General features: G+C 46.1%; 2 protein-coding genes across 2 annotated transcripts; both read right to left on the reverse strand.

Moving 5' to 3' along the window:
* Positions 1–7,965: 7,965 nt before the first annotated feature.
* Positions 7,966–32,058, reverse strand: LOC149327265 (cytosolic endo-beta-N-acetylglucosaminidase-like). Its single transcript, XM_089564830.1, has 8 exons — positions 31,889–32,058; positions 26,015–26,163; positions 24,635–24,783; positions 20,518–20,835; positions 16,960–17,063; positions 14,836–14,944; positions 14,009–14,196; positions 7,966–8,185 (listed from the first exon to the last, which is right to left on the reverse strand). Exons 1-8 carry the CDS (start codon positions 32,056–32,058, stop codon positions 7,966–7,968), a joined length of 1,407 nt encoding a protein of 468 aa, XP_089420956.1.
* Positions 32,059–44,376: 12,318 nt separating this feature from the next.
* Positions 44,377–53,360, reverse strand: LOC149327266 (pfs47 receptor-like). Its single transcript, XM_089564831.1, has 3 exons — positions 53,345–53,360; positions 51,904–52,118; positions 44,377–44,625 (listed from the first exon to the last, which is right to left on the reverse strand). The coding sequence occupies exons 1-3, from the start codon at positions 53,358–53,360 to the stop codon at positions 44,377–44,379; spliced, it is 480 nt and encodes a 159-aa protein (XP_089420957.1).
* Between the last annotated feature and the right edge of the window lie 18,729 nt (positions 53,361–72,089).

Here is a 72,089-nt window from a genome sequence, read left to right on the forward strand (position 1 = left end):
TATGTATGTATGTGTATGTTGTGATGTGCACACCACACTGGTGAGGGATTTTTGGAACGCGGCGTGTCGGCAGTGGTGCGTTGGACAGCGGAGCGCCGTACGTGCCAGCCCCGCGTTGTGCGGGTGCGCGTGCGAGTGGTGTGCGCGAGGCAGGCACGAGGAGCGTAGAGCTACGTGTCAGCAAACCGAGGTGTTGAGGAAGACACCGCAGCCCAAGTCTGGTCGTTCAAGCGTGGAAGTGACAGCGGTCGGACGTTGGGTTCGAGCTGCCAATGACTTCCCTTGAATCGCCGACGCAAAACCATTAAGCCTCTTTCAAGCGTGGAGGTGGCAGCCGTCAGACTTCGGGTCTGTGCTGCCGTGGACCTCCCTGAATCAACGACGCAGTCCTTCTGCATCCATTTCGAGGTCGGAAGAGGCAGCAGCCAAGGCTTCCTGGGATAGGCTGCACAAGCCTACGGTGTTTGCGGAACGCTGTTAACAAAACCTGGCTAGTTTTCCTGCTGCAGCTGCTCAGTTCTTGGGGGCGGCTGACACGAGTTCGTCAGCGTCTCCCGTATCCATCTCCGTTCCTCATCTCCTGGCTCTCTACCATCACCTCCCTGAACGCAACGCCAGCGACGCATCGCAACTCGCCAACCCGCGTCTGTGCTACCTGCAAGGCATTCCCACACCACCTGGACGCTTTGTAGCCGGTGAACTCTCTCCTTTTTATCTGTTGTGTTTTACGCGTGCCTAGTGCGTGTTTTCCTTAGTGTTTTCGCTTCTTTTATTAGCCCCTTTCCTTTAAAATATAAACACGGCTTCGTTTTGTTTGATTCGATTCCTTTGTTCTTCGAACCTGCACGCGAAAGCGTTCCCCTTCAGCAGTCGGGGACGCGTCCGCCCGATTCGCGACATATGTATGTATGTATGTATGTATGTATGTATGTATGTATGTATGTATGTATGTATGTATGTATGTATGTATGTATGTATGTATGTATGTATGTATGTATGTATGTATGTATGTATGTATGTATGTATGTATGTATGTATGTATGTATGTATGTATGTATGTATGTATGTATGTATGTGTGTGTGTGTGTGTGTGTGCGTGCGTGCGTGCGTGTGTGTGTGTGTATGTGTGTGTGTGTGTGTGTGCGTGTGTGTGTGTGTGTGCGCGTGCGTGCGTGCTTGTGTGTGTGTGTGTTACAGGTGCTGACATGATTAAATGGACCACGTTATTTTGTTCGGAATAATCCTTTATTACCTTTTGAAAACGAAGAAATATTGCTTCTCCATGAGAAAACACACCCACGTCCGCTACCAGCACGCACATCCTGTGAATAGGGTGAAAAGCCAGGAATCCAGGGCGTTTCACCAGACTTTGCACCATTTTTAAAAATAGGCGTTTTGATTTGGAACTGCACTTCTTTTCGGCGTAGCTTTGTATCGCTGAAGTACATCAGAATATAGCTAAGACATGCTAACTAGCTGTCTGGTTAATTAATATTAGATAGTTAACTTTTTAACTATTAAAGTTAGGTAACTTAATTTCTCAGAGGTGTGTAGCCCACCGTAAGCAATATCCATATCAGTTGTTAGAATTTCGAAAACGCGGTTACCCTCGGCTCTGTGGCAGAACAAATTTCAAAGCCATCATGCCAAAATACATGCACTTTCGAAAACCTTCCAGACACAGCGACCCCTCCATTTCACAGAACCCGTCGAAACAACCAAAATTTGGTATGCCACAGCGCCTACGGTAATCGTTTTCTAAATCCTACAAACTGGTGTGGTTATTACTTACGGTGCGCTACACGCCGCTCAGTAATTAAGGAGCCTAAACTAACAGTAAACTACTAAATATTAGTTAATCACACTGATGATTAGATACCTGATGTACAGCCTTTGACAAAAATTTGGAGCCCACAGTGTTTTCTTTTGAGCCACACTGTGTCGTTCTTAATGGATCTCTAGCGCTCCAAATTTCCTGGACATGAGAAGATTTCTGGTACTGCCCCCTGCAGTAGGTAGTACTTCCATGAATGCTCCTGGAGTCCCAATATAAAGCTTAGAAGTGAACTCCTTGGTCTCTAAACTTTTGACAAAGACTGTACTTCAACACTGACAACACGACACCGCTAAAAGCGCTGATCTAACTCAAGAACTTATAATTAAAAATTGGAATCCTTTAGGAGAAACACCCTGTATACCAATCAGATGGCTGTCTTTTCCCCCTCTTAATGAAACTGCCACCTGGCTAGAAAACACGACGTCTTAGAGACGCGACTTCGAACACGGATGAGCGTTTCCCTTCCGCTCAAACACAGTGTAGACTGCGCATCAACACCGCTCTACCGCACATGGCAATTCCGAGATTAATTCGAGGTCATGACTCCGTCGCCAGACGACCTAAGCTAAGGGGCTTGAACGCCGACGGGAAGAGGATTCAAGCGTCGCCTCAATGAAGATGAAAAATGCAAACCTAACTATAAGGACGTATCTTGGATAATAGTTAAGAAATGTTGCTGTTTTTGTTTTCCACGAAATATTATTGCTCTTTCTGCTTTCTTTAAAGAGCCGACGTGCCGCTAAGATGCCCCAGACAACTGTCGAGAAACCCGCGATGATCACTGTTCCTTTTGACTCGGGCTTCACGGTTAGGGCAGAACTTCAGCGCCATTAAGCTTAGCATTCACTTAGCGATAATGTACCGGCTGCCTACCTGTAAATGGCTCCAATGATGACAGCGTTGATGCTGACGAGAACATTATGGAATACGTGAATGTGCAGAGGAGGATGCGAGGTGGAGAAGACACGATCTTGAAAAGGGAGGTCTGAACGGCAGTCCACAGTCCAGACGCTAACGTTCAGAAGCTGACGATCCTGATGTGTAGGCTGCAATGCAATCACAACAAACTTTGTCAGATCAACGACGGGTTGCAGGCTGCGCTGCCGGTTGTACGGTGGAGCCAGAGTGCACTGAGGTCGCGCAGTACAAGAAGAAGGCGATTCGCGCCACTCGACAGCTGAAGACAAGAATAGCTGCGGTGGAGGGGGCAACTGTTTCTGCGAGAAACGTGGTCTCGACACTAGCGCCACAGGCAGCGTCACCACATACTGGGATCATTGAGTGAGTGAGTGTGTGAGGGAGTGAGTGAGTGAGTGAGTGAGTGAGTGAGTGAGTGAGTGAGTGAGTGAGTGAGTGAGTGAGTGAGTGAGTGAGTGAGTGAGTGAGTGAGTGAGTGAGTGAGTGAGTGAGTGAGTGAGTTGGTCGGTCGGTCGGTCGGTCGGTCGGTCGGTCGGTCGGTCGGTCGGTCAGTCAGTCAGTCAGTCAGTCAGTCAGTCAGTCAGTCAGTCAGTCAGTCAATCAATCAATCAATAATAAATCATTCAGTTTATTTCAATATCAACAGTGTTGAAGGGCCGCAGACAAAGAGCTTCAAGTTGGTCTGGACGGGGTCCGCGGTCTCGTGTACATGGCAACATACAGAAAGCACAGGTCAATGACAGCGATACATGGTAATGCAGTTTTATACATTCGACAGAGCAGTAAAATAGAATCAATTGACGAAAAACTGGAGGAGATACTTCAGGATATGCTGTCCAAATTTAGTGCGTAGGTGCAGAATTTCCTCTTGTTGAAGCTGGCGAGTGTTGCGTGCAGAGATAAGTTTGCGATACTGCACACGGCAATGTTGTTTCTTTTAATACCTTAGTCGTAACGCTTGATTAAAAATGTTCTGTGAATTTCAGGGATACAGTTGATTCAGTTCTGTAAATGTAGGGTCTGTGTGGCTGTCATAGGGGACATTCATGGTTATTCGAACTGCCTTTTTTGTAGTCTCTAAAGTTTGAAAAATCTCGTGTTAGTGGGAGTATCTCATGCCAAATGACAGTAGTGTACGTTTGGCAGAAATAAATATTTATATAGCAAGGGCTTTAGGCTTTTGGCAAACAAGATCATAGATTGTAGGATGCCAGTGATGCGTGAAATTTTTTGAGATGACAAGATCAGTATGCTCGTTTAATGACATATCCTGTTCAAGCAATACTGCAAGACATTTGACAACAAGTACAATTGGATATTTCAGTACTTTAGTACTAGGGAATCTTGAATGTGCACTTCGTGGTTTTTGGGCGTCAACAGAACAGCCTTGGTCTTGTTAGGATTGATAATAAGAGAATTTGCTTAACTCCATGATGCTAATGACGTGAGGGTCGAATCGCTGCAGAAAATATGTCGTATGAATTGAATGCACTGAGGAGTAGCGTAGTGTCGTCACAGTACATCAAAAATTCACACTATTGTCGGTAAATAATAAATCCTTTATATATATGCAGAACAACAGGTGCTCTTGGATACGGCCCTGGGGCACGCCTATGTGAATTTGTTTAAGGTCAGGTATCCAATCATGTTGAACAACCTGTTGCTGGCGGTGCTGAAGGTAAGATTTTAATAAATCTTACCTTCAGCGCCACAAGGTAAGGGTCGATAACTCAAAGAACGGGCCACGGAATCTACAGCAATATAATTTTTTTAGGAGCGTGAAGTGTTATTACGGTCAAACGCCTTTAGATAATAGTTGAAGCTGCCTAATGTACAAATTTTGCATTCAAATGATTCCAATATGACCTCTTTTTTTCTTAGTAAAACCATTTTTCTTGACCTTTGATGAAACCAAGTTGCGCAGGCATAATCAGTTTGTTTTAAAATCAATGAGTGCATACAACCATATATTAGCTTGTCTGAGCCTTTAGAGTTAACCTGGAGAATACAAATTGGTCAGTACTTTGAAAGTTTGTTTTTATCCTCACCTTTGTACGAAACTGTTACTGCGGCAATATAAAGTTGTGAGGGGAAAGTTCCACCGGATAACGAAATATTCGAAATATGGTCCAACACAAGTAATATAAGAACGAGTACCTGCTTAACCGCTAGAATCCCTAGTCCGTCTATAACAGCACTATTTATAATTAGAGAGATAAAACACAAATATTTTGCTTGCTGTTGTTGGGGCTACAAAATCAGTAGACCGTGTCCGTTCATTAAAATATCATGAGAAGTCAGCATAATGTGCGGAATTGGCAACTGAGAGAAAATAATTATTAAATGTATTTACCAATTCCGCACCTTAGAGACGTACAGGCGCGGAGAAAAGTAAACGGAGCACGCAACTGTCTTGAAATATTTTTCAGGCGCCACCTAACTGAACTTTCCAGCAGTGGTACGCGCATGCCGGTAGCGGAGGTTGGTGGGCTTTCTTGTAGACAAACTACGCTTCTTCTTTACCAATGGAGAAAGCGTGATTGCACTTCGAACGCAATAGCGTGCTCCGTTTACTTATGGCCGCGCCTGCACAACATTCTTAGTGATCTCATTCTGCTCAACTGAATCGCAGTTCTTATGTTTTAAGTGTGTTTGAGTCGCATCCTGACTAAACAGATCGGGGAACTACACCACTATTGAACAGATTATGCATATATACTATTTTTTCGCTGCGTACCAGGCTATTAACTTTGTTTCGCGGGGTTTGAAATATTTGTAGTACTTCTTTGGTTTAAGTCTAAATGAAGCGCTTATACAAACTCTGGGTGATCCGTATTTCTTTCAAGCATTTCTTTGTTACCCACGGCTTCTTAGCTTCTTGAGTATTCTTCGGCGTTTTATAAGAAAAGCAATTAACACAGGCACTTTGAAATTTGTTTTAAAAGAGATCGTATGCTTCTTCAGCATGTGTGATTGGCTCCCAAACTCTTTTTTACAATATAAAAGTTTTCACCACCACCACGCCAATCAATTAGCGACACGTCTTGCCTAAATTTGTCTAACCTCTGAACATTAATGCAGCAGACAGTTCTAGGAATGCTTTGTTATAGTTTCTTTTTCTGGAAATCATTATTTATCCAAAAAATATAGGAAGGTAGTCAATAACAGAGGCGTTTACAACACCTCACAGCAGGCTGGATGCATGAATGTTAGTGATAAACAAATAAATTAGAGTGGAGACACTATTTTGAATGCACGTAATGGTAATGACAAAATTAGAAAAGCTTTTGAACTGATGTATGTGCACAATTTTACGATTTAAACACCTTTGCATTATCAATATTGACATCGCCTCCTAAAATATCATGCTACATATTTTCATTAACAAATTATGGAAAGCGCCAGCGCGAAGAAACAAGGACGAAAGAGAGACACGAGAACACAGGACAAGCGTTCAACCACCAGCTGTTTTTTTATTGAAAACAGGCCGCATTATATACAGTCCAATGCATTACGTGCCCGCTCACATGAGAAATCATCATCATCAGCCTGACTACGCCCACTGTGGGGCAAAGGCCTCTCCGGTTTCTCTCCAAATAACCCTGTCCTTTGCCAGCTGCGGCCACTGTATCCCCGCAAACAACTTAATCTCATTCGCCCACCTAAATTTTTGACGCACCGTGCTAGCTTGCCTTCTCTTGGAAACCACTCCGTTACCCTCATGGACCAGCGGTTATCGTGCCTTCGCATTAGATGCCCTGCCAATGCCCATTTCTTCCTGTTGATTTCGAATAGGATGTCATTAACCCGCGTTTGCTTCCTCACCTACCCCGCCCACTTCCGATCTGTTTTTTTTTTTTTATTCGACATGTTTACTATTAGGCGTAATGAAAAAAGGAGAGGAAGTTATACGAAGGAGTGCAAAGAAGCCTCGCTTGAAAAGTGGCGAAAGTTCTCGACAAAGTGATTATCATGAGTTCACTTGCGCTAGTCGACTGCAACGTCCCATCGCAGGCCTGCCTTCCTTAGGAAGCGTCGTCTCAGGCAGGCTGCCGCCGGACAAGTCCATAGCAAGTGTGTTCTGCCACACTAGTCTGACGCAGCACCACGGTGGGGACGCATGTCAGTCACTTCGGAACGTTTGTGACGCCACCGATGACGCCCAGAAGGAGTCAGAGCCGCTCCTGACCGAATCCGGCGCACAGATACCTCCTCCTCCCGAGTGAGACTACGGGGGAGAGGGTACGAACACGGAGGAATTAGAGCACGGGTTCGCTGACGAAAAGCCTGTTACTGGGAAACATGAGACAGGAACGGACCTGGGGGAAGAGGGGAAGGTGGCGGGATGTTTTATGTGTCAAGGTGTTCATTGCATCCACATGAATATTATGAGGATCCTAGTCAGGATCGCGAAACCGGTGTGTACGCACAGGACAAGGCTTTTAGCTCACCGCAGCTCCCTGCGCTGCCCTAAAGCTGAACCCTTTTCATTATCCTCCATGTTTCTGCCCCAGAGTACTGGTAAGGTACAGCGGTTGTATACTTTTCTCTTGAGGGATATTGTTAAACTGCCAGACATGATCTCAGAGAACCTGCATATGCGGTCCATCCCATTCTTATTTTCTAGTTAATTCCCTCTCATGATCCGCATCTGCGGTCACTACCTCCCCTAAGTAGACATATTCCCTTACTACTTCCAGCCCCTTAGACTGTTGAACATTACTTTGGTTTTCTGCATGTTACTTTTTACACCCACTGTTCTCCTCTGTCTACCTCACTGACACGCTTTGGAGCGATGGCGGAGGAGCAGAGCATAGGCCTCGTGTGCAAGAGGACCAGGGTTCGAATCCTGGTGTCATTGACCACCGGGTTTTAAAAAAAGATATACTTCGCAGATCGATAGAATTGCATAACCAGGCCTGGGGTGCGGCCTGATCTCGGTGACCAGAATCTACAACACGCTCCCTCATCAGAATATGATTTTGCCGCCCTGGTGTAGTATTAATTAAAAGAGTAGCGCATAGAACTAGGACTCAGGCATAGAAGGAGACAGGACAAGCGCTAACTATAGGTTTTCCGCCCTGCTGTAGTACTTGGCCGCAACCTTCTATGAACAAACCAATTATTGAGACATACAGCGAGCCAGACGCTCATAAATGGAACGTTTATTTTTACTCCTTGGTCGGAATAGCTGCCAGTGTTCTATCCGGCTACTGGGGCCGCGGCCGTTTCTCTTCAGGCTCCCAGGCGTCCCCCTTCGACGCTGCCACCCCTGCGCCATCAGGAGCCACGACGGCGCTGGTCTCTTGGGGTCGCTTCACTTCGAGGTGGCCCAGCAGGCAGGAGAACTTATCCGTACTGGCAGTGAAGAGGCGAAGGCCGATCTCGACGAGAGTAGACGCGCCCGTGTTGTCTCGCACGTGGTACTTCCTGCCGTGAAAGCAGGCAGAGGGAGAGTGTCCGCGGCTATATGAAAAGAACTTAGTAGGAGCTTCAGGTGGGGTTTAGATAACGTGTTAATAAAGAGAGGGCATTTTATTTAGTAGACCCTATCAGAACAGCTCTACATTTCATGAAGCGAACAGTACAAATCAGGAACAATGCACTGATAAAAGATCGCTATGGAAAATGACACCAGAAACACCCGAAGGGACACGATGCGAAAGGACAACTCGAGTGATCACCGTACAAGAGAGACACAAGAAAAGCCGAATCGCCCGAAGAGGACAACGGTCGAGAGAGAAATATCTCAGCCGTCGTTAGTTACCGCCAGGAAAAGAGGGCTGCCGGCAATCCTGCCTCAGTGCAGCGCTCATGGTCTATGCTGAACCGCCGAGAATATATGGGGTGTTTCAACCAAGATTCCACACAATTTTAAAAAATCTGTTTCTTGAGTTAGGATATCACTATTTTAGGCATAGCATTGTCACCGGTGTAGTACATCAGAATACAGCTAAGCGGTGGTAACCAGCAGGCTGGTTAGCTAATATTAAATATTGAACTATTTAACTACCACCTTTAGGTTTCTTAATTATTGAGTGACGTGCAAACCACCGTAAGTAACAACCATATCAAGTTTATAGAAATTCGAAAACAGCGTTACCCACGGCGCTGTCACAACGAATTTTGGCATTGCGACGAGTTACTTGCACTGGAGAGGTTGTTTTTCCAGCAATATTCTCGATAGCTCGTGTATTTTGGCGTGATGAAGCCAAAATTTGTTTCGCCACAGTGCCCAGTGTAACCGTGTTTTCGAAATTCTAAAATTTGATATGGATGTTGCTTGCGTTGGGTTACGCGCCTCTCAATAATTAAGATGCCCAAGAAGAACAATTAAAAAAGTTGACCCTTTCACGGCCACTAATTCCTGCAGGAATCAAAATACACTGTCTGGCTTCACTGCCTCAAACAAAAAGCGAAACCGAAGAGACACTTGGAACGGACTTCTCGAAAAGGGCACCTAGCCCTCTCTTCGCTTAGTGGGACATCGAGCTTTGCTCTATTCCGGCCAAGTTAAATTTATGCGCCCATCGCTGCTACCTTTCAACAAGACTCGTAATAATTTCGTGAATCGGCTCTGAGCGCAAGTGACATTTCTGAGCTTCCTTAAAATATTGCTCCTTATGCTTGCAATCAGTTTATACTCGATGAAAGGAAGGAATGCCTCCGTGCAGCCTCTCTAATGTTTTCATTTCTACAGGAATCAATAGACCACAATGGCGTATTATGGAACGTTCTATAGACGTTCGCCATCGAGGCATCTTTGGAAGTTCCGAGGGCGTATCATCGTGGACATTTGGTGCAAAAGAATTGTTCGTGTACTTCCTCAACCTCATAGCAGTGAACTCGTGGTTTCTATGCAACGGCCAGCAGATAGCGGCTAACTTCCAAAACAGCTGACATTATTTGCTTTTATCTTGGATGGGCCTGAGGTGCCGCGAAAGTGAGAAAAGGCTTCAAAAAGAAAAAAAGGGGCCAGCAAGCAAGAAGTCAAAGTCCACCCATGAAAAAATATGGTCGACCACCGAACTCACACCCCCCTGGTGTCACAAGGTACGATCAGGTCACTGGCCTTAGTTTGAAGACGTAAAGTAACGTTGCAAGCACTGTGTCCCTTGGTGCACAAAGTGGGTGTGCGCAGAATGGACCATAAGTCTCTGCTTTAGCGACAGCAAGAACTGCTCCGTGGAATTCCACAACAAGATGTGGTACATAATGCTCTAACTGGCCAATGACTCCTAGCGGAATCGTAATAATTATCCCATATCAGGCAAGAGGCCAAGTCAGAATATTTTTCTTTAGTTTTTCATGAGCTTGTAATGAAAAACACAAACAAATGCCTGCTGGGATTAGAAAATTTGGCCCTGAAAGGGTTAGCTATTCAATATTACTCAATCACTCTGATAATTACCATGCCTTAGCTGTAGTCTTTGTACCACACGGCTGACAATGCTATGCCGAAAAGGCGCTGTTTTAACTCAAAAAGCCTGTTTTTAAAAGCTGTGTAAAATTTAAGGTGAAAGTGTCTGTATAGCCAGCATTACACTGTCCTGCAAGTTGCGCATGGTGCATTGATGGCTCCCCTCTTTTGTGCTCTTGTGTTGCGACAGGTGTGGGGTGCCAGGGGCGTTGTCGATCTCCCCTCTCTAGCCGCGTTACCTTGGCAATTCTGCATTGCATTGCCAAAATTTTAATAAACTAAAACTCATCTACTTCGTGATGTAATACTGCAGCCCGCGTTAGGAAGTCAGTGCCCAAGGAAACACAGTTCTATATTTTTGTCACGAGAGTGAGGTTGCCATTAGCAACGCTTCCAGCCGTAGCCTTCGCAAACGTCACTCCACGGTCTTCGGGTAAAAACCAAATTCTATGACAGTGTGCATGTCACTGTTCGAACCTACAATAGGGTGCAGTCAGAGGCTTGATTACGAAGGCATTGCCACCTACGATGGCGCCGCGACTTCACGAAGGTTGCCGTACACTTTCAATGTAGGAAATAAATCTGGCGCATGAGTGCTCACCTGGTACTCCATTCATTTGCATGGTCGCGCGACGCAGCGCTAGGAATGCCGACGTAATCGCGCTTGATCGTGTAGTGGATGTCATCTTGCAGACCGATAGTGAGGCCCAGAAACAAGTCCTCTGTCTCCCCGGTAGGTGCTTTGACCTTCAAGACGAGCGCAACGTCTTGACCGGCTGCAAGAAGCTGGGTGCTCCTGAACAGCTTGATGGTGTAGCTGACGGTGAGCCAGCCCAGCGGAATGTCGCAACCAAATAACCTGCGAGCGGAAAATTTCGAGTAAAGTAACTGCGTCAGGCAGCTACTTTTGCAAGTTCTCACGCAGTAGATCTGAAGAGGCGGGTAGAGAGCAGGCAGGAGCGATAGCTGTCAAGCCGATATTGGTTTTTACTGTTTGCATTTATTGTGTTACATGCACCATCGCCTAATGACTAAATGTATAGGGCCTCCTTTACACCTTTATGTCCCAGCAGGGCCGAAACATTTGAGAAGTGCAGCAGTAGCTGCAACCTCTTCTCCCCTTTCTCACACGCTAAGCTGACCGCTGCATTGCGTCCAGATTCTGATTAATAAGTTCGCGAACAGGCAAGCAGTGATCACTCAGCGTACCATCGCAGTAAGCGCAATCAAATACTATTCTTCTTTAATTATCGGGAATTCCGCAATGATTTCAGTCTCAGATGTGTGCAAAAATACAATACTGTTAATAATTTTACTCGGACGAGGAAATGTAGCTGTGCTTATTGCTGGCAGAGTCCTTGAGGTACCAATACTAAGGAAATGGTCATTAAGCATATTAAAGAGCTCTTTGTCTGCCAGAACGGCATTACCCACACCAAAAGCTGCTCAGTACGCTTGGGCTTTACTTCGCAGAGGAGATGGTTTTCTGAGGCTTAACTTCCCAAAGAGACTAAGGCTATGAGGGACACCGTAGTGAAGGGCTCCGGAAATTGCTTAAACGATTCCACAACATATCAGTGCTTTTGATTGCATCGTTAAACCGCGCCAATAAGTATTAATGCTTAGCATTCCTAAGCTTATTATTTCAACGATTCCTGAACGACATAAATGCTTTGAAATCTGACACATCCTTTGAGTTCATAAATTTCGAATATAGCTTATTCCTAATTTACTTTTAGCTAGAAGGTACCTTGCAGCCTATGGTTTTAGCGAGATTTTTGCTACTCGTGCTCGACGAATACGGAAACGCTTTTGTGTAGGGCTGGCAAGAAAGCGTCATACATGAAGCTTACATAAGTGGTTTCAGGAACATGAGGCCAGTTGTGGGCTTGAATATCAGCACAAAAACCACTTAAACCAATACTAGTGATAACTTCAAAAAATCGCGCTGATGAGTTTTCTATCCTTGCTGCTGTTTTATCTTCAATAAATGTTAAATTCAGCAAGTGACCACTAATGTGCCAGTAGTATGTCAGAAGAAGTGTGCCAAAGGTGCCAGAAAATGAATTCTTCTCTACATTAGTGACAAAGATATCGTCCCTCATTGCATAAGTCGCTTTGGGAATTTATACCCCATAAATCCAAACAAAGATATAAGAGTTTTCGAAGTGGATGTATTACGTGTAGGCTCATTGATGAGGTTTTCAAAAGCCATATGGGTCGAAAACTGATAGCTGACCAGTCTAACAATATTAGCATTCAGGTGAATATTAGCATCCCGCAAGAAGTAAGGAATATTTGCTTTCATATATCAGTAAAACAATAACTGCTCGAAAAGTCGCAGAAAAACGGTGACGTTTGTATGAGGTGGCCGATAAACCAGAAAAAAATTCTTTAGCACTACGGACGCTAAAAGAATGCTTTAAAAACTGCAGGAAAGCACCACCCTTTTTCTGTAGACGACAGAGAGCAGAGCTTTGGTCACGCAGAACGCTAAGAAATGCTTCTTGCAACTAGCTTCTTTGCCTCTAAATGATATTCCCTTTACGACAACTTGTACCACGTGACCGTAGAGAACAGACATCAAGAATGCCCTTCCTGCGCACATCTCAATGACATTATCGGTTGGCAGTGCCTTTTTGTTTTGCACGCCACAATTTTGCTGTGGGTACGCGGCATAACTCCCCAGACCAACATTCCGCGTCCATATGTTCAGGTCCGCATTGCCGTCGTAGTTACGTGACTTCTCAACTCCCTCAGTAGCTGTCCTCACCGCACCTAATGAAATAAAGCAACAATACTAGAAAAATATGTTAAAGATTCTAGGCTACACCTAAGTTCAAATATTAGAAGACAGCTGTCACTCGCCGCAAATCGGACTCGAAGACAGCGGCTGCTTAACGTTCACGTTCCCTACACTCTCTATGTAGCACAGCCTTCCTAAGATGAACCTCGTAGGAGACGGCAGCTCATTGTACGCCACCTTCAGCGAAGAAGCCGTGGTCTGTGCATGTGTGTGTGTGCGTGCGCGCATGCGTCTGTGTATACATGCGTGTCTGCGTGTGTAGAATTTGGCACCGATCAAAGCAGCTAACTGATGGTTGGTGGTACTACTTCTGGAGAATGGCGATGGCACTCAGCGCCCCTGAGAAGTCGGAGCGGTTAGGCGACCCGTCCGGCTACACTCCGGACCCGGAAGGTGTGCGAAAATGCAGCTACCGGAGGGTGCTCCGGAGGAAGCACCTTCCGGGCCTCGAGGGTGCCGTAGCACTATTTGGAGCGTCCACAGGTGGACGTAACTCTGGGAAACGGCCACATTCTACAGACCACAGTTAGATTTAGGCCAAAGTTATGCTCCCCATAACGGTACTGTACGGCAAAAAAAAATAAAAAAACCTGTAATCAGGGCTCGAAACCACGTCACTCCAGAACGCAATAAGTGTCGCTCTTGCCTGGCGCTGTGTAAAGGACTCCTGCGCCGAGCCAAGGCTGAGAGTGCAGTTTATATTTCATATTTTATGTACAGTTCGAAGGTATGAACAGTCCTTAGCGGAGGCTGCAACATCGCGCACACTGAAACGCCAAATAAATACACAGCGACAAGGCGCGACGAGGTACGCGTTAATCCTTCAGAACTGAAAAGGTGGAATCGCCACGCTAAAAAGAGATAAGAGATGCGCTGCATGGGCGAATGAAGTGCCAGGTACTACAGAGCGAAGCGCTAAAGGACGACAGAATGAAGACTCGACGGAACGTCCTTAAGTGGGTCGACCTTTAGCACTTCAAGCCTTCACACAACTAACATCTTTTACACGTAGTCACTACAGTGTCACCTGAAGTAAGCCTCCTCGTCGGCATGCCGCTCGTTGGCATTGAACAGCAGGCGAAGGCAGCTTCCCCCGGTGTATGCGTCATCCAGGTGGACCGTGGCTGAACCGCAGGCGCCGCACAGTCTGTTACCCTGGTCCCGGGGCTGCAGCTGACACTTGGACAGGTTGAACCACGGCGTGTTGGACACCCTCTGGGTTTAAGAGGTGATACTCAGCATACACAGATCGTCCATGACCACACGTCCCCAAGCGGATGCAGTGAGTAAAGTGTAGTGTTCACAGCGCGCAGAGACGAAACTACAGAAAACAAGATAGGACTGACGCAATTATTAGCTTCATCGCAAGTTCTGTTTCGTTGTTTCTTTAGTCGTCATTTTAGAGTATTTTCGAGCTGCCAGTACTTCGCTATACGCGTCTACATCAAGTTCCTGGTGTAGTGAGCCACGGGATCGCACAGTTGTTCGTCATTAGGAGCCAAGGCCTGAAGGCTTATACAGCGCTTGCTACGTGTCTTACACATCAACCAGTGTTACAATCAGGAAGGATGTTTTCTTAATGAAAAAAATTTTTTTTGCATTTTTCGAGAAGTGTAAGGATCTTTCTATTCGTTTCTATTTCTTTTTACTAATACTGATGAAATATAACGCAGTGATACCAGTAGCTTGCTGCCAAATTTGTGCACAGTTCCGCGAAGCAATAAAAATAACCACCGTGACACTCGAATACTGTACAAATGCAAGCAATGCTAGCGTTCTTCAAAGTTTCCTCGAATCGCAGTCGCAGCAGGACTAGGGGCTGCGCAATAAAAGAAAAAAAGGAGAGCAACTTACAGCGCCTGAAGAAAACAGGTTGTTGCCCACGCCTTGGCAGAAGCTGGTGCAGAGCGGCAGGGTTGTCAGGCGCCACTCGGGGCAGACTTCGTCTGGCAAATCCCATAGCCTGCAGACGATAGGTGATGTGACATGAACTTCGAGCAAAATAAATGCTCAAATTCTAATGCGTACCATCATGTCTCCTCTTGGCTTAGCATGGTACGAGCTGCTCTCAGAAACGAAAGATCAAGCAGCATCTTTATCGAACGCCAGACATGAATGCAAAACTCGTGCACAATAATTTATTTTTATACTCTAAAGTTATTACTGCATGGTGGAGACCGCAGCCTTGATGATTGCGTGCTAGAAACAGTGTTACGTTCACGGGCGTTCTTTAGCAATCTTCTTTGTTTAACATCAATTTTGCCATAAATAGTTGGAGTAATTCCTCAAGCAAACCGTAAATGATGATGATGAAAATCTTGTCCGTTATTTCTAGAATATCGACAAAAATCAATCGCTCGATTGTTTTATAACATCTATGACCGCGTAAGCCAACGAGATGATTTTGTTTCACGACCAGAAACATTCCCCGTGGCATCGATCATCATCATAAATTTGGGCGTGTGAAGGCCGATGGCAATGCTTTTTAATGCGAAGAAATATGCGTCACTGGATGTTGTCCGCAGAATGCGTCCACAAATTATGTCCAGAAGGAGCGGTACTCTCACGCGAGCTCAATCAAAACATCAAATTCGCCGGAATTGGTATTCGAACCAGGGCCCTCTACGTGCCAGGCGGGCACGCAACGCATGTGCCGTGAAGGGTCGTTGGCTCAAGCGTGTTTAGACGCACGCAGTGGACTCGTTGTGCTGTGTACAATGGTGAAGTGTGCTGGGGATGCGCACTGGTGTTGACTTGCCAAAAAAAGTTGACGTTATACAAGGGACACGTGATTAGTGTCATGTGACAACAATATGATGGTTTGGTTTGGTTTGGTTTATGGGGTTTACCGTCCCAAAGCGACTAAGGCTATGAGAGACGCCGTAGTGGAGGGCTCCGGAAATTTCGACCACCTGGGGTTCTTTAACGTGCACTGACATCGCACAGTACATGGGCCTCTAGAATTTCTCCTCCAAAGAAATTCTAGCCGCCGAGGCCGGGATCGAACCCGCGTCTTTTGGGTCAGCAGCTGAGCACCATAGCCGCTGAGCCACCGCGGCGGCGACAACAATATGACTTGTAAAGAAGCCGCCGATTTCATCTAAGGTTCACAAGATAAGTGTCATGTGACAGCCATGAGCTGCAAAAAAGTTGCTGCTCCACTTAGGGGTACTGTCCGGCCCCAGATTATTGCAGAAGTTGAAGCTGACATTTTCTCGACGCACTAATACTTCCTCTAATCAGCATGAAACAAACTCGCTATGTAAAAGCAGTCAACATTAGGCCTCCCATCGGCAACGCAAGTTTCTGCGCATCAAAGAGTTAAAATAAACACCCCTACCCAGTGTTGTTTCCTTTTTGGTAACTTTGTTAGTCCGGTGAAGTCTGGCCTTCGCGTTATGACTTAGTTGTTCTTCGTGCTCACAAACGACATTTCCACTGTCCAGGAAGGATAAGTTTCTAGCTCTCGCTGTTGTATGTGCTAGTCAAAATTGTGCCTTCTAAGAAAAACAAAATATCAATAAATGCTCTCATACTCTCTATCAATATCTAAACTGCCTTATGGCTTTGATTCCTCCTCAACTTCTCTAGAACTTTGTAACTTCAAGACAATGGGTTGGAAAGACCCCAAATTGATGAACCTTCTTGGTCGTGCCCTTAGCTCTGACCACCCAGAGTCTTTTCGACCAACCAGAGAGTGAGGCTGACAAATTTTTTTGCAGAACTGCACTGCGATAATGCGATTTTCACTGACTGCTAGCAGCCAAAAAGAAATTTCGTAGTCGATTTTTTAAAGCATCTGCTCGACGACTATAGTACTAAAAATTGCTCGTGCTCTTTGAATAAATGTGCAATAAAGCATTCGCCGATATTCCTGTGCATGTGCATTCACTGCAAGAACCGACATTACAACAGGAGTTCCTCCTCGGCGTAGCGTCACAGAGCGTACGTCACCTTACTCCACACCTCAGTACTCACCGGTATTGGTTCTTCATAAAATTCTTTGTCAGACTTCTGTCGTGTACGCGACCGGCGCCGAAGATGGCTGCCGACAAGCCGTGAGTGCGGACCATTTTAAGTGTCTGAAAAAAACAGCGAGAACCGCAGCCGTCAAAGAAAAGTTCTGCAAGACGAGCGCAGCAGCGGCTTTGAAACCAACGGTCAATAGCTAAGAATGCCTTCAAGGAGTTATGAAAATAGACAAGGAGCTGATTGGAATGAGTGTGCTGCTTACGCACCTGCAGACTTCGAAGGACACGTCACCTAAATATCCACAACCTAATTTAAATAAAGAGCAAAAAAAAAAAACACGCGTCCGGTATGCAGTGCTGTAGGACTGCTGACCGATGCTTTTAGGTGAGGCATTATTTTCCAAGAGTACGAATACAGCGGGTGGCACCCTCCTTCCTCCCCTGACGGCGCGGTTCAGGTGTCCGCCGAGAAATGTGAGACAGATACTGCGCCACTTCCTTTCCTCAAAAACCAATTTACCAATTTACCAATTTTACCGGACATCAAGCTTGCTTATAACATAGAAAGATCCGAGTACACGTTGACCACAGCTAGTGCAGGTACAGCATTGTTTCAAGATATTGCTTTCTCCTGCACTGGACGAAAGTTCATTCATAACGAAGATCATGATGAAGATGAAACATGTTTGGCCAACTAAGGCGTTCTGTCAAAGCGGTAGCTATGCGAAATGCATTGAGAGTCATGTGAATCCTTCAGAAAAACCATCGAATGTTATTAGGCTCCAAGGAACACGCGAGGTTCCCTTTCATAATTGTGGATGTGATCTTACGATTTACTTTGGTAACCATTTTCTACCACAGGGCAAAAATAAGACATCTTAAGCCTGCACATCACTTGGAAAGATTATGCCACTGTAGACGTAAACTGCAGAGGTAAACACTTTCAGGAATTGCATATTTACTGTTGAAAATAAAGCCGAAGTGCCGCCTTGGCCCGAGTCGGAGCGCTCGCGCAGCAACTGGCAGCAATTCCTTCCATAAGTGGCATAGGCCAGACGTTTCGACTGCGTTTTTCTCCGATTCCTGCATCATTACCCTCTAGAGTGCAGAATATATAGGTCACTTAAATTTGCACTATGGTTTTTGTCCTTTAATAACAAAATCAACTTCACCTGCTAATTTTATCTCGCTACCACCATGATTTTGTTACAAAAGGTGTAGGATATAATAATTTACTTATTTCAACCGATAGCCATTGGCTACCACAGTTATAATATTTGAAGAGGGTTACATTAGGACACGTGGCGGGAACAAAAGTCAGTTTAATAGTATCGTGGTTAAGCCTGCTTCCAATGATAAAAAACAAAGCGACCGCATAATCGAGCGACGAAACAACACTTCACAACAAATTGCTCCAAAGCTTTTTCTCAGCAGGGAAAATGAATAGAGATGTGAAGAACGCTTTTTGGAAGAGTATTCTAATAAATTGTTCCAAGCGATAGCGCTGATGAGTCGAAAACGGTAGTTGTTCCCGAAGGAAATTAGAAAATTAGGTTATTGGGCAGAATATGCTTACCCAGCATAGGCTGGGTAAGATGTAAGCTGAAAAGACGATGGCTGTAAACAATTTTGTTACACAGGCAAATAAGTTCCTGTGTTGCGCGATTTTTTTCTGAGGATAGGACAGCAAGGACTTAATTGTAGTTACCCTGAAGTGTCGGATGTAGTCTCCAACAGTGCGAGGAGCTACAGTACTTTTATGTTCTCGTGCCAGCAGATTAAGCAAGCAGTCTTGAGGTGCTGGCCAATTGAAACACACGTTTTTAAGTTGGGGTGGCCTAATCATAGATAGATAACTTTCGCGGGGAAGAGGGCACGCATCTGAGGTTGTCTTCTGAATGCACTGATGTACGGTTAGCTTTGCAGAATCTTTTTAGTGTGTGCTGTTCATGAAGGAATAGGTAAAGAATGAACTCCGAGGTAGTCGCTTCTAGTCGCGAGGTTGAGTGGAGTGTTATTATGGGGAAAAGTAAATAGAAGATGAGAATGTTGCGGCTAACTGCCATAATCCTGCTTTCACCAGTTTAAAACGATAGTTGCCGTAATGAGCAGCAGCCATTTGGCGTGAAGAAAAATTAGCCTCCTAGTATTGCAACACGATCAATGCCTGAGCGGCAAAATATGAACGCATCCTGCAGAACTGCATTAGGTCAAAATTTCAGTAGAGACACATGCGCATATCCTGCGCCAATGCAGGAATCTGATATAATAAATGGGCTCCTGTGAACACAGTGCTATGTGCAGCTTTAACAAAGCGTGTGCAGGCAAGACAGTGTGTTTTTGATGAGTGTGAGGTATTTGCGTTCACCCAGAAGCAAAAATATCTGCTGTGATAAAAACTTCCACCCTCACCTTTCTTGACCACCTCCCCTGGGACCGATTTTTTAAAGTAGGCAGAACAAAACGTCGGATAACACTTTCACTGCCCACTTTGACTCCTTCTTTAGCACGACTCTCTCTCTTATTAGATGAGTTCGGTTGTATCCATGGCTCTGTTCGCAGTAATGAGGTATGTAATGGGGTCACACGCGGGCACCTTACGTCCCCTGTCGGAGCACACGACAACTATTTTATTAGTTGTCGTGTGCTCCAAAAGGGGGCGTCAGGCATCCGTGGGTGACCTCATTACTTCGAATCCGCGCACTCTGACGTCATCACCATTTCGACCAACCGAAAAGCGTGACGCCTCTGTGGACAACCTTCTGTCGACAACTGTGAGGCACTGAAGGCTTTCGCCTTAAAATGTACGAGCTGTGAACGCCAGAGTCTATGTACAGCACATGTCTTACCTAGAGGGAAACAAGAAATTAATAAACAGGCTCTTCAATAAAGAGGAAAGTATATTTCGTCACGAAGCGGAAAAAAAGCGCGGAGAGCTCTAGAGGAAGAAGAAGCCTGAAGGATGATGCTTCGCGGTGAAACCTGAAGTTCCCCACGTCAGTTTTCTTCGAATGTCGTGTTTCCTCTAAACATGACACATGCTGTACAGTATTTGTCGTAAAGTTTCAGAACAATGGGTTTGCTTCTCGGTCTTGTAGTAGGGCAAAGTGGCACCTCTCAGGATCAGAAACCGTGATTATGGGGGAGACTCCTATTCCTCGCTCTCAGGACACAGCACTGCTTGAGAGGAGTCTACGCCTTGAGGAATTACAAGCCACGTTGTGCACGGTATAAGCAAACGATTTCACAAATAAAAGACGAAAAACATTATATCTGCAAAAAGGCACCTAATGAGAGGGTGGTAATAAGAGGATGGTGGTGTATGGGGGTTTAACGTCCCAAAGCGACTCAGGCTATGAGAGACGCCGTAGTGAAGGGCCCTCTAGCATCAGTCATGTACTTTAGTTTGAAAGAAGTTAGGTGGGCGGATGAGGTAAAGAAGGTTGCGGCGATACGGGGTCGCTACTGGTAAATGACAGGGTTAATTGGAGAGACATGGGAGAGACCTTTGCCCTGCAGTGGGCATAGTCAGGCTGATGGTAATGATGATGATGATGACGAGTACCTCGGACATTCGGTAGCCACTCTGGTGCAGCGTTTCTCGGCTAAACACATCGACGCCGGCGTAGACATGGGCCTTGCGATCGCCTGCCAGTTGCGCCGACCTCAGGAGCGTTTCATCAGTCCAGAAGAAATGGAGGAAGATGCCGTCGCAGAGGTCAAAGAAGTCCAGGTTGTTATAGTTGAGCTCATTTTGTGGGCTCATATTTCCGTGCGTATCTACGCCGTCGTACCAGATTATCAGCGAATCGGTTACAGCGCTGTGGGTCTCTGCCGTGATGGCCGCGAGCAGGTCCTTCAAGAATGGTACCCAGCTTGCATCCTGAGGAGAGATAAGGATCGTTGCGCTAAACACCTGTCTCCGAATAACTGCTGCATGTGCCCTAGATGATCCGCTTTTTCCTGAACACATGCAGAAGAAGTGCTTTAGCTTTTTTTTGTGAAAGAGACCGTCTTAACTGAGGACATACTCTCAAGATTGTATTCTACAATGAGCAATCAGTAATATACCACAAAAACCATGACCGGATCCGCCAACGGTGACCTTCTACGCGTCAGCAAGGAGGAACTCCAGTTGAACTCAGCTTGTGTGGTAGTGTAGTTACTCCTTTTTCTGAGCTGCACACGTAAGCAAGCTTGGTATTTCCAGGAAAGGAACCCACAATACTCATCAGGCGCCTTTGGCGAATGCGGCGGTGGGAAAGCCGCAACTCTTGATGCTGACCCGAGCAGCCAGAAGTGGTCCAGCACTAACCACGACCTCTTCCCTTAAAGAGACCTGATATTGTTGTTGCTTTCGTTGAATAAATATTTGTAATGTCTGGAATGCCGCATTTTCCGGCGTCCAGTCCCGATTAGCAGCACGCTGTTCTATATTAGTTGCGGCGCTGAAACGCGTGCCTTGTATTCGGCACATAAAAATGCCGGCGATTTCTTCTTTCCCGAGCAGCTCAGCAATGCTCTTGTTTCTTTGCGCCTATATTTGCGGTATTTCATCTCCACTACAGTGATATCATAATGCACCACCTATATCAGCTATCTTAACCTCTCGAAATTAAGCGACATCGTGATCGCGCTGACAGTGTTGCACTGCATGAAAGGGGCACGGACAGCTGCGCTTACGTTTGACTGCCCGCTGCAATATGAACAGACACAACACATTCTATTTAATACAAGATTGAACGGCTAGGAATAGTACTTTGTGTACAATGGATTAAAAATGTTATTGAACGTTAGGCAATAAAACACGGCCTACATTCCCACAAGACTGAAGGAAACCGGTTACATCAGGGCTGTTCTTTCCCGCAAATGAATCACCTATGACAAGCGATTCCAGATGTTTTAATAGGAACTGTCTAATGCGGCGCTGCCATGACCAGCGCTTACTGACAATATAAAGAAAAGGATCATCTTCCTTATGAGTCTTGCCAGTAAAACACATGCTGAAAGTTTTTTCCTTATACTTAATAACAGCATTTTTCATCTTTTTCAATTCGAGATTTGTACAGAGGGAGACTGCGATGACTTTAGCCGGCTTGATGCTTCTTGTATCGAAATTTCTCTCAACGGCACAGCAGGTATTTTCTTTGTAGATTCCTGGTGGAACCACTACGAAACTCCATCCTTATCTACCTGCAATAGCCGCAGATCTCTGTCTTTGAAAATCGAGAGCGTTGATCTCTGACCGGCTTCCTGGGGTTCTTTTCAGTCGATTTGCGAATCGGTTGCTAGATCCTACAAAGACTTTCCCTCTGCGGCTTCTGAACTAAATGCGTTTTTTTCTCAGGTCTCCAAGAAGTTTTCTTTATCGCACTATTAGGTTCCGCGGTCTTTATATTGCGCAGTTTCTACAGCTTTTCTCCGCTCTATTACACCCCAGAATCTTCATAGCCTAATCTTAAGCTTGAATTCCAAGAAAGCTGCTGACATTGATAATAACAAAATGAGAGACCTCCAACGTAACTTGACAATATTGCATTAAGTGCTTTTTATCATGTTGAACAGTTTTATTGCTGACTGCTTCATTCCTTACAATTTAGAAGTTGCCGTAGTTAAACCACTACATAAAGGTGGCTCACTAAAGGCTAAAATCTACCTGCTATTGCGCAGATTGTCGAAAAGCACCTACCGCGAATTATGTGTAATTTTGTTCTCAGTAATAATATCCTATCAGACGCACAGTTTGGTTTCATTGAAGGTAAAGGAACGGTTTTGTTACTTGAAAGTCTTAGTGATTTCATTTAGTCATGATTCGATAATAACAAATTAATATGTGGTTAGTTTTGGGGCGCCAGCAACGCTTTCGATTGTGTTCGGCATGACCTACTGCTCAAAAAAAACTTGTTGCATGGGATTCAGGGGTCCGTTTAATGATTTTCTGAAAGACTATTTTCCAAATTGAGCTCAAGTTGTCGAAATAGGGAGGACTCAAAGTGCTGCGTCATTTTCGTCAGCAGGTGTTCCCCAGGTTTCTGTTTTAATGCCTTTGCTGTTCAATTAATTTATAAAGGATTTATCAAATGCTGTAACAAAATTTTACATTTTTCAATAAGCTGATAAACGCCTTTTCTTGTCAACAAATGCTTCGCTGCCTGTGGCCATGGATACTCTCAGAACGGATGTGGTAAATGTTATGGACTGGTTTTTAAATAATTCTATTTCCATTAATCAACAAACAACTAAGCTCATCTCTTTCTACAATCTCCATAAAGAGCTCCCCTTTTGTTGAACCTTTATTTTGCTATTATTCACATTGTCTTAATTGTTGTTGCATTCCTATTAATTTTTCAAAAAGTGTCATTCACCGCCATTCATGTCATTCATCTTGAGAAACATGTCTTGGAAGAGTCATCTTATCTTAGTATCTAACAAGCTTCGTGGTTCATCATGTATACTATAAAATGTTCGGTATTTATTATCTTTTCAGACCCGTAAAACTTACTGCACATTCCATTTTTTATGGTATCCTCAGATATATAGTTACTGTATTTTATCACGGCAGAAAAACTTAGCGCATGATATTAAATGCAACACTAACGATCATTCCTCGATCAATAGAATATAACATGGATGTTTCACCTGAGTGTAGTCTATTTTCGTTTTTAAAACGACCTTCTTTTGATGCCCCTTTTTTATCGTGCAGTTATTTGTGCTCACTTTTGGGGAAGCGAATGTTTGTTCCTCTCATTTCTGTTCGTTTTTTTCGACATTACCCTCGTTTTACGGTACCTCGCTGCCACACTCATTATGGCCACTTCACTTTAATTATTATGAATCCAAAACTGAATTCTCTGCATGATCCTATCTTTTCAATTTTTTCACTGGCAGAATTAAAGGATTTCATAGAATATCTTCTGTCGGTAACTTAGCTGTTTCTTTGTTCTTATTTTGTTATGAAGATTACTTTTTTGGTAGTTTTTCACGACTATATTGCAGCATCTTCGTCATTCACCAACTAGCCAAGCAAAAAGTTCTGCCGGTAAAAAATTGTAGTTAGTCGTAAATAAGTAGTAAACGCGGCCTTTTTTGCAATTCTACCAGGACGCGACTAGAAAAAAAAGAGTGCGCAGGAGATTACAAGAACTGTGACAAACTGCTTATAGTCGCTGAAAAGCGATTTCTTTTCTTTCGGAATGAACATTCTTAAATGTTAACGTTTAAATAATTGCGACACTTCCACACAGCTCTGTTGTAGTTTGTGCATTGTTTCGTGGTGTGCAGCTCAGCGTCTTAACTTTCAACATTTGCTTTTTGTGAACCAGTACAGTATTCTCGTGCAAAGGCTTCGCCACTTAGAAGCGACGCTAGTTACGTATCCCCAAACGCACTATAGATAGCGGTAAAGGAATCTGTCAAAAGTTTGCTGTGCAATACAACTTTCAGCGCCAAATAATGCAAGTGGTTGAAGACCACAAAGCCAAGACCGAAAGGGCTATTAGCGCGTGTGCACAAAATAGAGAGATGGCCTGCTTGGCTTGTACGTGCTGCTAGCTAAACCCTGTAGCGTGTCCTAAGTCGCGACATTTTCGACCTTTATAATTTTATATTACCTACATATTTCATGCCGATATTGTTACAACGAGGGAGCCCAGCGTGGTAAAATATCAGAAGCGGGCACAGACCACAGTGCATTGAATGCGGACGAGCCATCCGTCGAACTTTCCCAGCGTAGCAACGAGAGCTAGCTTTTCGGCGACTTGAGGAAGAAGCCCACAGTCCCTGATTGTGTCGATGATTTTAAGGCCTTTCTCCAATTCCAGCATGAAAGTTCCTGAAAGGACGAAAAACATATATGCTATCGCACTGCCTGCCGTGGCTGACATCACGCAAGCGTACCTATACGGGACTTGCAGCTATACGGGACTTGCAGTCGTTCGCAAACATGCCTAGAGTAGCCTAGGACTCCGAACAGGTCCTTATCATACATGCAGTCTCAATCATTTTCAACTACACATGGCTTTAAAAGGTATTGAGGGCGCACCAAGCAGCGGCGATTGTCTGAAATTCCCAGCAGAGCGGGCCGCTTGAGCGATCTAGATCCGTGCGTGGAAAACTGTACACGATCACGCTACGTGGTATTCTTCCCTCTTCATCAAAGCACAAGTGAAAGGGAGGGTGGCTCCACTATTGCTAGTCTTTCTTTGCCCCGGAAGAGGTCTATGCAGTGTCGCAATATTGCGCAGTAGCCTTTTACCTCTTCTCGACACATTATTTCTAATATTTTCCAAAAAAATACTTTCGCCATAAAATAGCAAAAATAGAGGGAGTAGCGGCAGAAAGTAGAATAAAAATGAAAAAACCCCAACACCACAAACAATTTGCTGCTCTGTTTACGAGTTGCACGAGTGAGAGCACGTCATTCACGGCGAATGAGCGGAGATCCACGTACTGCTTTCCTTGTTCATTTAGCTGCTCTCTCTTGACCGCATTTAAACTATTCTGTAACGAATATTCACATACTCCCAAATTACACTTCCTTAGGACAGTCAGCGGTGTTGCATTACACTTATCGGCCTAGACGTAATAGCTATACTCGGGGACAGCGTTAAGGTAATGCAGTGCAAGCCACGACTCTGAGGTGCCTGCTTCTCATGGCGTTCATAAGCCAAGCGCAAATGCCTATGAGCTCGTGTCGATCTCTCGTTGCTTGCACACCATATCCTCAGGAAGCTGTCCCAATGAATAGAAAGTTGTTGCTTTTAATTTTTATTCGGTGAACAAAACCCTAAAAATGCGCTGACTTATAATTAAAGTTGTCAGAAACGTAGTTCGAATTGCCTGCACCTACTGCAGCCAAGTGTATATTTAAACCTTCGCCAAAAGTAACGTAGGAGACTTGTCATATGGCGACCGCTGAAGATCTCGTGGGCTACGTGCATTTTGCAATCGTTCCACTACGTCCACGATTGCCGCGTTTGAACGCGTAACACTCACCCTAAATTTCTTAGGCTGCATTCATCTCTGATTCTCATTAAAGCGCGCAGGACATTGACGCTGCTCACCCAAGACCTTGACGCCGTGCTTGTGGGCAGCCGAGATCCAGCCGGGGGGTGGTATGGTGACCAGGTTGTGCGTGTGGTATACGAACGTGTTAATCTTTTGCCACTCGTGGAAGCGGTATGCGTCGGCGTCCTCGGAGCCGTGGATGAACCTACCGCGCCAACCAAATAGACTAAATTGTGCAACGCTCTGAACACAGCTTCGTGCCTCAAACACCTCCAGTACATATCGTGAGGTATGCAATAGGCATTGCATTGTAGCAATAATGGACGTGGAGGGCATTATGACAAAGATATACCTACCGCCATACTTGAAAAAAAAAACAGCGGACCATTAGGACACCAACTGAACATAACGCTGTCCTTTAGCGCTGTTTCGTCTTATCTTAGTCAGTCCGCGTCTTAAGGGTGCGCAGTTTTTTTTTTTTTCAAATATGGACTACAACTAGCCCGTCCGACCACCCTTGCGTATCGCCAGCGTTGCGAAATTTCGTTTGCACATGCTGTGAGTACCTTTGAAACATGGTGAGGTGTATGTGTTATGTAGCGCTGACGACACCGTTTGACAAGAAATGAAGTGGCTGGTGCACATGCCACTGAAATGAGCTTTTTGGTGGGTTCAGTTGCGCCCACAAAGTAGTTAAGAATTTATCAGCAGAGATACCAATTAGCGCATGTGGCTGTCGTCAAAAAACAGAAGCACTGCTGCTCTAGGGTGCACGACATTTCAACCTGACAGAGTGAGTGAAGAAACTTTATTTCCGCCAGAAGAAGACCCGTGCCCATCCGGGTCCGCACGCAGGCGTCCGGGGAGGGGCAGCGTCGCAGCTGGAAGACTAGCAACGGTATAGTCGCGCAGCTTCTGCTGCCAGGCGGGTAGCCGCTTTGGGATGAATCGGTAAAATTTTTTGCCACTAGCAACACGTGTCTCACGTGCAAACTTCTGTCAGGTTGGAGGTGTCAACCTGACAGAAGTTTGCACGTGAGACACGTGTTGCTAGTGGCAAAAAATTTTACCGATTCATCCCAAAGCGGGTTGAGCGGGCGCTGCGTTCGCCCGAGGATTCGTGGCCGTTGGAGGCGGTACCGGGAAGCGGGAATCATGGTTTTGGTGACCGCGGGGAGAGTAGAACTAGAGGTATTGAGTCCCAGCTGCTTTCCTGCCAAGCTGTTCTTCCTGACTTCGAAGCCCTGGTCAGGACTCAGCAGTCCGGCTTCGCACTGCTCTTCGTTATTAAAGATATAACCAGGTGGCGAGTGGTTAGAACAGGTTCATTTATTCTTACTTATGCTTACTCTGTGGGAGCAATGCTATATGTCTCTGTATACCGCAGGGTAGGGGAAAGAGTTTAATGAATACAGGAGAGGAAGTGTGGAGGGCGGTCAAGTATATGAGATTGGCGTGCATCTCAGCTTGGAGTAACGACAAATTTACCCCCTGATTTTTCGTGAGGGATCTGTGAGCCAGGGATTGTTTAGTCCTCCGAGCCTTAAAGTGAGTTGTGATTGCCTGCTATGTAATCATGCAGTCCGGAACAAAGAGGGGCGCTTCCCTTGCGAGGAAAAGGTAAAGGTCCTAAGATAACCCCAATTAACATGAATCCAGTTCTGCGTGCTTCCAAAAGTTCCAAATAATTCTCATTGGATCTCCCGCCGTAAACAAAAACGCGAGCCGGAAGTTATCAACAACTATTACGCTGGTTTAAGCAATTTTCGGTCTCATAACTGGTGAAATGCTGAGTGAAATATTTGCTAGGGTACGCGTTTGATGATCTTTTGTGTATGCCATAATGGGGCTGTTCGCACCACATCAAAATGCAGAGCAATTTTATTTCGCCATCCGTACTAAATTTTCTCTTATCTGAGGTGTTAATTAGTACTGCTGGATGAAATCCTTCACAGTCGCACAGTGATGTTTCTTTATGCCTAATTCTACCATTATTCGACTCTTTCTTTTTCTCTGAAGCACCCTAAAGGAAGTGCTAACTCAAGAAACTGGGAAAATCTACCTATTAAACTACACTCAAACTCCGTAAAAAATTACTTTGTTTCGTCAACATATTGTACTGCTGAAATTATGTGATACAGGTAAAATTCCTCAAATCAATCATCAGTGCAGTAGCAGACTTATAAGCATACACGGAGGTATTGTAAATGCAAGTAATACGCATCCTCCACACCCCACTCCACTGCGGAAAGATAGGGCGGCGCTGGTGAATACTCTCAAGTTTAGTCATCACTGCGCATAAATACCCCCGAAAGCAGAATACTCAAAAAGAAGATAGAACAGCAGTTCGGTTGGTAGAGCACCGGACGCAAAATTTAGAGGCCTTGGGCTCGGATTTCACCGGAGGCATGTCGTTTCTTTTCAGCTTTGTAATCAATTATCTTTCCACAAATTCAAAAAAAAAGACAACATCCCCTATGTCCCTTGGCTTCGGTGGCTATTTGCTTCCGTCACGTAAAGAGCCATGAAGGAAATATAATAGAAGTGAGCGAGGGCGAGGAAAGAGAAATGAGTGCGGATACATACACGTCATGCCATGAAGGCGAAGTAAAAAAGACGCTAGCGTTCTGCGCGACGTCAGCACGCGTTAACAAATCCCGGGTAGTCAGAACTAGAGCGACACCTGTCTCTCCATTCGTTAACTACCTTCGTGAACCCTTTCATTACGGCGCGGTTAAGGTGTTGAGTGAAAGTGAGGCAGTTTACTCGCCTTACTTTTTCTTGTAACTATTTTTCAGAACGTGTGAGCGGAGTGGGTCCGGACAATGCCTCCAGGAATACTAGGGGTGCTGATCCAATCCGCTTGTTGTCTAGGCCACAATAAGTAACTTATCTTACGCTTCCATTATGCAGACGTTCCTCTAGCGCCTAAAAAGAGCAACAGGGAGCCTACAATGGACTGCCGAAGGCTGGATACGCATTCTTGACGAGTACCAAATGAAATAGCGTCACAATCTTTTGGAATTAGTGAAAATGACATGACAGCAATCGCACAATCCTGGTCCCGTTCATTGCACTGGAAGAGTTATGCAAGAAAGCGGAGTTTGCAAAGCGGGACGTGCAGAAACCACTCCATTGCGGCCCATGCCCTAGATGAAAACGTAACAACAGTTTTTTAAGCTAACACGAAAAACTCACTTCTCTGGGCGCTGGAGCTACAAAATCATTCTTATAGCGGGAAACTCGGATCTCGAAAGCCGTGCCGTTGCTCGTCTAATGCAGCTTTATATTTAATGCATAACTGGACTTCGAACAACCTTCCCTAAACTGTTAATGTTAGACGTTTTGACTATGGTTCAGTGTCAGTGACGGCGTTTTGTGTGTTTTCATAAAAAAATTGCTCGCGAACTCATAGACCATCGCTTCTTCAGGCACGCTACTTTCCCAACCGATCACAAAAGTCTACAACTCGCTGTGCAGCGCTCGTAACTTCTGCCGCGTAGTATCAGGAAGCTTCCTTTAAGTATACATCATTAATAATACAGTGCACCACGACAAAGTATGAATTAACATAGTTTCGAGCGTTGTGCGTGTTTCGTTTGTTCATTCTGTACAATCTTGCAATAACACGGCAGCTTGGGAATTATGTCGCACCTTTCATCGGCTCTGTGAGAATCTCCGAAAAACCACCTACAATATAAGGGGCAAAACGTCACCGTCATCATCAGAAGTCGGACTACGCCCTAAAGAGGACAAAACTGTCCCATTACTCGTGCTGGCATTCTCCAGTGTCAGCTGCTGCGCACCTTATCCCCGCAACTTCCTAATCTTCTTCGAATCCGCAATGTCACACTAAGAGAAAATTGGTTTCTTCTCTTTCCATTACGCGCCACGTCACGATCATTTCTTAATCTGGGCGTCAGCTAGGGACCCATTCATCATCATCAGCAGCAGCCTGACTACACCCACTGCAAGGGAAAAGGCCTCTCCCATGCCTCTCCAATTAGCCCTGTCCTTTACCAGTTGCTCCCGGCCGCGGCGGTTTAAGTTCTCTGGAGGAGAAATTCTAGAGGCTGGTGTGCTGTGCGATGTCAGTGCACGTCAAAGACCCCTAGGTGGGAGAAGTTTCCGGAGCCCTCCACTACGGCGTCTCTCATAGCCTTAGTCGCTTTGGGACGTTAAACCCCATAAACCAACCAACCAACCTTTACCAGTTGCGGCCACTGTATCCCCGCAAACTTCTTTACCTCATCCGCCCACCTAACTTTCTGCCGTCCCCTGCTACGTTTGCCTTCTCTTGGAATCCACTCCGTTGCCCTTAAAGACCAGCGGTTATCTTGCCTTCGCATTACGTGCCCTGCCCAAGCCCATTTCTTCCTCTTGATTTCAACTAGGATATCATTAACCCGCGTTTGTTTCCCCACCCACTTCGCCCTCTTCCGATCTCTTAACGTTACACCGATCACTTTTCTTTCCATAGCTCGCTGCGTTGTTCATAACTTAAGCTGAACCCTATTTGTTAGCCTCCACGTTTCTGCCCCATAGGTGAGTACAGGTAAGATACAACTGTTGTACACTTTTCTCTTGAGGGATACTGGCAAACTGCCGTTCTTGATCTGAGAGAACCTGCCATATGCGCTCCACCCCATTCTTATTCTTCTAGCTATTTCTCTCTCATGATCCAGATCTGCGCTCACTAGCTGCCCTAAGTAGACATGTTCTCTTACTATTTCCAGCACCTCGCTACCAACTGCGAACTGCTGTTCCATTAAAAATTCAGGGGCACTTTGTCTAAAGTGCGTAGAGGCGAAAGCGTTTTCCGCACCACTTTGACTGCTTCTGTGGCACTGGTGGCGTCACGTGTAATTGAGTACTAATTACTAAGTGATGACAAATAACTAATTAATGGTTAATTACTGATTAATGGCCGAATACTAATTAAATGCTAATTAATGACGCTTAAGCTTCGTCTTTAGGAGTGGAACGCGGCAGCGTGTTGTAGCGCTGCCAGGGAGTCCCCGGAACGCCACCACCCTTTCGGCGCGATGCCTTGCCGTTTGAACGTAACGCTTTTTGAGGAAAGGAAATGGCGCAGTAATTCTTTGTCATCTCGGTGGACACCTGAACCGCACCGTAGAGGAAGGGAGGAAGTGGGAGTGAAAGAAGAAAGACAAAGATGGCCCGTAATGAAGAAAATGAAAATTGTATTTGAGGAAAGGAAATTACGCAGTAACTGGCTCACATATCTCGGTGAACACCCGTCAAAATTCAGGGGGGGGGGGGGCGATGGCGTTCAAATAGAACGCCATCGCCCATTCGGTTCTACGCCTCGCTCGTCGGTAAATTGGTTTTTGAGGAAAGGAAATGTATCCGTCTCTCATATCTTGGTGGACACCTAAACCTCGCCGGAAGAGAAGGGAGGAGGACGGCAGTGAGCGAAGACACCGTATTCACTAGACGCGCCTTTGTTCATTCCAAACCATCGAGCTGGCATGGCGTAGTGGATAGCATGCTCGTCTCGCACTCTGAAGACCGGGGTTCGATTCCCGAGCTCGACCAATTTCCTACTGGGTTTTGTTTATTTATATGGCCTGACTAGAAAAGTTAATTAGGCTAATTGGGTAATTAAGTAACTTACTAAGCTCAGTCCCACTTACTTGGAGCATCACTGTATGATCCCTTCAATTGGTTGCGTGGTTACTAGCCAGAGTATAATTGGCCCTGTTTAAAATTGGCGCACTGTGACGTCACGACCGTTTCAACCAACTGAAAAGCGTGACATTTCTGTCGACAGCTGCTGCTCACAACGATGAGACATTAAAGGCTTTCGCCTTAACAAGCGTTTATTACCTTACCGACTCGGCTACGTTACATTCAACGCGCCGTGTATAACTGCATTGCCGCCGAACACAGCAACCCTGTGGACTCACCTGTCCTCATGGTAACCGCCCATCACGTCATGGCAGAAGAGGATCTTAGGGTCTTCCGGCTTTCCCCGCCTGATGGTAGAATTCAGCGGTTCCACGGCGCAAAACAGCGGCTCCTTGTACTCGAGCAGCTCATGTAGAGTCTTAAGCGGCCCAGCCTCCCGGTCACGCATCCGAGGCGGTGGTGGAGGGGAACGCATCAACTTGCGTGAACCTGCGACGCGCATGGCTGGGAGTACCACGCCACTGTCCTGCGGTGCGAGTGTGCAAATGGCGGAGCCCTCGGCGGCGCGGTACGTCGGCGATCTTCTTCTGCCTTCGGCGCGCGAATAAGAAATGATGATAATGCCCTCAGGTGTCAGGACTACCTGCGCCCACGCTTAACCCGACATACTAGGAACGTTCATGACCACAGCCTTACGCCATACTTTGCCCGTACAAACCTCTTTAAAAACTCTTTCTTTTTGTACGCACCATCGTTCAGTGGAACAGCTTGCCAGCTCTCGTCTTTTCCGCGCGTGATGTTGATGATTTTGAAGAACGCTTGTTCCCTCTCATCTGAGTTCTGTTTGGATTCCTACTTCTGGTGTTTTATAATATTTCTTCCTGTTTTTTTCTTTTTGACAATGTCGTTCATACAGCAACCTTTTGCTCCTGAATGCCTTTATGTTCATCATACAGGTGTTTTGTAGAGTTAGTCTGTTTTGCTGAAGTTTGCTGTGGTGATCTTTGGCTGTTGTTATATTGCCCACTCTGCTTGGCCCTCGGGCTGCAGTATTTTGTAAATAAATAAATAAATAAATGACACATACCCACGGCGGGGGACTGGCCAAGGTGCATAGCGGATACAAAAGCCCTCATGTACAAGGAGCGCAGTATTTGAATAATTTTGCCCCTAAGTATAAAATTTATAGAAAAATGAAAAAAAAACGAAAAAAGAAGCGATATTTCATTTTAGGAGATGAACTTATCTGATGTAATTATATAGCCGTGAATATAATCACACACTGGTTTCAGGGCATATCCCTCGACGCTTGCCCCGAAGAAGAGGAGAATCAGAATAAATAGAGGAAGCCCTAGTCGAGCGATGGGGACCTCCAAATAAATTCTATGGGATGCAGTGGACCGCTGGCAGAAGAGAAAAAAAGTGGTGTGTGGACTCAATTTCACCACAACACTCACAAATGTTGCTCATAGATAACCCCGATTCACGTAAATAAAGATTTAGCCGTGGTATTCTGCAGTGCAAAAGGTCCATGGGCACCTTCGACGCAACCTGTTCTTATTTTTCCTCCTCTGAACATAAAAAGATGATTCTGGCGCCAAATGATGTTATTCATTCGCGCAAAAGGAAGTTGACAGAAAAATTGCCCTCCTCTCATTCAACGATGTGGAGATAATTGGCAGAAGCTCGCTTTGCTAAATCGTTCATCCCCATTATAGAAGCAACTGCTTCCACAGCAGGAAAAACGCATGTCATCTCCCATAACGGCGAAATAACCTTGTGCAGCGCCCGCTAGCCCAAATTATCTCTTCAAAGTTCCAAATTTCACTCGCCCACCTTACCCTATCACGGCTTCCCCCCCACCCGCAATATGTTTGCTTACTCTTGGAACTCTGTTACCTTAACAGACTTTTGGTTCTTTATTGCAAAATAAATGTTATGCCCGCACTCGTTTCGTGGTCCTGATCCCAGTTATAGCATTGTTAGATCGTCTCGGTTCAAGCAGACACTCCGCCCTCACTCCGCCTCTCAACGCGCAACCAATAATTTTGTTCAGCATTCCTTGTTGCGCTGTCCTGAGCTTGATTTCAATCAAGTTTGAGCTCCTCCACATCCCTGCCCAGTGAGAGAATACTGGCTCAATACAACCATGATAGGCGTTCCTTTGGAGAGATAATTCTAAGGCACTGGTTTCACACAATGCCGGTAACATCCAGCTAAGCCTAAAATTGCCCGTATTTAGAACCACATGCTTGAGGCTATTTCAGGACAGCGCCTGCTTTGATTTCTGGCCGTGTACCTCGGCCGCGCTCTGCGACTTGCCCCAGATAAGTAGCCTTTGTTGAACATTGGTGACTATCAGCAGACTTGACAGTGACCCCTTTGTCCAGCCTGCTCACAGTTATCACAGATCTGAGAACTGAGAGTGGCTCACAGTGGAACGGAGCTTCTTCGCCAACGGGAGTGCTCCGGTCACAAAAGAACATCCCGTTAATAGGCTTCGTTTTCCTCAGATGCCTGACTGGGGAATAAAGTTCGAAGAACGACGTCCAATCAAATGGGCAGTTGTGGACACTGTTGGTACCACCCACGGCTGTGGCGGTTCTGGGCTGTCCCTCTCTCTCGCAGCTTGGTCGAAGGGAAGAGGCAGAGGTTGAGTCATCAAACACTGCGGGAAATCTACCAGCATGTGAATGAACGCATTCGTACTCCCCCGTCGGATGTCCAAAACATGAGACCTCTGTCGAGGACTCAGCTGCCTTTTAATTAACCGCAACACCTTTCGCAGCCCCACTACGTCGTCCGGTGACCCGAGGGTAGACTCGGCAACTGGACACCGCCGCCGTCGCTGCTGCTTCCGCTGCTGCTTCCGCCGCTGCTTCCGCCGCTGCTTCCGCCGCGGCTGCCGCCGTCGCCAGCCCTCGCCGCATCTTCGGCCTTCGCCGGTCCTCGGCCTTCGCCGGTCTTCGGCCTTCGCCGGTCTTCGGCCTTCGCCGGTCTTCGGCCATTCGCCGGTCGTCGGCCTTCGCCTCTGCCGCCGTGATCACCCCGGCCGAGGGAGTCCGCTGCCTTAATCCAGTTAGGCAGGGAGGGGGGGGGGGGCGACTCGCCTCGCCTAGCAGCCCTGGAGTCCGCGTTCAACAGATATTCCCACAGCGCTTCCCAAATTGCGGCGCTCAAATACATTTCGTGTTCTGGTTTTTACCGTCTTTCGTGTTGTGATGCCTGGTCACTCGACCGCAAAGTGTGTCTTGTTTGTTCAAGTAGAGCGCGGTTTCCACACGATGAACCACCAACTAACCCCTGTAATTGCTCTCTTGGTTTTGAAGGCTTTGGGGTTTCGCAAGGTTGCGGATGCAGACTCTTAATACTTTCGTTCACTGCGATTGGCGGGGAAGTATAGTGTCATGCGAAGCACTGGTTCTTTCATTTTATTAGCGAACCGTGTTTTCTGAGCCCCTTATTGCTGTTCTAGCTTTGCGATGGTGCACCGCCGTCTTCATTGAAAACATCATTCAAGCTTTGGGTTAGCCGCGCCTTAAGCATGGTTTTTGTTTCCTTCGCTTGTTTATGATGGTACCCATTCCTAAACGATTTCTCATCACTGGTCCATTAGCCGTCATCGTAGCTCAGCTGCGGGTGGTCTCACTGTGAGTGGCAGACTCAGCGCTAGCGCCGCCTACCGTTCAGAGCTGCCCCTGAAGCCGAGCTTAGTGCATTCTAGAACACATTGTGCATGTGTTCGTAGGGAGTGTGCAGTTTTTGTCCATAGTGCGACGCCGCGCCTCGTTAACAATGTTGTTTCTATCATTACATCAGCCTTACTCAATTACGAACAGCTCGATCATCATCTCTCTGAATTTCCGCACCTTTATTACCTCTGCCATGTCCACACAACTGGTGCAGTCGATCCTGAACCATGCCAAAACATCACCACTCGCCCGCTTGACGAATTAATCCGCCTGCATCATCGTTTCTTTGTCTTGTCCAGCCAACCGTGTATGTAACGGCCTCCGCGCCCGATGAAGCCTGTCGCCCATTTCGCCGGAGCCACTAACCCCCTTAATGACTTTTGCGTGAGCTGCTTGTGCTTGTGTAGCCCGCCCGGTGAAGTAGCTCATCGCTCTACCTAGATTTTTCACCGTGCTTGCCTTTGCACTTTTTCTTCCGCTCCGTCGACGGTCATGTACATCATGAACTGGAACGGGGCTGCCCCGGAGGACCTTCCCAGACTTACTGCAGATTACCTTTGTGAAGAGCTCACTCTTCGAATCCTCGGTGCTGCTGGATAGATGGAAACCGTAATAAATCGCCTTCTGGGTGTCATCGCCGAACATTGCACTGCACCACCCTCCCTGGCTTCCCCGGATTCCGCAGCGTGAACAAAACGCCTCAACGTTGCGCCGCGTGCGCAGAGTCTGGATGTAGCCCCAAGAACAGAGTCCCTCACGGGTTCACTCGAGTACCTCCTCCACAAGTTGCAACGCCCTGCTGCCTCAGTTCAAGTCCCTTCTTTACCAGGCCAGTCTGCATCTCTTCTAACATACAGTGGGGATGGGAGCGTTTCAGCGTACCATTGTATTGAAGAATTGGAGCCAGCTTTAAATCACGCTTCGTCGAAACCGTCATCATTTCTCTCTATCACCTAAAAAAAACTTTCTGGAGACGCGGCGGACTGGAAAGCCATCATTGGCGTCAGTGCCCAACAAGGGAGATTTTATGGCATGCTTTCCCATATTAGTTCGGCGACAAGTTTACCTCGCTTTGCTGGCAACAGCCAGTTACTTATCGCGTAGAATCCTATGAAAAGAACCATGTAAACAACTTTCTGGCAACGTTTAATGAAATGTCTGGCTGCCCAGTTGCCGCGAATGAGCCCCAGGGGATAGAGTACGCCCTTGAAGGCATTTCCGGCGTAACTTTGATACTCCAATTGAAGTGCAATGCCCAGAAAGCAGTCCCAGTGTGTATGAAAATCGTATTTATTTTGACCAGCCATTAAGCCATTTGTCCATTCGGCTCACGCACAGAGAGAGTTCAGATGCCAAGATACCAGTGCCCAGACGTCAAACGCCGTCAGGCATCACACAGCGCCAGACTCCCAGGCTTAGACAGAACTGACCGCTCACAGCGCATTTCAGCCCTCCCACCAGATCACAGAATGCTCGCCCCCCTTCTTCTACATTCTGCATAGTGCGGTTCCCTGCCACCTTGACAGAAATTCGCAGATGCTGTATGTTATGTTTTATATCTCTTTAGCAAGGACATCCCGCATCTAAGTTTCCATCTAAATTAACTGCTCCAAAGTCTACTATGCACCCTTTCCCAGCTCTCCACTACAGCCCTTCTGAGCCCCTACTGGATCACTGGCTCAGTGTGCTCTTGCCCGCACTACTATTGCTGCTATTGGCCCAGTGTATTCATTTCCAGGCAACGGATATATATTGCTAATTCCACATAACTTGCCTCGCCTGTCCTGTACAAGACCTCCCCTAGTTTTGGAGGAACACCAGTCACCCCAGATGCTGCCGTCTTGAGTATTTCTGATGGACCTTTCAGTAGCATGGTTGAAGCAGCTGCTCTTGATAACAGTGCCACACCGCACCGTTCTTGGGTGAAGGCTGGTTTTCTTCTAGCCGAGTCCCGTTGGTGTTTCAACCACGCATGCCTGATGAGATCCGCCTTTCCCCAGTTGGCACAAATGTGCCATGCATGAACGACTGTTGCAAAAGATTTCGCAGGTGGTCACACACTAAGGCTCATGTTTGGCTATTGTGTGCCCGGAAACCACAGCTCAGCAAACCTCCAACAGTTCCCACTGCTGAGACCAGACCAACAATTTAGGATAGCACTGTCGTCCCAAAATAGTTAAAACATGTGCAGCCACCGGTCTGAACCTATGCGAGCTGATTAACGGCAAATGAGGTTATCAATGATTAATTCTTGCTTTTCGCACAGCTCAGTAGCCACTTGCCAGTAACTCAGCAGGAGAAAATTGCAAGCGTTCTGTGAAAACACACTCAAGCTCGAAGAGAGGATGACTTAGGTCTCTACGAAGGTGTGAAACACGCAGCCGACCTTCTGCCTGATGCTGCAGCATACAGTCGATCCAGCATTCTCTACTATAAGTTAAGGTGAAATGAACGCTAACAAACAATGAAAAAGCGCGACGTTTCGAACTTACTCGACTCATTCATGAATATTGACTTCGGGATAATTGCAGGTTGCGGTTTCGAGCCCATGTTCAGTCAGCTGCCAAGTCACTGGGCGTAGGCCGCAGATCTAGGAGGGGGGAAGGCTTCCCAGGAGATCCTAACATATCTTCGCTTCTGCAGAGTATGCCATGACTCAATTACGAGCCTTGTGCGCGGCCGTGGCTCGGTTCCGAGCACAACGGTTCTCACGAAGCCAATCTTGTGGTCACATGCTTCGCAGTGTTTCGCCACTGCGCTTCGTTCACTGCTCGCATGTTTTTAAACCGCTTTCAGCTGCTTCATTCTTTCAGGCAAGTTCTTGGTATCGCAAATGTGCGACGCTGAGCAATTCGAGCTAGGGATCATGTATTTTAACGGAAAAGGAGGAAGAGGCCGTGACGACGCAGCGGAGGCAATGCCGCCTGTGTCTTAGCCAATCCCCCGCAGTGGGTACGCGCCATTATCTAGAGGACAACAACAACAACACGAAGACAAAGCGCGTGTTCGATAAAGAGCGGCAGGAGGACTGTGGTCGGCGATTACCCGGAGAATCGGCTTTCGCTGTCTTCTTGTGCCAACCCCCACCGCACCACTTGACTAAGTATTGAGCCTTCTCTTTTGAGTGACGGCTTTTTGGGTGGAGGACGATCAGTTCCGTGGTGGAAGTATAATTTGTGAGCTGTTTGTCTTCTTCGTTTCCTAAAATACGGGCCATGGTTTCTCTCACACCTTTACAACATGAATTGAAACGCGTTCTTGTCGATGGCATGCGCATGAAATAGTAGTAGATGGAATAGCATTTCTTTTGGTTGAGTCTTTTTTGGTTTTGGATGACAAACAGAGTGAAGGAGGTGGGGAGCTATTTTCTTGGAAGTCACAGAAAACTCCATTCTTTTTGCTCCTTTTTAGTACAAAAGTTCTGCTACAGATGCACCAAACCCGAGCAACAATCTTGTCGTCTTATCTTGTCTTGCTTCCTTAATAACTCGGGTAAGCTCGGGTCATTCGGAGACGCGTCGCGCCCGATGGCGCCAGTGAGAGGAGAGCCTCGCGCCACCTAGGACATGTATCCTTGTGGCCACATCGCGCCTCCCCGCCAGATTATTTGCAGACTGACCAGCGATGTAGGTGGCAGTGAAATTAATTACAGGGGAACAGCGATACGGGGAGAATCACCCTCTGGCGGAGCGGATGCTGCTGCTGTAGGTCAACTGCCGAAAGTTTAAAAGGTAGTGCGCAGGTCGGAGAGAGAGAGCAGAGAGCAAGACGCAGCCATTGGGTCCGCATCGTTCAAGCCAACCCATTCCGAGAAGCCCTCATGCTGTCGTCCGGCGTGCAGAACCTTTCGAATGCCATGTATCTGAAGCAATTTTCGTTTTCTTCAACGCCGGCTTTATTCAGCTGTCCTACCCTTACGTGGACGCTGCGCCCACTGCTAGGGAACTCGGCCGTTTTATGTTGACAACCACAACGTCGCAACTTTGGAGGCAACGGTGGAATTGATCAGTGTCAGCAACCTTAGCGTGGTGAGTGGCTGATGCTTTCCCCTCGATTCGCCAAGCGTCTCTAGCACAGGTTATCGCAGGCTAAGGAAGAGCTGTGTGAAACACTGCAGACACCTTTGCTTCTTTCGAGCCTAGTAGGAGTGCTTTGATGCCAAAGCTTGTGGTGAGGGAGCAAAAAAGTCAGTGTTGAAAAAATTGCTTGTGCGTGTCAGAAGATGGTTGCCATGAGTGACAGCTGAATTCTAAGAAAGCAAAACGCCAAGAACCAGCTGTCCGCGACAGATAGCACGTTAGAGAGCATGATCGAAGCTAGGGATGGGGTGGGCATTGGTTTTTGCCCCGCGAGATGGAAAATGCGATCCTCGATGTCACACTGGCGGGGGTTTACCGGCTGAGAGAACCAATGAGGTAGTAGTAGCAATATGTTTATTTTTGCCATATTAGGCACAATATGCCCTCGAGGTGAGGCTAAAGGAGGTAGACCAAGCATGCCTCCTGACAAGCACTACACCCCAATTGCGACTTATATTTTTGCGATGAGGCAGAGAAAAAGGAAAGCTCTCACTGTGAAGAGGCCGATAGACAGGAACGACGCGAAGAGGCAGAATCACAGGAGCGTTGCAACATCACAGAAAACTAGGTAAAGGTGAGGGCTGGAGCTCCTGAAAGCTTGTCGGCGCATGGCATAGCTTCCAAGATGGTGTAGGCTAATGATGCGAGATAAGCTGCCACCGTCTGACATCGGTAAGGCCACAGAAAAATGTATTTTGAACTTTCAGCTCTTCTCCAGGAGAAATGAGATTGAGTGTGCGCTTTCTGCACAAAACGTATTAGCACTCCCTTTTAGGGAACCATCAGACGTGATAATATTCTTGTAAATAGAGGCGTTCTAGAGCTACGAGGAAATCAGGAGGTTCAGTTGTGAAAATATAAGTCATCATAGTACGCCTTCCGGCAAAAGTTCCGGCTGGTTAAAAAGCGTAAAGTTCATATATACACTTGGCTTTTATACTGAAAAGAGACTTGGTTGAATAGTTCAGTGGCGAGGGAGTCTTTGACTACCGGGATAATGTGGTAGAGTACACAGTGTTGGAGAAATTCTGCTTCGCCCAGGCTGATGTAAAGCTCTGCCTGCAGGACAGGCTACTGAGGTCAACCTTAACAAAGTAACCCAGCTGTCAGAGCAGTAGTACACTCGCTGAAGCTACCACAGCAGGGCATAAAGCATTGTGTAAATGGTGCTCCTGCGTTTGACTCAAGGAAACCTTTAAACTGCTAGAAGTGTCAAAAGGAGGGCCACATCGTGGCTAATTGCAAACAGAAGATAGCTTTCGTAGCAATGCAAGCCACCAACAGGAACACATGGCCTCCGGAACCACATGTTGCAGAGATATGCCTGAGCAGCAAAATTTGCAATCCGCTACGGTACCAAGCAACAAAAATGAACGCTGTCCATGCCTCACTCTTTCCTCTGAATTATTCCGTCAGAAAATATGTGTGATTAGGCAAGCTGCAATGGAGCAGAACATTTATTTTGCCGATCACGTGGGTGAGGATCGAAAGCAATTTAAATAAGCTCCGCTCCAAAGCTACCCTGTTTTTCAGCCTCCCTGCGCGTCTTCCTTCCCTTTTCTGAAATTCCTCAGAGTGGCTACTCAAATTTCAAGGCAGTTCGTTCTGCGCCCGTGTGCCATGCAACACCTTCACGCACTCTCAAGGAGAGATGCTGCCGCTGGAAGTTCACCCTGCATCAGAGAGAGAAATATCGCTTGAAAAAGCAGACAGACAACATAGCTTGCGCATGAAATGGCAAGATCTTCAGCCATAAAACTTTGGGGAAAGTCTCAAGGCAGCTGCTGATGCAACCAGGTGTAGTTTCATTGCTAGAGGCGACGAGACCTTGACAGTGGCACTGTTGACCGATGAAACCTCCAATCTGATTTTGGCTTGTGAGATGAGTGAACTGTGAACTGACCGAGTGATGCTCTGTCGGCAACAGCAAGGGAGAAGCTCAATAAAAGCGATGCTGGAAAGCGTAAAACTAGAAGTGAAAACAAAGACTATTTAATTTCACGAGATATCTGTCTCCTGGTACCGGGGTTACATTTACGCCCTAGCTTGTAAGAGCTCCTTTTGATCCGAGAAAAGTACCACCGTCTGCTAATTGGCCTCGTTCACAAAAATGCGCAGTCAGGGCACCTCGGCTTAAAGAAGGCAAATGTTACGCTGGCCCACAAGCACTATTGGCCTACTGTTGAAAGTACATTGGCATTGTGACCTCTTGCGACACAGGCTGGAGGGTAGGCATGTCTACTAACAAGTGGAAGGCACCCCTGACGTTGATGTCCGTCCGAAATGGACTGTTGCGTTTGCCCGCAATCGACATTCTAAGACCACTGCCTTTATCCAGGACTGGCTGTCAGTACATTCAGACTGCCATGTGTGGAGACTAGATTAATCGGAAGCGGTCCCACTCAAACAGCTCAGTTCTCCTCAGGTTGCGAAAATCCTTGTTTACTGTTCGCTTGTGTCGGATTTTATCCCGATATTCTGTGTAATAATGGCAGTGTCAGCATAAGCTGCCTTTCGATTTTAGGATAAGTGAAGCATGATTCGGCTGCTTATAGAGCGGTTCTCTTGCTTATAGAGCTTTATCTTGGGGCTACTTCCGCTGGACCATGCGGAAGGCGTTTCAAAGTTTTCGGCGGCTTCAAACGGCCTGGCGTCCCACCCAACGAATTTAACACCTCCCACTGTAGGTTTGAAACGCGAGCGGTTGTGCTGCAAACCTGCCGTCCTTCTACACAGGTGCTCATAGAGCGTTCTTGTGTGCTTGTCAGTTCGCGCTGCTCCTTTTCATTTACAACCGTTAGCCCGAACCGACAGCACGTCCCACCCGGTGGCAACGAACCCGGCATCACGTGAGGCGCGGCATGCATGCTCGTCTTGGTGCCTTGTATTCTCTGGGGCTGCCATGTTTTCCGAAAGTCACAATTTGGTAATGGGGGGAGGGTATTGTGCATCCATAGGCTAATAAATTTATCTCTCGAGCAGTATTTCGTATAAACCTGTAGTTCCCTCTTTAGGTTGCTCTGCGTACGAAGTCAGCACCAGTTTTCTTGTTCATGTCGCACTAATTGCAAGACAACCATTACATAAGCAGGTGCCCTTCACGCAAGCTTCTACGACCTGCATGTCAAGTGAAAGCTGCAGCAGCGCCGTCTCCTAGCGTCTATAAAAACAGAGTAAGGGCGCTGTGTTGCCATTGCCCTTATTGACACCTAAAAGCTGTGGGTTCGGGGCCCTTTCAAACATATTCCTTTCCATGCGTGCTTTAAGAGCGCGAGCTCTCATTACTTGCGTTTTTAAGGGAAGCGCCTGTCTCCAATGAAGATCAAATTTACCAAAACAGTAACCACGGGACCACACTACATCAGAAAGGAAAAGTGGGCGCGTAACGCCGTAATTGATACCTATACTCTTAATCCGTTAAATACGTACCAGTATAGCAGTAATCGAAATGAGAGCCACGCCCCGCGGGACTACCATTTGCGCAAAATTTGAGGCCACGCGTCTGACGCGGAATGTCGGTAGTGGTGTCAAATGATTTGGCATGTTCCTCAGGATAAAATTACGAATGGAGATGAAGCCCAGAATATGTGCGGGATTCGCGATGACAACCTTTCCGCCCCAAAACCGTGCATTCTGAGGAGCTCCAGGCGGCCATTACGGCCGAAAATTTTGCCGCAGAGGGTTCCGGATGCTGTCAAACGATTGGCCGTGTTGTGATGCACACGCTTATACATTTATTAGCTTATATAAGTAGGAAATGTACCGTATATATTGAAGATGGCTGTAAATCGCAATACTAGAGCAAAATCCATGAGTTAGACGGCGCTGTTTTCGCCTTAAGGAATGTTTCCTGAAATGAAACATGCGCAAATGTTTGGATTTCGTCTCTTCAACGTTTTCTGAGCGCACCAATGTAAGACCTTGAAACTATCGTCGCTAATGCTGAGGCAGTGTTGGTGAATTTTCTAGTTTTCTCGTGATGTGGATGGACGGACGGACGAAAGAAAATTTGCGGAATATGAGAGGTGCAAATTTAGCTGTTCAAAGTATTTCTCCATTCAAAGCTCCCCGCGTCGGTTAATGTCATGCTGGGGACTGCCACTGCAGACCGCCTAGGTGGCACGGCAGTCGTAATCATTATGTCACAGTTTGCAAATGGCGACGACAACGAGACAGAGGCATTCTCCTGTTCTGAAAATTACCATCAATATAATTCTGCCGTGTTTCTCGGCGCTACAGCCGGGTAATCATATATTGGTTCAAGAAATATTTGGCTGCAGTAGAAAAAGTACGGCTGGTGAAAGCCAGTACACAGTCCCGATAAGCGCGTAGCTTTCGTAGCTAGTGACACATTTCATCGCTTTGATGTCTTAATGGCAGCCAGTGCTGGTGAGGATACTCTGAAACTAACCTGCTTTGAAACAAATGGAAAAAAGAAATCATCTACCCAGCTTATTTCGCCAAGGTTGAATGCAATTGCAGCGGCTATTTTTTTCTGAAACATGTGATATTTTCTTCTTTGGCAAGTTGAGAAATGGAATTAAACACCGTAGACATTCACATAAATTTTGATTTCGGCAGAATGTAGGTCAGAAATATGTAAATTTGTTAACAATCACTGCTAAATGTGCGGGGATATGGTCAATTGCGTGGAAAGATCTCTTAGATAAATTGCAGTTGCTCCACTAGCACAAGAAAATTGACAATTACCAAATAATTAGTGTAAACAATTGGGTTTTATTAACATCCAATGACTCCTATTTATTCGTAATTATCGCGCCGAGAGGAAGAGAACTTTGGTTAGTAGCGTTTTCAAGCAGCTCGTCATTGAGCTGAGTTCAGAAATAACACAGATGAGTGGTGGTTCCAAAGACTCCTCATCAACATCTCTCGTGGATTGTTTTGCCTGGCATTTCACTGAGCAAATTAGGTTAGCGTATTCATTATTATTTAGCGGTTTCACAGAGGCTCGCTGGTGCATATTGTTCAGTCTTCTCAGACGTTGAGTGTCTTGCAGACAAGAACCTCATACTCGGAGTATTTGTACTCTTTTTTGTAGTAGGGAACCAAAGCACCCATCAAGGAGCGTTGGAGCTTGCCAATCAACAGCATCCCATCATGGCGGGCACGGGCTATGTAGAGCGGCTCGCCCCTTGCAGTCACACCTCCTTGAATGGCACCACTCGGCACAGCGCCATAAGCAGCCGAGATCCAGTCCAGTGAATCACCATCGGAGACGAGCGTCTGCAAAAAGGCATTCGATGTGCAAGGAATGGCGAATGTTTTGTTTCACCATTTATAAATGGGAGCTAATAGGCAGCTTGATTATTATTTCCCGTCCAGAGGTCAAGAGGATTTAAACTGAACTCCTCATTTCATTGGTCGTCTGCACCTGTATAGTCATTCCCCTGGTTGGGCTCGTAAAATGATCTCCCATTTTTTTTCTCTCTCAGAAACTTCTCGCGTAAGTCAACTCTGTCTCTTGCTCTACATAGGTAGAAATGTACCTTCAAATGTGACAGTTTGAACCACAGTACGCTTACTCTGTTGTAGCGACCACAGAATGGTAAGGCCTCGCATTAGCTTAGATTTGAAAAGGGAACGGAAGAAATTCGTGAAGCGGAATTCTATCAACGAGTTAGCATTAAGAGGAAGAAGTGGGCTTGGGCAGGGCATGTAATGCGATGACAAGATAAACGCTGCTCCTTAAGGGTAACGAAGTGGATTCCAAGAGAACGCAAACGTTAGGAAGTTAGGTGGGCGGGTGAGATTAAGAAATTTTTAGGGAATACGGTGGTCTCAACTGGCGATGGACAGGAATAATTGAAGAGACATGGGAGAGACCTTTGCCCTGCAGTGGGCGTAGTCAGGCTGATGATGATGATGATGAAGACGCTTGCTCTGTCTGCGGCAGTGAAGACGCCATTGTGGGCTTCTCTCCAGCAGTCGTAATGCTAGTTGTCTAGCGCCGATGGCTTTGCCAATTTACTATAGGTCGACTTGCTCACCGTTGCGCTCTTCTGATGTTTGAAGGTGGGGAAGCCGCAAACAAGGGAGGCTCGTACAGATCACCGGTGGCAGACGTCACGTCTTCTCAGGCGCTTAGAGCGAGTAGCATCGGAATAAGGAGAGTTGGCAGTCGAAAAGTAGAGTACAGACACAGATGAAAAGGGAACTATAATTGATAAGCACGTCCTGGTTTGCGAGTTGGTTCGACATCCTTGCAAAAAGACGGCGAAAACTACATGGCACACAGAGAAGAGGGCACGTGACACACGTAGGCGTGCTAGCAAACGGTGTTTTATTCCTTGTCGCAAGGAATAAATACATGCCGGCAAGTAATAAGCACTCAGATACTGACTCATCATGCACAGCATGCCAAAGAAACGTGATCAATGCATATAATAGACCCTTTAGAAAATTCAGCGCCATCTAGTGTGTGGTGCGCGAACCGCGGTGCCTCCGCCAGTACTTGGGCATACGCCTGCCGGACTGCGTTCGGGCCAGATTGAAAAGTACGGCACCCGGCGAAGCCACAACAAGCGCAATTTTCTTGTTTCTGCGTCCTAGCCATCTCTCTTGACATTGGCTCTCTGCTCCAAGCTATAGTCTCGATGCCGGCATGTTTCTGTGCCCCTTTCTGCAGCCTGCGCGGCGTATGAGACACGCACGAAACCAAGCTGTGTATCCAGAGCACAGAGCGCATGAAGTGGCTGCATGCTTCTTGCTTCTCGTCCGTGGCCTGTCCGTTCTCACGTTAAAATAAATGATATAAGTATTGCAAGAGCAGCAAAAAGTTCCTTCTACCGTGTAGCCCTTCCGCTGTACAGTGAGCACGAATATAAAGGTGCCACCTTCGGTGCACTCGAGGGCATGCATTGTTTCCGATGCTGGCGACTGTTTCGGTGTGTCACAAAATCAAAACGTTGCTCAAGCGCGCTTGTTTTGGATTTGCTACCATCCGCGTCTCAACCATTCATAGTGAGCTCCGTGTGCGCGAAGAAGAGCACGACGATGCGGCCCAGCGAGGAGCGCCGTTGTTCTCTCCGTTGCGAACCTGCAACAAACGACGGCGACACAGGCGGAGCGCAGCAGCAGCGATGTGTTGCCTGCGCACTCCGGCTTAGCAAGCACTCCGGTGATCTGTCTCCTTTCCGAAAATCCACCCGGGATGGCAGTCAGGTCCCTCAACCAGTGTAAATTTTCCGCCGTCGCTCTCACAAGCGCAACCAGACATGCCACAAGGGGGATCTAGAGCAAAGGCTGTGCAGAGCACTACAGCTGCGCGTCTTCTAGCCAAAGGGTACTCAAGCACCGCAACAGGACATAGAACACAGCCTGACTAACTACGCTCAGTTTCTTCCAGTAAACAGGAATGGAGCATCGCTTTTCCTTGCTCCCACTACCTCTCTTGAAGTTTTTTCATGTATCAGAGCAACAAGCAATAGCAAGTCACTAGATGCCGATGGTATCCAGATGCGCCCTGTAAAGTTTGTGCTCGATATTATAAGCCCTATTCTTGCCCATGTTTATAACATAATATTATCAACAGGTACCTTTCCTATGAGGATGCAAATCACCCGCGTTGTTCCCGTCTTCAAGCGCGGTGATAAAACTGCACTGAATAATTATCGGCCTATATCAATAATTCCAATATTTTCTAAGGGCATTGAGAAGAAAATGCATGAGCGATTACTCTCATTCTTCAACCGCCACCATTTGATTGCAGACTTTCAACATGGTTTTAGAAAGCATCGCTCTACGGAAACAGCCCTCCTGAGCCAAAAAGAAATAATTCTAGACGCGTTCAGGTGTAAGTATATGGCATTAGGCATATATATAGACTTCTCTAAGGCTTTTGATTTAATTAATCATTCCATCCTTCTTAACAAATTAGAAATGTATGGTGTGCGTGGAATCGCCCACCCGCTTTTGTCATCTTATCTGTAACACAGGTCACAGTTTGTAGATGCTAATAACGCAATATTTTCACGGAAGGCAGTTACCACTGGTGTGCCGCAAGGAAGCATTTTGGGCCCACTTTTATTCTTAATTTACATAAATGACATTGCAAGCTGCACAGATAATGCTACATTCGTTTCGTATGCCGATGACACAACCATTTTTATTACAGGCAACGTGGAAACAGATTTAGAAATAAAGGCTAATAAGACGCTGTCTGACTTAGAACGCTGGTCCGTGATAAACTGCTTAAAAATCAACCCGAAGAAAAGAAAAGTAATCTTGTACACGCCTAGAGGTAAGATGTTGACAACTAATATGAATTTGTGTCTGGGCAGTGAGCAGTTAGAGATAGTGGACTCCGTTAACATCCTTGGGGTGCATTTTTCAAAGCACCTTACCTGGAATGAGCATGTTGATCACCTACTATCAAAATTGTCATCTGCCATTGGTGTCATTGCTCGTCTGCGTCGCATTCTCCCGACCAAGGTAAAATTAATGTTGTACAATGCACTGGTGGTATCTGTCATGCAGTATTGAATCGTGGTGTGGGGCACAACTGGCGTGACAAATTTGCAGAAACTAGATTTGCTACAAAAAAGAGCTGTACGTTACATAGCTGATGTCCATTATACATACTCCACAGAACCACTTTTTCCAAAATATGAAATTCTTCCTGTGTTTTGTTTTTATAATTACAGGTTGATGTTGTGCTACAAAGGTTTTGTAAAGTTTGGCATTGATTATATAATTCATCTGGCAAAACTCCAAGAAAACACAAATATTCGTCAGACCCGACATAAAGAAATGTGGTTTGTACACACCCCGAGAACCTCCTATGATGAACAATCTCTATCTTATACATTACCTTCGCTGTTAAACTTACTAGAACGACTAAATTTTGATGCCTCCAGGAACCGAAACTGTCGCATTAAACGTATTTGTCAACTTATTCATTTGCAAGGCTAAACCATGTCTTCCTATTTGCCTAATTTTGTTCACCACTGTTGCTTATGTGTGTTGATTTATCTGTATTACCTTATGTTGCTTCTCCGATTGATTGCCGTCTTGTTTCATTCTGTATTACCCGTTGTTTTGTGATATTTTTTTCATTTTTGTGTAAGACTGGCCGTCATCCTGCTGTCATGCCAACTAACAAGGGGTCGGGACCTCGTCAAGCTGTTCGAGCTTTTAGTCACGTACTCCTCCTTTTCTGAGGAAATAAAATGAATGATTGATTGATTGATTGAAAGGGGCCCAAGATATGGCGCACGGCGCTGACGGAAGTTGCTGATGATGATGCCTGCCGAGTTGCCAGACTGAATTTTCTAAAGGGTCTATTTTAGTTATACGTACCAAATCCAAGGTATATGACGCAAGATTCTTCACTCTTCTTGATTTCAAACGCTGCCTAAGCCGATCTTCACCGTGTTAAGAGTACGCTTCCTGTCGAAGTCTGGTGCGCACTTGTGTGCTTTACAATAAACATTTATATGGCCCGAAATTTCATTTGAAGTCCGGTATCGGTTTTCATACATCATCTTTAGCCTGACTACGCCCACTGCAGGGCAAAATCCTCTGCCATGTGTCTCCAATTAACCCTGTCCTTCGCCAGTTACGGCCACCATATTCCCGCAAATTGCTTAATCTCATCCGCCCACCTAATCTTCTGCCGCCCCCTGCTACGCTTGCCTTCTCTTGGAATCCAATCCGTTGCACTTAAAGACCAGAGGTCATCTTGCCTTCGCATTACATGTGCTGCCCAAGCACGTTTCTTCCTCTTGATTTCCACTAGGATGTATTTAACCCGCGTTTGTTCTCTCCCCCACTCCCCCCGCTTCCGATCTCTTAACGTTACACCTAACATTTTTCTTTCAGTCGATCGCTGCGTTGAACTGTACAAATCCCGGGATGACGCCCGGGATTGGTTTCGTGCTCATACAATCTGTCATTTATACATCGGCCTGTGTGCTTTATGTATTAAGCGCCAAAAACAGAAGAACATAATATACGACTTTCTTTGTGCAGCTGACATGCTTCTGGGGTGATGACTACGAGCTTAGTGATTTTATGCCTGGTTCAATGGGCTCTTTTCTCTGTGCCACTCGAGAACCTTCGTTCGCCGCCTCGCTCATCGTCGCCGCTTCTTGCTGAGCATGTGTACTGGGCTTTTGCATCATACACAAGGTTCTTAAAAGGGAAGTGATGGCCACGTTCGGTCTCGACTTCACAGAGAGCACCTTCGGGCAATTCTGCTTTCAGCGAGACCCCAGAGGGGTCGACGACTTTGGTGGGAATAGAATCGGATCATCAACAGCACCACCGAGTACATATGGCAGTTAACCCTCTCGACGCTTCGAAAACATGTATCGAGGAGTTGTTCTGCAGCCGAGAATCGTTCCATCGTCTTGGGCGACGCTGCCATCACGGATTCCGTAAGCAGTGTGCTGGGTTGCGGCCCAAAGTTCGCCGTACAGCCCGAGAAGTCTGCTGCGGAGCTACTTCCGATGCTCAAGAAAGTTAATAGAACATCCCCAGCGGAAGAACAGCTCTTCCGAAGTCGTGGATTTGCTCTAACATATCTCTTTCGGTTTAAACCGCAAGGAATGTTTGAATTGAAAGCTTCAGAAGCCCTCACGGGGTTTTCAAGAAATGTGAAAAACGTCAGGCTTGCTAATGTGAAGAGTAAGGCCAAGCAGCTTTGTAAAAGGCTTCACCTAACCAGACCGATGACGGCAATAGATTCTGATTAAAAGTTGAGCCTTTAAGTGTTCTTCACGGCTAAGATACATTAACTTTAGTGCGCTCTGATGGCCGTCGTTTCAGAAAAGGGTCATCGCAAAACGAGCTTTCCCTACTTCTCCAAGAGTATGTGAGCCAATTATTGATTGATGATCCGTTTAGTGTCAAGAATTCCGAAGAAGTAGTCAAGTGTGTGGCACAGAATAAAAACAAAAGTTTCCGTCTTTTCGGTACACATTAAATAATTGTATTATTGCATACCACAAAATGCACTGGTGGAACGCGGCACTGATTGTAACGACAGATTTGGAGCAGTGGCTTTCCGGAACGCTTATGGCTTGGCTGCTGGATAGTTTTCGTAGTTGCTAATACTATGCCTGTAGTCTACACATATTGAATGTAATGATGACATTTTCATAGAAAAAGAGGTTGTCTGTATAGGGTCATGCATAGCCACTGCTTAAGTGACGTCTTTTTTGCCCCAAAAGACAACCTTTTAAAACAGTGTCCATTAGAGAGAAATGTAATGCAGGTCTTCATATTTGTCGATGATTTTTTTTTTGATTATCGACTGGGACAAGATAGAAATGGGAACCCAGTCATCTGTAGTCTTGTCAGTGTTTCAAACATCCATGCATCCATTAATTCTGACTCAAGAACTTCCGGTCGATAATTGTACAAGAGTTCTAGGTTTTGAAATTAATTTTTGATCATCTTAGGTTTTCTGGGGGTTCCAGAGAAGAGATAGTAAGGCCATTTTTTCTTTCAGGTCAGCTCACTCAAAAGTTTTAAAGAGAGGCAACGTTCAGTCATGTCTAACAAACACACTTAACAAGTAATGTCTGTAACGCCTGCAAAGCATCTTTCCTCAGGTTAGCCGCATCAGTGAGGCACGTTATCCTCACCACGTTATCATTTCAGTGGAAGAAAAATGCTCACAAAGATAAAGAATCCTGAAAAGGTAGGCAAAGGTCAAGGAGGCACTTCCAGAGCAAGGCTCACTGTCATTTCATATATTCACGCTACATGTGACAGTCCGAAAAAATTTGCCAAAGGGGATGGCGACCGGGATTTGTTTCGTGCATCAAAACGCCTTGGGATGAAGTGTAGCTGTGTGTGCACATGTTAGAGTGCAATGAAAACACCAGTGATAAACTTCAATAACTGATTAACGTTTGTATGGTTTCTTCTGGAACGATAGGGTATACTACGAAATTAAATGTCATCAAGCTCGAAGGCGCGCAGTTTTAAAATTTCTGAATGGGTACCATGCTGCGGGATATAGAACGTGAAAAAACGCTTCTTTACGCGATTCCCCTGAGGCTGCTACGTGCAGAGACGCATTCTATACGTAAGTAACGCGGCGAGGCCAACTTAAATAGTTCCCAAACACGTATTTTCATTCTGCTACCCCGAAGCGCGAATCTGATTCAAGTATTTTATGAGCTTTGTTCTCTTTACGTGCCAATGTCTTCTATTCTCTAATATAGTATTGAGCCCTAGTTCGTACTTTAACCAGTTGATCACTTTATTTTGGTTCGGTACTCGTCTTTTCATTACAGTCTGCTCCAGTTTGGCTCCATATATGCGAAAAAACAAATCCCGTATAAAGATGTTGCCTCAAAGTGCCGTCATTAGGTGAATGCCGCTCCACAGATTTTACTTCCATTCATCGCTCCCATAGAAACAGTCAAAGGCAAAGCGTGTACGCACATGACACGTCGCACAAGACACGTCGAAATACGCACATGACACGTCGCACATGATACGCGCATGACATGTCGAAAGAAACACAGACACTAATGGCAGTGTGCTCGCCTGGTAGTCATAGTAGTAGGGCTCCTTTCCTTCGTAGGGGATATAGCAGCATTTCATGGTGGTGACCACCTTGCCTGGTACCATGTAACCGTTGTGTAAAGCGCGCCCAACGTATGTGACCAGGCCTTCTTTTTCGCGACCACCAGCCACAGCGTTGTGCGGGATGTGGTCATTGTGGCACGACACCCAGTGGCACGGCGGCCGGAACAGGCTGTCTGCGAGGCATGTTTATCAAACCTGTAGCAACCATGGCTAAGAATTTGAGCACGTGTTGTGTATTCCGCACACTTGACAGTCGAATTTGTAGGAGCATATTTAGTATGACACATCTGAAGTTCCAGCCTGGGAAGCCTCATTACTGGAAACTATATCCTACCACGCGCATCACACACAAGAACGCACAAAGCTGGTAAAATGGGACAAACGACAACGCGTAGTCCTCGCGAGGAACGGTTGGTAAGTGGGGAGCCTAGAGTTTCTCCCTTTCTTGTTAGGCTCAGGGAGCAATGGTGGCTCATCGAGGAAGTATGGTTGTGGCCCCACGATTATTCTACAAAAAAGCCATCCGCGGTAGAACTTTGTTATTTCAGGTAGTAGTAGGTAAGCTTCTGTGGTAACAACACTTTCAGCTTATCGAAACGCAAAAATCGTCGCTCGCTCTACATGTTTTAATATTATTATGACTATTATTCACCACTTACGAGGTGTGGAGGAAAAAAAGAGAAACAAATAGGCTTTTATAAGCAACGCCTGCACACTTTGCAAGTGAAAAGGAACAGAAACATTGAAACAAGAAGGAAGAAAAGAGCACGGAAGATAGAAGAACGAAGGGGAAATATAAACGAACACGCTCAACCCTACGCGACAGCATGCATACCTTGATGTGCAAGGAAAAACAAGCAGCACTTAAAAAGTACTTAAGAGTCGGCTTGAAAGGTGAACATGGGAGGAAGATCACAGGAAACTTCACAAATTGTTTTCGCGTCGCCGAGCTAAATGTGCGCTGCACCAGCAATTAAACCGTCGAAAATACACTGTCGGTTATAAATAAGCGCGCTGCCCGCATTCGAAAGAAGCACGAAGAGCGGCAAACAAGACCTGGTCGCAACGTACGGAGAAATGTCAACACCTAGGTATTCATAAACCGGGGTGAGAGAGAGAGAGAGAGAGACTCTTTAATGAAATGCAGAGAATTTAGCCGGCGTTTAAAAATCGCTAGCGGGGTGCAGACGCATTATCTACCCTACTCGAGTGCATGCTTAACATGAAGACCCCGGAAAAGCAAGTAGCACACCACATGGCAAATAAGACCTTACTCTTAAACGGGGCAGAATATGGCAAATAAAATTATATAAAGGGTAGTTTCTTGTTTTTATCATTCAAGGCTTGCACGTAACTGGTACAGCACTCAGAGCTAAGAAAACAGGTAAGTCAAACTCACATCCTTGGTTGGCCATGGCACTGGAGCCGTGACAATATGCTCTTCGTCAGCAGTGCGTCTGCTGTCCCGAAATGGAGCGTTGTACGCTGCTATATATAAGGTGCGTCAAAGAAAACAAGCGGTTTCAGAGCCGGTAAATGAACCAGGAACTTAAGATAGCGGTGAATGTACTGAGGGCGAGAGCGCATTTTCACGCGTTGAAACAATGCCTGTGCCTGACTTCGTGACTGCAGCAGTATGGTGACGACATGTCGTAGATATTAATTATCACTGCGGCATTGAGAGGCAGTGCTGTGAACAGCGATCAGTTATGGTCGTTCTCAGTTCTCAGTCGTTATCAGTTATAACATTTATTAAGAGCCTCTAAATAAATCTTATGTTTATGAGACGTCATTGCAGCTGACAAAAACACACCGACAAACAAAGTAGGCACCCCAGACGCCGGTAATCAACTGAGGATTATTGCACGAAACCGGCTGTTTATGTGCAAAGTGGTACTGAATCCCCTGGGCCTGAAGATTATTTCCGCATTAAAGGCAGAACCAAACCAAGCACCATAATAATAACATAGGCAAAAGGGTACCATGAAACTCACATACAACACATCGGAGCAACTGCACATCGCCTACCAGCCTGACCCAACAAACAAATTTGCCTTGAGATAATCTCTTTCTTTATTCCGGAGCGCAGAGAAGGTGTGCTGACACAGTTCTCTTTTCCGGCAGACATACACAACGATTCAGGAATTTCCCAGCTCGTTTGAGCGGTCAACTTGCGCAAATACGTGTTTCTTTTAAAAATGCCTTGCATGCTGGATCGTGCGAGCAAGTGTGATTGTAGTCAGCTAAATGGCCTCAGCCACTTAGTGAAACAGCTGTCCTGCGATGCTCAAGCAAGCGCTCATTGATTGATCGCTCCGTCTGTCCGATGTAACATCTGCCACAGACAAGGGGGATGCTGTACACCACGCCAGTCTCACATTTAACGAGTCGTTTGGTGTGTTTAATTTGGCAGGCAGGCCTCTTTTTGACGTCATTTCCAGACCGCACGAGCGTCCCAGCATTTCCAGGGCTGAAAATGCGACACGTACACGGCATTTGTAGCCGGCGTTTTTTAATTAAGCGGTGTGGAACCTGATGCCAGTATAGGGGACAACGACAGGTCGCTGTTGCGCACGTGCGCTTTCTTCTGGCTTGCGTCGAACACCAGACTTCAGCTCGCGAATGTGGCATTCCACCACTGAGGCCGCGATTTCTCCTGGGAAACCAGCCTACTCAGTCACTTTAACTCGGCACTGACGCTTTCACGGACTTGGTGTTTCACGGACGCAATTGTTTGTTGTAGAAATTTTTCTACGAGCTGAGAAGGGGCCGATTGGTAATTAAATTTTTTTTTCTACCTGGCTTCTACTCCTAGCAAACGCGCGCACGTTTCTTCAAATTTAAAGGACACATCGAGGAACTGGATGCTACCTTCCTGCGGTTATTCGTGAGTGAACCTCATGCGAAACGCATTACAGGCAAACATTTGGAGGACGTTAATCACAGCAACACCTCTCTTCTAATCCTCCGTCGAGTTCACAAATACAAGGTAGCCGTCTGCATAGCTGAATATTCAGGGGGGCGCTTTGTTGACCTAAAATGCGGTGAGGCGAAAGCCTTAAGTGTGGTGCTACTGCTTGTGTCACTGATCTGTGGCTAAGGTGTTAAGCTTCGCCTCTAAGAGGTGAAAACGACAGGGTCTTGCAACGTTGTCAGGGGTCCAAAGAATGGCATCGCCCGTTCGGCTGTAGGCCTTGCTCGTCGGTAAATTGGTTTTCGAGGAAATTAAATGTATCTGTCTTGCATATCTTTGGAAACCTGAACCTCGCCGTAAGGAAAGGGGGGAAGATGGAAGTAAACGAAGACGCCGTATACACTAGACTCGCCTTTGTTCCTTCCAAGCCATCGAGCTGACATGGCGGTGATCGATGTCCGTTGTTAAAATACCTTTCCATTCTATTTCGTTAATGTGGTTTCTTTGGGCACAGACTTTCTCTAAACCGAGCGCTCGTTTCGTTGGCGCTTCCCCTGCAGCTGTGTCATCTGCCCTTGCCCTCACCAGCGCTCCCTGATAAAGTTTTCTTCGATTAGCTCTCACTTTTGTTTAGTTTTTCTTATGTCTTTTATCCATTTACCAGGCGCTCGACATTAATGTTTTAGCATCTTCTGAAGCCGTGCCTTTAGCTCCGTTTCCAGCTTTTCGCCTCAGTATGTATACAGGTAGCTCTTTCTGTTGCTTGTAATTTTGAAGTTTCTTTAGTGAGCTCCCACTGCTTCCATATCCTCATGTTTCTACTTGGTTCTATTTTTGTTATTCTTCTCTTACAGTTCGGTTATAAAATTCGTCCTGAAGTAGCGTGTCATTTAGCTTCCACATTTCCCACGAAAAACTGTTCCCCTTCTTAATGATCGCTATGCTCCATTGAACAAAATAAGGGTCAGAAAATGATACCGGCACTACTCCATAACTATTGCATTTAGGTACGGTAGCCACAATCGCATAAATGCGATCTAACCGTGCATGACTTCAGCCCTTGAATCATTTGTACTTTGCAGCATGCGTTCCTTCGAGGCACTCTGCCATATCCTCTAGGTTGCAGTTCTTGATCTTTCGCAACAACACTTCAGTGCTTTTATCTCGTAAACCGCGTACACTTGTCTTGTCGCGCGCGCTGACACAGCTGTAATCGCCCGTAACAATGAGCTGTCTGTCCGTGCGAAGCCGTTCTTCGCCATTTTCCAAAAACGCGGCTCGGCCATCAACCGCATTAGGCGCGTACAAGCACTGTTCAAGGTTAAACATTCAAAGGCTACACAGGATTTTCGCTGTCTTCGTCTGGACGTCTGAATGGGAGCGCCGCAGCCTGAGCAACATATTCCGACGGGTACAAGACGGTGGGCTGGGACGGGGCCTTTTGTTTTTGCGCAGCTGGTTAATCGTTTTTTGTTTTTGCGGGACACAAGAGACCCGTTTTTGCGAACCGTATGCCAAGTTGGGCTGCGGCGCCTGCTGTCGGAGTACGTAGTCTCTACTACTGAGGTTTACTTTAGGATCAGCGGCTTTTACCGGGAAATTGCAGCGAGTGTGCGATTCCTTTCAGCGCGGTTTTCAAATGATCTTCTGTCGACTGGGAAACGGAAGAAAGTGTACTGTGCTTTGTGCGATATAGTTTTCGCAGTGCCCTTGTACAGGGCCTTGTACAGTGGAGGCCGAGGCAGAGATGTTTGAAAGAGGGTTAAACAGAGATGCAGGTACCACCAATTCAATTCAATTCAATTCATTTTATTTCGAACAACAATACATGGTGTCCGCGGGGAGAGGCTAAAGGAGACTATAGTGTTTCCTGACGGGGCCTAACACCCGCTTTACACGTCGGTGCAGATGGTGCAGAGTGACATATCAGTGAGAACAGTGGTACATAAAACACAGTGGGACAGGAATTCAACATAAGCAATTACACAAACACTGATCAGGCAGAAAATAATACTCAAGAAGTCATCAACAATGAGCGATAGTAATTGGAGTAGAAAATAAAAACACATTCGCACAGAACAAAAAAGAACAGTACAGAACAGTAGGTGTAAAAATGAATGCAGCAGGTATGCATAACAAAATTTCACACGGGGGTGTTCAAAAGATTGCTCATTTTCTTCTTGAACTGGTGAATGGTGACACTCTCCTGGGCACAAGCAATTAGTGTTGGATATGTGTTGCATAAAACTGTTATTTGGTGATCCGTAGTCTGGGTTCCGTAATTAGTGCGAGGCCTAGAAGCAATCAAGGAAATTGTGCGCAAGTTATGTGGGATTTCTCTATTCAAATCAGAACGAGGAAATGATTCACATCCATGTTTTATATTTTGGTAGATTAGGAGTGCTAAGTAGTGCTTATAGCATAGAAAAAACGGTAACACCTTACAAGAGGTAAACATGTCATTAGTACTAGCAGGATAACTACCCAAAATGCGCAAGGCTCTTTTTTGCAGAGAGAAAAACCTATCCGAGTCAGTTTTATAACATGTTCCCCACACTAAGATACTATACACAATATGGGAATGAATAAGAGAAAAATATAACTTTTTTTACATGGAATGGAAGAAGATAACGAAGTCGTTGAATTAACCCAAATGATCTTGATATTCGTATCCGCAGACTGTTGATGTGATAAGTCCAGCCCAAGTCACTGCGAAAACGAACTCCTAGGAACTTATGAGAATTCACCTGTTCATTTTCTGTGTTATTAAAATATAGTCGGATATTATAATCAAGAGGCTTATTTTTGGCACGGAAAAGCACATGTTTAGTTGTTTTTATGTTTAGTTCAAGCTCATTGGCATCAAGCCATGTTCGCAGTTCATTGAGCCAGGAACAAAAACCTTCTTTTTTAAGCTGCACACCGGAACCTTGGAGGTTAAAAAATTTAAGATGCAGATGAATTATTTTTACCCTGAAATCTCATTGTTTAATTTGGAGAAAGCGGGAAACAATAGAGGGAAGGGGTATATTTTTGAGAAGTACTGAAGCGAACCGTAAAGACAGAATTACCACTAGACACGTATGGCATCCAGTACTTATCTGTAGAAAACGAGGATGGGCTACCGCTTGACTTAATAATGCTGATAAGCCTCCACTGTATATTGCGCTCCAGAATAGCAGGCTACCATTTTGACAAATACGCAAGATCTGCCCGAACTTACTTTCGGGAAAGAATGGACTGGTTTCTGGCCATCCAGAAAGCCGCTGCGGAACCTCCGGAGTGGCTCCCGAGACAAACGTTTCGAAGTGACTGACAAGTGTCCTCATTGTGGTGCTGCGCCAGACCAGTGTGACGAAAAACACTTGCTGTGGACTTGCCCGGCTACAGCTTCCGTGAGACGACGCTTCCTAAAGAAGGTAGGCCTGCGATGGGACGTTGCAGCGACTATCGTAAGTGGACTCATGATAATCGCTTTATCGTGAACTTCTGCCACTTTTTAAGCAAGGCTTCTTTACACTCCTTCTTATAACTTCCTTTCCCTTTTACATTATGCCTAATGGCAAACATCTCGAATAAAAAAAATGCGAGAATTTTAACCTGACGAAGCAAGATTCGTGCTCGCTGACCGCGATAGTGCTGTGTGTGTGTACATAGCGTTTAGTGTGTTTTGTTGAATGTTTGCTCTGTTGAATGTTATATGTAAAAAACAGGCAATAAAAAGAAAAAAAGAGCTGGCATGGCGGAGTGCTTAGCGTGCTCGTCTCGCAGTCCGGAGACCCTGATTCGATTTCCCAACTCGACCGCTTTGCTCCTCAGTTTTATTCATTTTATTTGGAGCGTCACTATACCATCCCTTTAAATGGTAGCATGGTTAGTAGCAAAAGTACAATTGGCCCCGTTTGAATTCGTGCACTCTGACGTCACGAACATTTCGACCAATTGAAAAGCGTGCATTTGTTCCGACATCTGCTTACAACCATGATTCATTATAGGCTTCCGCCTTAAAAACTTTTTCAACGCTTGCATTTTAAAGGGACGCTTGAATGCCCTTGTCAGTCGTAGATAAAAATATATCACTCAGGCAGGAGCCTAGGCAGCCTCCTTCTTTTTGGATACAAAGGCGATCGTTAAACCTGACAAATGTGGATGAGAAAGAAAATTATAAAAGCTTTAATAAACTGTCGGTTCATAACCCTCTCTTGTTTTGAAAGGCCACAAACTTCGCCTCTTCAAAAAATTTCTTACTGCGCGAAAAAGCACCGGGTGAGGTACACAATAGAAAAGAAGTTCTACACCATGAAAACGCGAACCTTGTTTTGCATGGAGCTTCAAAACCAGGAAAATGTTCAATAACCTCAGTAAATATTTACCAGAAACGGGTTATCTAAAGGATTACCTCTAAGGTCCTTGTGCAAGAACCAAGACAACGTACCCTGCCAGGAGCCCTTTTGTGTCACAAGCACAACAGCCCTAAACGGCACGGCACGGATTCTTTGTCAGTTTTAACCGACAACACAGTAGCCAGTGAATTTGTGTAAGCAGCATTAAAGCTCTTTCTTAATTTTTCCAGACTGAGCTCTTCACCTAATGCAATACCCTTCTTCTTCACCTTGGCTATCGACACAGTGGAAAGGGCAAAGTTTTTACGCATGGCCTCATTTGCTTTCTGCCTAAACAATGCCTTTGCCTCAATGCAAAGGCGCTCTCCTTGTTCGCAACCAGCAGGCCTAATTGCTAATAACAAATCTGCTGCGAGGAAAATGAACCAAACATACCTGCATAACTCGACATCGCCATTACTGCCACTTAACACGCCGTATGGCTTGTGGTGTCAAGAATTGGAGTCCCGCATTCGCTATACGCTAGACGGACAATGACCACGTACGCCATCAATACACCTAATTCATCGCATTCACCAGCAAGATGCACAACATTTGAAGTGTAAGTGATGTCTGCAGTCCACAGCTGTTTACCGTTTCTGTGACACAAGCGCTGAACCTGGCCAAATTGTGTCACTTAAACGAGGGGCTCGCCTGTGGGTTTTTCTTGTGGCGCTCTCAGGGCGTTGCATTTGTGAGAAAGCGATTTAAATGGTGGCTACAGGTCCCAGATATACTTCTGTTCGGCATTTATATACAGCCTTTTCAACACAAAACATGAATCGTCTAGCTGAAATATTTTAAATTTCGCTTGAAACATATGCGCACTCCTAAATAAACCTACTTACAAGCCGTATTTTGGGCATTGAGCTTTTTTGCGGAAATATTTTTTACCAAATATCTAGCCTATATTTTGCAAAATGCAGGTAAACCCGCTGGTGAGGCCGGGTTAAAATCTGCAGCTTGAAATCTGCGCACAAGGTTTCAGTTAAGATTGGAATGCAGAACCTTCTTAAAGAAGTATATAGCTATGAGAGAGCTTCTGGGAGTTCTGCACTAAGTGGGTGGATTAATATGAAGGCTAGCCCATCAGTATACGTACAAACCTCTACCTGCGCTTCGAGCGGCACATCGACGCTCTGGCCGGAGGCTCCAAAGGGTGCTTGAAGCGCCGATGCCTTGTTCGGTGTCTTTTCTATGACACACCTGAAAGGCACAGATTTTTTAAGGCTCAAATAAATTTCACAGCATTAGCCGTTTCAGTCTCTCATGTTCGTTAGCGACACCATTTAACTCTGACTGCGACTTCAAAGATGGCATCCAAGTCCATCAAGTCGAAGTAGCCTGCGGAAGGATGCGAACACATAATCATCACTCCGAAGCTTGAGCGAGCGATAGTGATTCTGCCAGGAGAATAAGAACGAAATGCGATGGCGCCTATTGACGTGTCACGGCTTCAGTTTTACTGCTCCACTTCTGAAAGTCCTTATCGCCTAATGCCCCACTGGAGAAGTCGCTGTTTGGTGCTACTTGCTTTTTTTCCCACTCTGGGCCCCTACTCCTATCGACTGCGAACAGAGGGCAAGGTTGTTTCACTCTCCATGCAAGCAGATAGTGTATCGCCCTATGCCCAAAGGACTTCCGCTCACTCACAAACAGCCGGCTATCGCCGTTCCGACCGTATCACATTCTCGATTACTTCAGGTCAACCGATTTGTAGCATAGTGCAAGGCAGATACGGACATCCTCCGGCGGCTGCAAGCGCACATATTGCAGAACATTATCATATCTTCATCAAGGGTTAGGTTGCACCTAGCGCTGAAATGTGCAGCACCTTGCTTGCTGCGTTAATAGTGCGAAAGCATTATTTGTCTCTCGAGGCCGGAAAATGCAGCGTTCTTGTATATGCCAGACGGTCTGCAAATCTATGCGGCCTTAGAGGCAAATAACTCAAAATAATGAGTTCGTAAATAAAATTCTCCCGTAAGCCGGTTCCGTACCCAAGACGGCAAGAACAGATAAGTTTCGCGGTCCACTGCACTGAAGCAATACTTCAATGCCGCAGCCCGACACCCTGCGTGCATGCTTTCACAATGATAGCAAGTAAGTCGTCTTGAGTGCCGTCGGTGATTTTCTAATACATCATTTTTTCATGCTTCCACTTCTTTGCCTCTGCTAGGCTTTATATGTTTCTACGCTAAACCGTGCTACTTTGTGAAGCTAATTATAAATCATTGAGCACGTAATTAAAGAAACAGACAGTAAAACGTTAAGTCTACTAGTGAAGAGATAAGAGATGCTCGTTATGGTATACATGACGGAAGCCTACAGCCACCAAAACCAAGGTGCATAGGGTATGCATTTTTTATTTGTAGAGATTCAATAACTACTAATAAAAAGATACAGCACCCTTGCTCCTTGGTTTCAGTGGCCGTTGGCTTCCGTCAGAAAGTAAAGAGAGCATTTGTTACATTTTACAACGCTGACAGTCCGAATTTTGCACTGGAAGGATGATGAGAAATTGGCGCTGAAAAATTGCTTTTGCCACACTGCAGTAAATGTTTGTCATAATCGTCCTCAGCAGATTAAACTACACCCAGAAAAAAAAATCTTACCCTTTAACACTTTGCTCCTTTTCTGTACCCATCATTACGACGCTGCCACGTTTGCATTAACGGCGTTGCGAGAGCACGTTGTGTAATCGTAATCGTAATCCCAAAGCTTCCTTTCAGCATTGGTATTGCTCATGTTGAAAATAAAGAACCCAGCATATTTGCTCCTGGGCAATGCACTGCGTTGTATTCCAATACCCTTTAAAGTGAGAAAGCTGAACGTTGACACCCCCCCCCCCCTCATTATTCCAATATTTATATTTAAGAACCGCTTGAAATCAACCTGAATGAGTTTTATCTTGTTTGGGTCTGCACCAAACCTTGGCCAATCCCCCACCGTGGGTATGTGCCATTGTTTTTGACACAACAACAACAACACCAATAACGGAGTGTTTCTACTTCAATGAACATAAGCACGCCCCATTGTTAGAATTTATGTAATGAAGGGTGGTTCCTTTGAACGCTTATGTTTTGACAATGTCTGTATAATGCTTTTACGACCTTCACAAGACTAAGAAAAAAGTCTAACTCGCAAATAAAGGTCTGGTTTCATATTGCATACTGTACAAAAAAAATTTAATATCAGTTGAAAATAATGGTGACCTTTCAAGATATGGATAGAGAAGATAAAATCCAACTCATAGGTGGCGAAATTATTTATCAACTCAGGATGCAATACCAATACACACTTACAGGAACAAGAAAACAAAAATAGTGTTTTGTGAAGCAGAATTCTCCTCAAATATGGGACATCGCAGGTGATCTCTAATATCAAGATTCCAATACAAATCTGCACCTCTACGCTTCTTGATCATCACTCGAAAACAAGATAGCTCAGAAATCGCTGCGTTAAGCCTCCATCGGGGATCTGCATACGAAAAAAAAAATGCCTTATGTTTGTCGGAAAAAGTGAAGCTCATCGCTTGAACTGCCGCTAAGAATACCTTTATTCCGAAGCTACGTTTATGATTATTTTCTACAAAAACAACCATCAGGGTATCTTCATCTTGCATCCCCGCATATAAAAATGCCTTATGTTTCTCGAAAAAAATACAGCTCCTCGCTTGAACACTAACGCTTGGAATACCTTCATTCCTGAAGCATGTTTCCGTTTTTATGCGAAGCATACTACTTTAGCTACCACTTCAGCCCTTCACCGTGGTTATGCGCCTCCAAATCACGTGATATATGACGTTACACCACGTGACACGATGACGTCACGACAGTAGAGAAACGGGGGCCCACCTCGCGCCGTCGCTGTGGTTGTGCGCCTCCAAATCACGTGATACATGACGTCACACCACGTGACACGATGACGTCACGACAGTGGAGAAACGGGGGCCCACCTCGCGCCGTCGCTGTGGTTGTGCGCCTCCAAATTACGCGACACGATGATGCTTCGCATTCTCCAGGCTTAACCAAGTTAAGCCTCAGCCATTTTTTTTGTGGAAACGGCGATAAGGTGTTTGTTTCAGTACTCACGTCAGCAGCATACATGTATTTGGCATTAAAGGTGATATCCTGAGGATGTTGTTGCGGGCTAGTTGGTTTAGCATTGCTAAAATGGGAGCAGCGCAAACACAGGACAAAGAGAGGAACGTACAACATAGGCTGTGTTGTACGTTCCCCTCTTTGTCCCGTGTTTGCGCTGTGCCCTTCTAAACAATTTCCTAGTCCACTTACCTGCACGAACGGCCACCCAAGCAGGACAGGTAATGAGCCCAATATTGCAAATGGCTGGTATTACTCTGGTCCTTTGCCGGACCGGCTTTTGCCAATATGTTTCCAATAATCGCTACCAGTGCTGCTTGGGCACATTGTTTTCTTGAAATATGCGAGAACCCTACGTTTGGTCCGTATATCGCGACAATAATCATTCTCTAGCGCAGTACCCCACCTCGGCGAAGAGCAGCACGGCCGACTACGCAAAGTTTCACCTCCATGGCCGTTGCTCGGTGTGCTAATTAGTGGTTAGCTGCACGCCTGCAAAAATAATTTACTTGGCAAAATTTCTCTTTATATTTAGCTATTTTTGACGTCCTATTTCTCTCTAGCGTAAGGTCCAGCTTGCCGCGTGGAGCGCATTTTATTTTCCTAGTCTCAACATTTTGTTTTCCTAGCCTCTAGCGTTGTATTGAAAATAAAAACTCACTAGTCATTAAGCACAAAATGACTTAAAGGGCATCACATCGAAAAAGTTTCTGCGTATTTTTTAGTAAAAAAAAACCATGAAGACCCGCATTGTCACTATTATTAAGTGTAGGGATATGGCAGCTTGCAATAAGAGGAATGACTTTTGATATCTTCTGTATGCGAAGCTACATAATCATTATTTCAACTGAATCAGCTTTTTTGTCCCAGAAGCAGCACATCAATTTTATGAGCACTTAAATGGCACTAATCGAAATTATAGCCCACCAATTTTATGAGCACTTAAATGGCACTGATCGAAATTATTGCGCGACCTGCCCTAGTTCGAGTCGATGTAATTCATTAAACGTAGCAGTTGCAAGCATTGCATGCGCTACCAGCCTCAGTAGTAAGAACAAAAAGCTTTGGCAATGGCACGAAAAGAGAAAAAAGGGTGAAAGATGACAGCAAGCATAATCAACACTCGCGCACTCACAAACACACATGATTATCGCAGGGTGTCCACCAAACCGGTGCCCTTAACAAAATCATAATGGTTTTGTAGCTTTCGCAGGATCCGCATCACTCCAGGGTCGAAGGACATGCTCTAGGTGTAGGGAGCCGTCCTGACGGAGTCCTAAAGCAATTAACAATCCCTTGCAATGGATAATAAAGATTTCGCTTCGGCAGATCAAGTGTTTAAGATACTCGCGCACACAACATGCTGGGCACAAAGGGTCACTTAAAGCACCAGTTTTATGAAGATAGAATTTAGTGAAGGCAATGTACACGTGAATTCGGTGCAGGCAATTATAATCACTTATATCTAAGCTTCGTGGCGTGCGAAAGTTACAAGTGGAGCTATCAGTGTAGAAGTGGCAGTGCGAACTGTAGCAACCATAAATGTGCTGTACAGGTAAGTATTTTAGTGCAGGATCGGGAGTGTTTGTTTTTGATTTGCAATGCTGTGCATCTCCAAGATGAGGAGGAGGATATGATAACTTGCAGGCACTATGATGGGAAAAGATCACAAGCTTCCTCTATGCAGTAATCTGAGAGTAGACGGTTTGGTACATGGCCTGCAAACCGCGCCAGGGCACTATGCAGCTAGTGGGTTAACAGTACTGATGCAGATAGACGTCTGCTCTCTGCTGGAGTGTCCACTCTAGAGGTGTCATTGGGAAGACAGGCAGATTCTCAAGGTTTTTAGCTTCCATAGCTTGAAGGATTTCGATTTTTGTTGGCGATATACCCTGAAGAGCTGGGAGACCAGCGCAGAAGGCCTTCACAAAACGCCGGGCAGGCCACATTAATTAAGTAGTAGAACAACCTCTTCTGGTGGCAGAGGGCATACGAAAAAAAGCGGCGTAATGGCAGAACATGATTTTCAGCTCTTGTACACGTGGAGACAATGACAGTGACCTGTCAAATGTCAGCCCTAGAAGTTTATGGCTTGTGACGTATGGTATTGGGGTACCAACATATTCATCATCAACCTGACTACGCCCACTGCACGGCAAATGCCTCTACCATGTCTTCCCAATTAACAGTGTCTTCTCCCAGTTTACGAAACCGTGCCCCCGGAAACTTCTTAACTTCATGCACCCACCTAACTTTCTGCGGACCCCTTCTCTTGCCTTCGCTTGGAATCCACTCGGTTACCCATAAGGACCAGCGGTTATCTTGCCTTCGCATTATATGCCCTGCCATGGCCTATTTGTTCCTCTTGATTTCGACTAGGATGTCATTAACCGCGTTTTCTCTCTCACCAACTCCACCCGCTTGCGATCTCTTAACCTTACACCTGTCATTTTTTTCCATAGCTCGCTGCGTTGTCCTTAAGCTGAACAATTTTCGTTAGCCGCCACGTTTTTTCTCCGCAGGTAGCACCGGTACCTTCCGGTACCAGCGAGTACCGTTAAGATACACCTGTTATATACTTTTCTCTTCAGGGATATTGGTAAACTGCCCTTCATGATCTCAGATAGCCTGCCATATGCGCTCCAATCCATTCTTTATCTTCTAGTTATTTCCCTCCCACGATCCGCATCAGTAACCACTACCGGCCTGAAGTGCACATATTCCCTTACCACTTCCAGCACCTCGCTACAAATTATGAACTGCTGTTCTCTTGCGAGACTGCTGAACATTGTTTTTGGTCTTCTGCTTGCTAATTTTAGCCCCACCGTTCTCCTCTGCCTGTATGACTCATTGATCATGCGTTGAGGTTCATGTCGTGAGTTACCTATCAAAGCAATGTCACCAACGAATAGCAGAATACTTGGGTATTCTTCATTAACTCTTGTTCCCCGCTGTTCTCATTTCAGGCCTCTGAATACGTCCTGTAAATAGGCGGTCAAGAGAATTGGCAAGATCGTGTCTCCCTACCTTACACCTTTCCTTATTGAAATTTTATTGCTCACTTTATGGAGGACTATGGTAGCTGTGCAATCGTTATAGATATCTTCCAATATTTTCACACAACACTCTTGTTACGCTCTGATTCCGCAATGTCTTCATGACAGGTGAGCTTTCCACTGAGTCAAATGTTTTGTCGTAATCCATGGAGGCTATATATGGGGATTGCTTATTGGCATTTCGGTATCAGCGTAGCGCGAAGTATTGCGCATCGAGAATGGAACTGCTGAGTTGTTATCTGGCGACATCTCCCGTGTGAACCCAATAGAAGGCAATGCCACTCTATGACAGTTCCCATGATAGCCCTACCCGTAATTTGTGTCCGCATGACGGTTTCAATAATCGCTCCACTTATCCTCTGCTCTACCAATATTGGCCGCATCACTTTCATTAATAGTCCTTGTTGCTCATTGTTCCACGGATATTGACATAGCATCTCCACTACACAGCCAGCAATGACTCTCGTTCACTTGCTTCGTCAGCCTTGCATTTTAACAGCCTGCCCAAAATGGACCATTGTTTGTCCCTTATCATATGACATACAGGGTGTTTCACGTGTTTTGAAGCAACGGTTATAAATAGTGGTGCACATGTGGCTGGGTGAAATCACTACATATCGTTTCCCACCCAGTGCCGGTTCGCAGTGTTTTGTTTACATTCCGGCTAATTAGGTAATTTGCTTAGATGAATTATGACAAATTTTCGTATTACCTTTACAGTCACTTGCGTTTCGTCAAGTTTAGATGGTGTTGCGAAACAACGACGCCAGTTTTTTGCAGCCATCTTACTTCTACAAGGTCCTTATTTATAGCATTTAAAGAAAGCCCATAAAATATAAAAGCACGCGCGTGATTCCACTCTTGCGCTACAGTATTGCAGCAGTGCCAAGCCGGTCCTTAAAGAACGAAGCGTGCTCGCTAATTGTCTCAAGTAATGGGCCTAAGCCGCTCTCAGTACAGACTCCAGAGTGCATCAGCACATACTTCTATAACATGGAAAGCATATGCCGTGATCTGCGATAAGTGATAAGCAGGACATCGACAGCCATTTGCGACGGAGCATCTACTGAGCCATCGCATAGACAAAACAAAGAGGCAAAGCAGTCAAGTCGCGTATTATGAGGAAGCCTCATTTTTTTTAATCTGGTCATTTTGCTTAGAAGGATCACGGTTCGGGCTAGTGGGTAGTCAATATGAGGATCTATAGCGCACAAAATTGAAGGGACACAACACGAACGCTAAACTTCCACTGAACGACCTTTATTTGGCGCTGACAACTTTATAAAGGTCACGTAGGGTACAGGTATAGATCACTAACAACGATTACCTTGTCAAGTTAATGATGTGTTAAGGAATGAGAAAAAAACACAATGGAAACCACCAACCGGTGAGCACGTTTCACACTATCATCCGCTGCCTTGAATCTAAGAAAGCTAAGTCTTTTCTTGATAATGACACCGAAGGATCGCTAAAACAATTTTCTAATCCCTCTTTTTCCATCGCCGCAGCTTGAGTTCTCCCGCTAGTTTTTTTATCACTATTTTTTCCTAACACTAAACACTCCTCGAACTTAGGCGCGCACTTGTGACCACGGCAGTGACGAGCTAAATAACCTAGCCCATCGTCTCTAATATTTTTGTAGTGCTCGCTAAGTCGCTTATTGAGGCACCGGCCTGTCTATCCAATATAAAACTTTCCACATGAAAGCGGCAACCTGTATACAACGTCACTGGTGCAAGTTCTAATGCTGTCGAGCATCAGAAGCTAGTTTCTTCGAGGTGGACTTGCTGGATGTATGAGCCTTGAGGGCATAAGGCTCTCTTATAGTTTACCTCGGCACATACAAAGTTGGTTAAGAGAGGAGTAGTGCAAACATGCCTATCTAATGCAGCAAATAAGACGTGCATCTGCCTAATGACAACAAGTTTCAGCAATCAAGTTGATCGCCTCCAGGAAGCGGGTTATCCGAGGTACCTTATAGTAGCAGCAAGAGAAAGCATGCGCAGACACAGAAAGGACACAAGGTTGACAGATACATCGACTTCAATTTGCCAGCAGCCGCGTTTCAGGTCCCTCGATGAGAAGAACTTAGCGTTGGAAAGCCGATCCAATGTGTCGTCGATGCGGGAGAGGGGGTATACATCCTTCTTCGTAATGCTGTTCAAGCGGTGGTAATCGACGCAAAAGCGAAGGGTGCTGCCTTTCTTTTTTCACTAGGACGACTGGTGCTGGCCAGGGGATCCTCGATGGCTGGATGACGTCGGCACGAAGCATTTCCTTACCTTGCTTACGGATAGCTTGGCGTTCTAGCGGGGATACGCGGTAGGGGTGCTGCCGCAGTGGCCGGGTGTGTTCGTCTTGATAATGAGGATTTTGGCAAGCCGGATTCGTCGCATATTCGATGATGATGAGACGCAATCGCTGTACCTTTCAGGAAGACTGCGTATTTGGCCTTGTCTGCTTCGTGGTAATGCTTGGTCGATATCAAATGTGGGTTGTTGTCTTCGTTCAGATGGTTCTACAGGTTGGTCGGGGAGGGCAATTATATCTGTGATGTCTGCCAGCTCGTCGAGAAAAGCAATCGTCGTACCTTTGTTTACGTAGATGCCGGTATTCTTCAGTGAAGTTGGTTAGCAACATATGGGCTTGGCCATTTCGCATTTGGGGACTCCCCTTACGAAGCCTAGTCCTCTATCTAGGAGTAACTGGGTGCTCCCCTCGACGAGGTCCTCGACAGTTTCGATGCCTCCAGTACCTATTCAGGCGACGACACTCGATCGAGGCGGCACGCTCAATGCTTCACCGAGGACGTTTAAGGCAACGCGATGAGTCGCGCTCGTTGGAGCAGGTAAGGCACTGTCCGTAGAAAGCTTGGTCGACTTAGATTGAAGGTCAATGATCGCCCGATGTTCATCCAGGAATTCAATTCTTTAAATCACATCTCGCGAGCACTGCTGTAGGACCAGGAAGGTTGCAGCATAGTTTCGCCCATTTACTCTAACTCTCGCTGTGCAGCGTCCTGACAGCGTGATAAGCTTACCACCTGCGGTGCGAATCAGTGGGCCATCCCAAGTTGTTTTTACTTTCCTGTGTCGGACAGCGAGTGGCCTACTCATGAAGGAGTAGTCAGCTCCCGTGTCGACCAAGGCAGTAACCGCGTGACGTATCGACCGTAACTTCAAGGTCACTTGTTCGCGTTCTCGTATTGACGCCGCCTTCGGTGTGCGATCTCGGCATCGTCGAGTAGTGATGCTGCGGTGGGCGTAGTCCGACGTAACTTCTCTGGGCAGCGGTAAAAGCTTCAAGTCGACCCAGTCGTCATCGTCGTCGGTGTTGTCGTCGTAGTTGAGGCATGGTCTTGCGTTTTCGTCGATGGAGGATCTTTTTTCTTGCGCTTAGAAGCAACCTCACCTGCAGAGGCTGCTGTATTCGATTTAACCTTCGGGGTCTGGGGGAGCGTCCACGCACAGCGTAACCTACCCTGGGAAATACAAAGCGCGGTAATGATGGCGACGGGACGTGATAGGCAGCTCGGCGATCAGCATTCTTCGCGACGCAAAAACTCCTCGATTTCGGATGGTCGCTGGCCGGGTGGGGGTCGTGGGGCATTGTAAGAGAATCCTCGGATGCCCATTCTTCTGCACGGGTAGAGCTGGAGGATGTGACTGACTTCGCCACAGTGGAAGTATGGTGGGCGGTGCTGGTCGGGAGTTCTACACTCGCCGCATTTCATCGGCCGTGTGCGACGCTCGCAGGACTGGCGGGTTGGGACGAGTGGGCGGCTGTCCAGCGCAGCTGGCTAAGGGCGATAGGGGCTTGGGTCCCGTAGTCGAGGTGCAGGACGGCGCACTGCTTCGGCGTAAGTCATGGCTAGGGGCTGCAGAGTTGGCGTGGTTGTCGGCGTCACAGCCAAGGCCTGTTGAACCTCGTCCCGGATGAAATCAGTGAGCGATGTAAGCTGCGGCTGGGTTCCCGTTGGCAGCAATCGTCGGAGCTCTTCTCGCACAACTTGACTGATATCCTCCCGGAGGTTATCGTTTCTAGCGGCGTACAGGCATATTGCTGAGAAAACGCGCTGCTGTCGGTCGTACTGGCGAGCTCTGGCATCAAGAGTTTTTTTCATGGTGGATGCCTCTTCTACAAATTCCGCGACGGTTTTCGGTGGGTTTAAACCAGGCCGAAAAAGAGTTGCTCTTTAACTCCTCGCATAAGCAGCTTTAGCATTTCATCGCCCTTCATGCTCGCGTCGGCAGACCGGAAGAGAAGCTTCATCTCCTCAGTGTACACTGCAACGGTCTCGTTTGGGTGTTGTATCCGAGACTGTAGCAGCTCCTTGGCTCTCTCCTTTCTCTTGCCGTTTGAGAAAGTCTTGAGATGCTGCTTCTTGAAGGTTTCCCAGATCGTAAGGCTAGCTTCCTCATTCTCAAACCAGATTCTTGCTGTTCCCTCAAGGCAAAGAAGACGTATGTAAATTTAATGGCATCGTCCCAGTTGTTAACGATAGCCACACGGTCTAAACGTTCCAGCCATTCTTCTGGGTCGGCGCCAGGCGAAGCGTCGAAGGTTGGTCGCATCCTGGCCTGCTGCAGGATGATTGGAATGGACGTCTGGGGCAAGCTCATGTTTAACGTTGCTTTTTGCTTTCGCTTCCGGGTAGGCTTCGGCAGAGTGCCGAACTCAGGTGCGTCCCCTAGCAGACGTCGGTTTGCGGGGTGGACTGGAATCAGGTCCTCCGGTGAATTACTCAAAGGGCTGGCGTCACAACTTGCAGGCGGTTTCCGGTACATGGAAGGCTACCCAGCACCTTCACCAGATGTCAAGTTGTAGTGACGGCAGTCCGGTGGTCAGGAAGACAGCATCAAGAGTAGCAAACGAAGCTCTTTAATTGGGCTGACTTGCGCGCGCAAAAGAACTCAATCACTCGGTTGCGGCGTAGAAAGAGAAGTTTATTTTTTTCGAAAGGAACAAAAATACGAAACAAAACAGTTGAACTGAAGTCTGATCTTTCAAGCACATGCGCAGTGACGCAGCACTGAGCACGTCAGTATGGCAGTATGAAAGCCGACACTCGACCGCCGCGCAGGACGATAAAGTATGTCGACCATTTGCGCAAGAACTCAGCCTCGCTCATTGTCAGTGCGTCCACGCATGCTTGCTCAAAGAGGCGCGTGCGGAGGCGCTGCAACATTGGAAACATTGCTCTTTGCGGACGCCCATTTAAGGAAGCCGCTCCACGCTGCCGCCACAAAACGAACATGCCGCGTACGAAACAAACGTGGTCGTCAGTCCTCGAACTACGAATGCCCGCCGCTCGCGGCATCGCTCAATTTAAAGCCGGCAAGGAAACTTCGAGATAACGGGTCAAGATCATCTACAGTGATCTGGAATAACGTAGATGCAGCTCTTCATAGCTGTGATAAATCGAGATTAGTCCGGTCGCTTCTCGCGTCACGAACAAAAATGACAACACCCCTTTCCTGCGGCCTTGAGCGGACACTACAATGATACGTGGGAATATGCGTGCAATCCAACTGAAGTATCGAAGTTTGTGCTCTGCTTGGTAAAACGACTGACAAGCGGTTTGCAGTTTGCTGTATTTTCGCTGCTGGTCGAAGTCGTTTAAACATAATGTCTAACTTTTGACCCATTACGCGAAGAGAATGGGGCTTTGTGCACTTCGTTTTAGTCT

Source organism: Amblyomma mixtum, chromosome 10, assembly GCF_055824585.1.
Source record: "Amblyomma mixtum isolate Tamu chromosome 10, ASM5582458v1, whole genome shotgun sequence".
In the NCBI taxonomy this organism is placed as follows: domain Eukaryota; kingdom Metazoa; phylum Arthropoda; class Arachnida; order Ixodida; family Ixodidae; genus Amblyomma; species Amblyomma mixtum.

Coding starts and splice junctions, on each gene's coding strand:
- LOC149327265 (XM_089564830.1), bottom strand. CDS start 32,058: ATGCGTGACCGGGAGGCTGGGCCGCTTAAGACTCTACATGAGCTGCTC. Junction 17,064..20,517: donor GTGGCTACCGAATGTCCGAG/GTACTCGTCATC, acceptor TGTTTTTTTCAG/ACACTTAAAATGGTCCGCAC. Junction 14,945..16,959: donor TTTATGAAGAACCAATACCG/GTGAGTACTGAG, acceptor TATCGTCTGCAG/GCTATGGGATTTGCCAGACG.
- LOC149327266 (XM_089564831.1), bottom strand. Junction 44,626..51,903: donor CCTACTACTATGACTACCAG/GCGAGCACACTG, acceptor GCCTTTTTGCAG/ACGCTCGTCTCCGATGGTGA.